Raw genomic sequence first — 72089 nt, forward strand, 5'->3', positions numbered from 1 at the left:
GAAAACGAACTGAAGGACCGAAATGGTCAGTTCGGCAAAAAATATAGCTCGATGACAGGACAACCAGTACATGAACAAAAAGCCATTTCATTTCAGAATAGATGTGTACATTCAAAAAAAAATGTGTACATTTCATTTCACAAGCCAGGGGCCACTTCATCATTATCAGAAGCCACTTCGACAACGCCCGAAGGACCTGCCTCCCCCTCGGAGTCCGGTTCGGCATCCGCAGCATTAGCCATCTCTTGAATGATGCGCAAAGTGGATATGGCGCTGGTATCGAGGTCGGGGTACGTATTCCGGATCATCCATCGGCTTAACTTGAAACCCCTCCTGTAGGAGTCTACCATCAGATCATCGAAATCCGGCGAAACAATGTAATCGCTGACAACTTTCTTCTTTGCGTCTTCGATGCCCTGAGAGAAGATCTGAGTCCTCTCCCTAATATCCTCCTGAAGATACTCGACCTAGTGCTCCAGGTCCAACTTTATTTCCGCCATACGCTTCACCACCACTCCCATGGCCTCGGCATCCCTCTGAGACCTCGCCTGCCTAGACCGCGCAAGGCGAGCAGCAGCCTCAGCAGCACGAGCATTCTCCTCGGCAGTCCGAGCAGCCTCCTCAGTAGCTCGCGCCTGCCTCGAGCATTTCTCCACCTGATTTGCCAAGGCGTGAATGGAAGAGTTCACCAATCAAAGGAAAACGGGATCAAAGAAACGAATAAAAGAATAAAAGCCGAACTCTAAAGAAGGGAGCACTTACCACCATGGCATGAGTAACAGCACGGCAGGCCACTTGGTGTAGAGGGAGCTCGGTCCACGCCGCAACTTCCTCGGGAAACATCGCCTCCTTACTCCGTTGAAGAGCATGAACAGGCGACAGCACGCTCCTGAAGTCCCCCGGGGCCTCCGAGCCCAATGGCCCAGCTCGAATATGGGCAGACTCGGAATAAGCGGGAGCCCCCGTGTGTGTGGTTTCAGCATAAGGAGCCCCCGCCGGCTCCTGCATAGGAGGAACCATCTCGGGCTCCTCTGCCGGATAATCCGGCACCTCGGGCTCCGCACCCTGGGATGGCTCGGCGCGAGCTCGCTTAGCCACCCGCTTTCTCCTCTTCATGCCCTGGAACAAGTGCCCACCTCGGGTCCCTCGAGAGTCCATCGTACCTGCGAAAAGGAGTTCGGCATCAGTAAGACACGTAAAAGAAGAGCAAGATAGGATCACTAGGGAAAGAACCTACCCGAACTCAGGCCCGCAGCAATAAGCTTGGCCTCCGTCAGATACCATTGACAATCCAGCCCAAGCCGCGCCCATTGCCGGAGGCCCTTCGCCGTCTCCTCATCAAGTGTGATGCCGGAATCAGGAGCGGCCATCCCCCAGCCGGTCTAAAACGGCCACCCCAGCGCACTTCGCACCCCGAAATAGTCCCGCTTCCACGCCAGGACCTTATTGGGGAGTCCGTGTAAGAGCTTGAAGCCCGGGCGAGGGGACAGGTAGTATGCCCGCCTACGCCTAGGAAGGGGACCCACTTGCTTTTTCAGCATTAAAACGGAAGAGAAAATCTCAGATCCAGAGGAAAGTTCTCATCGCAAAATAAAGAGATCGTTCCCACTAAGTTCCTAATAGAGTTCGGGTGAAGCTGGCCGACCGTCACACCGAAGTGGTTTAGGACCTCGACAAGAAGAGGGTGGAAGGAAAGTCGCAGCCCCGCGGCGAGCTGTTCCCGGAAAATCACGATCTCATCAAGACCGTGTTCCCAAGGGAAGCTGCCCGTAGGGATAAAGTAACCGTACTCACTGGGCAAGTCGTAGTAGTCTACGAGGGTTTGAAGTTCCTCAGGCGTCATAGTCGAAGGGCCGAACTGATCTACAACCCGGCCACGACGGGAGGTGGACGCCGACCTACCCGAAGCACCTCGGGCTGTAGGCCCGACCCCTTCCTCAAGACCTACATCGGGCTCACTTGAACTACCGGGGGACGCAAACTGGTTCGTAGAACCTACATCAGACCCGCTTAAACAGTCTGAACCCTCCAAACCAGACATCGGGAAACGGAACGGGATTCCAAAAGCACTCATCCGGGAAGAAGACTGAAGCAGACCACGAAAGCTCGAACAAGCAAGGAAACCTGGGACGCGAGCTGAAACTTAGGCGCGAGCTCAAGATGTACAACAGTAGCAAGGACGGGCCCCCCCCACGCGCTATTTATATCCACAGCGGCCGGAAAGCGATAGCCCAGATCGAAGCCAATCAAACGGCCCACAGCCGCGCTAAGCCGCACGTCTTCCAAGACCAATCAGCGCACGTCTTTCCGAAACTGATGGAGCGTCGCGCACGTCTTGTCAGAGGACAGGTGTCGGCACGCGTCTTCCCGAAACTGACGGGGTGTCGGCGCACGTCTCCTCGCAATAAAAGCGTCTGCAGCGCAACTCCAGAACAACTGCCGTCACGACTCCCAAACGCGCGCCCTTTTTTGAAAATCAAAATAGAGCAAGCATGCTCAGCACGGACCAAAACCCTCCTGCTACCTTGCAAACTCCCCGCGCCAAGACGGGACCGTTGTCGCAGGGAGTGGGGGGCAATTGATGAAGGGAAATTTGGCCCGACCTCGCAATCGCCCGACATGTGGCAGAGACAAGCTGCTCGGGACTGTAGAGCGCCCGAAGCGAACATCGGAAACAAGTCCAAGCTCACTACCGAGCCCGAACTCCAGACGCTATACTGAGTCCGAGCTCCCTGTTAAGAGCGAGCTCCCTGTTAAGGGTCCGAGCTCCCTACTAGGAGCCCGAGCTCCCGGTTAAGAGCGAGCTCCCTGTTAAGGGTCCGAGCTCCCTAAGAAACCGAGCTCCCTAAAGTCCGAGCTCCCTATTAAGAGCAAGCTCCCTACTGGGAGTCCGAGCTCCCTACTGAGAACCCGAGCTCCCTGCAAGGAGCACGAGCTATACTGGGCCCCAAGCCTCACAAAGCTGACCCGAGCTGGCCCATGGCAGCTCGGAACACTCCAAACCAAACTCAAGACACCTCGCTCGCCACTCCAACACCACTTCCGAAACACCAGGCCGACCAAACGTACCCGACACCAAGGACGTCCGTATCCAAGGGCGACGCGCCTGACTGATTTTGGATCTGACGCCTGACAGCCGCATTTCAAACGGCTTCCTGCTACCGCCACCTGCAACCGTCGTCACTAGCCGCAGAGACGGCTCCGACAAAAGGAACAGTGGCGGTTCTGCCTGGCCAGAGGAAATGACATCCGAACTGGCAGGAGTTCAGAAGTAATCATGCCCGACCTGACGGAAGCCTGGAAGTGAGTGCGCGAGGTGGTTATAAAAGGCTTCTACCCCCCAGGAACGAGGTATGCTAACTTTCGCGCTATCTGGTTTATCTTGCCTTTGAAGGATTCTAACTTGAGCTTCGGAGCCCTTACGCCGGGTTCTCCCCGGAGCTTCTCTTCCCCTTCCGTTTCAGGTCCCTATTACTCAGTCCAGAGGCAAGATCATTGACAGCTAAGACCGGCCAGATTGTGCATCCTCAGAAATCTATCCAAACAGGGCCAGACAATTTCCAAGATTTAAACATACTCATCGAAGTCACAATGGAGCAACACTACTGTTGCATCACAACCCACCCTCTTTAAAAGTTTTGATATCGATCCGGTGTCCGGTGTATAGAAGAAAAAATTGTAAACATAAGATAAAAAGATTTGGATAAACAAGGGTGTAAAACTAAAGATGATTATAATAATTATGGAATGAAAAATTAGGAATAATTTATATGTAAATCTATCTATAGTTTATTAATATATAAGTAATTAAAAATGAAAAATATTCTCAAAAATTGAACATCAGTCCTTAAAATTTTGATTTGATGCAAAAAAAAACCCATAAAAAAAGAGGTTATCTTAATTCTTAAACATGTAAAGAGTAACAAGGCCTGGATGTATAAGGTTGGATGAGCATCCTTTTGAACCAGAAAACGAAGTGGGCCATATGAAAGCTTCTGGGGTCGTTTAGGGCTGAACCCTTACCACACACCAGTGCAGATACTCTGTCTTTAGCATACAACTGGCAAGTTGTGAGGGTCCCATACCGCAACTATAGCTCTGGTTCCCCAGATCCAAGACAGTCCCTTGGGAGAACATGTGCAAGTTATTATAATGGGAGAACTTTAGGTTCTGGGGCGACATGAGTACCTGAACTAAAAGTGGTCTGGGGACCATAACTTGTCAACCTTAAATGGGTCCCACTGTGGGGATTATGGAGTGCGAAAATCCGGCTGATGCTCAATTTTTGCTGTATGCATGCATTTGGATGGATGAAATCATGGAAGGGAAGATGTCCATTAACACCCACAAAGTATAAAGTATAGTACACTACCAACATATCATATGGTTTCAAGTCTAACTAGGTTCGATTTTTTTGTAGGCCTTGTCTTTAGAGGGAGCCCATCTTATGGTGGCTCCCTACGGGCTACGACTACACACGAACACGATAGAAGCCAAATAGTGGAGACCAGACTTTTAGTTTTAGCTACGTGTCTAGTGGACCCATTCCTGATACCACCCGACCTTTATTCATTGTTTATTTTTTTTGTTATACATTAATTAGCTGTTACATAATCAGTTCATCAGGCATCAGAGTCAGACGCAAAGGAGGATGCTGGAAGATCATCTTTTCCATGGGTTTCATTCCAAGAATTGATGAAACTCGTAAAATATAAATTTCCCGCTTTTCCTGTACGTATCAGCTTTGCAAGTTGCAGTGCAAATGGACTTTTATTTTGAGAGAGAAGGGGGGAGGGGGAATTAGTAGGTTTTTTTGGAAAGTGAAAATGGAGGAAATGAGAACAATTTAGGTTATATAATAGTTTATGACTTTATATTATATATAAATTTGGGTTCAGTTTGGAAAGAATACAAAATAATAAAAAACGCAAGGTTTTGCATACTATATATATTTTTATGTTTCTACTCCTTTAGAAGAAATTATAAATCGAGAAATATTTTTCTAAAATAGCATCGGCTTTCATAGCTCAGTTGGTTAGAGCACCCGTTTAGTAAGCGGGAGGTCTTGAGTTCGAGTCTCAATGAAAGCATATAATAATAAATATATTTTTTCCAATCAACCAAAAGTGAGCGGGTTTGCCTTAACTCGAAGCTGACCCAAAAGAACTTCAACCCGAACCCAGTCGGACCGAAGATATCAAACTCGAATAAGGGCCGGGTCGATGCAGGTTTATCACATAAGACATAACCCAACCCACTGACATTCCTAGACTCAGCCTTGGACAGATATCCCCTATTGCTATTGCCTATTGGCCTATTGGCCTATTGGGAGCAGTAGATAAAGAAGCCATGTCTACTCAGCAGTCACCAGGCAGGCCGTTGGAATTAGCACTCACTCACAGTCACAGAGGCTTCCAAAGTTGGCTGGTCGAGTGAATAGGAGGAATGTGCTGCAACAAAGAGACATGCACCCTTGCAAAGTTGCAAGGTATTGTATTGATGTCTTCTCATCAGTCACCACTCACCACTGATGTTAATCAGTGTTAGCTCTAGGGTTTGTTGAGGTTTTCTGTCAATCTATAGGCCTTCCTTCCTAAGTGCATTATTACAAGTGTCCACTGTCCAGGAGGGAGCCTTGTTAGGGTTGTTGCCAATAATGAGCTGGACCGGACCGTAACTCAATAATTTGGACAACTGATGATGGCATGGTTACTCACTTGAGACCTACCCCTACAGCAATTAAAATAGATTTCATTTTATAAACAGACAAATAAAATTGATTTTCTCATAGAAAAATAAAAACGAAAATTTTCCCTCTGAAGGGATTCCCTTTAGACTGCAATTCTTTATCTATCACTTTTAGCAGAAAGGAGTCTACTATTAGAGGCACTTTAATTACTGTGTCTCTACAGTGCTCAGATTGATGCGGTCCCTTGGCTTTAATTATAAAAGGAGCTACTATTAGTTTTAGATGCCCTTCTTTTAGGTTTATCCTCGTGGTATGGAGTATGGAGTTGTTGAACCGGGAATTGTACGAGTAATTAAATTAAAGATGCTAAACTAAATACACCACTGATGAATAAAATGGAGTTCATAATGGATTAATGGCAGGCCTGAGCATGTTCTTCTCCAACTCTGTTTAATTGCATTGTTTAGTTTTATAATACAATTCTGGGATTCTTCCACCCCCTTGGGATAAGATGGCAGTTGGCACCCATGAAAAGACATATTATAAGACAAAATTATTCACGTTTTGTCATGGGTCCCACCTTGACTATATAAGGCAAAGAAATTCATGAGTTGCTTAAACCCCAATTCCTCTCATTTTATCATGCATGTCTAAGTTTTGATATACAGTGAGAACAATGCTAACCAGAACATTTATTACAGAAGAATGGAAGAGTTCAGATTGAGATTACTACTTCTCATTTGGAGTGGAAATTTACCCCACCCTTTACAGGACATCAAAAGAGTCGTTCAGGTATTGATATTTGATTCACTTTAATTCATTTTTATAGGAAGAGATGGAGTTTGTTTTGCAGGCAAATCAGGGACCAATCCTGTCTCTCTTTGCTTCTAAACATGTGCACTTAGAAGAAAGTAAGGTTCAATAAATAAATAAATAGGGGCCTTCATGTAGGGGAAACGAAAAACAAGTGGGTCTCAAGTGGGCAACGGAGCTATGATATGTTGTTGATTCAGAGGGGTCCCTTGTCAGGTAAAAGCTTACGGAACGGCCATGTCAGTTGTCGACATGGAAAATGCATCCTCTCTCTCTCTCACTCTCACTGTAGGCATAAAAGACCCCAGTGATGGTTTTGCCTTGTCAATATCAGTGTTAAAGAGAAAGGGGTGTTGATTTGCACCCCTGTTTTTAGTAAGATTCTTCTAAGCTAGGATAGACGAAGCAAGTGGCAAACTGAAAAGCTTTTATGAATATAAATATATAAGTTTTCTAACATGAGATTGCATAAAGATGGAGAGGCAGAGTGGACTGTTTGCCACCCAAGTTTAAGCCATTTACGTATACATTCCAAGTATACGGATATGGTACCGTATAACTAAAATTAGGTTTAATACACCATGGAAAAGGAAAACAAAATCCGTTTATATATAAATAATATTTCATCAAATAAACATCTCCATTCATCAGAAGAGAGTAGATAGAACGAATGGAATTTCTCTGGCGAACGTCTCTTGTGAACAAATACTTGTGTCTACAACCATACACCCATTTCATCAAGTGAAGAACCAACTGTAATGCTTAATCTGGGAGAAGACCAGACCCACTGTTTGGATGAGCAGTGAAGCAAGTATGGTGGGGATACGAGTACGTACGACATGACTGTTGGGGCAAAGTCGTTGGGTGTTGAGAGGTTTCTTACAATTAACACAAGCTAAAAGGAGAGTGAAACAAAGTTGTCTTCCAAAAAGCTAGAAAAGGATTAAGGAAGGATGCACATCGCAAACATCGCAATTTGTTGTTGTTAATTTCTGTCATTGATAAAGAAATGGCATTTCTGCTGTGCTAGAGGACACTGTTTTAGTTGTGTTTGAAAACAACTAAAGGGAGAAGATTATGATTTATGCAAGAGGGAATTGTTTCTTCTGCATAAGTACAAGGTGTGATTGGAAAACATGAACAATTGTCAGCACACAGAGATTCTTATCAAACTACTTAGAATAGAAATTTCTTTTTACCAGCTTTTGAAGACACCGCCCCCCCCCCCCCCCCCCCCCCCCCTTCAATTCTGACCATGAAATCAAAAAACATATACTTAGATTGTGACATCCTTTAATCCGGTCCGAGATATTTTACCCAATACATGCTTATTTTTTATCTTTGTCTTGTATTCATCTCTGTGTATTGTCAGAGGTGTATGGGTTCTTTAATTGCTGCGTTTTTTTTATTTTATTTTAGTTTTTTTTCAAATTTCAGTTCTAAGTATAATTTTATATATTTTTTAATATAAAAAAGGGTTCCTGAAAACACATGTAAACAAGTGTTTCGGGCACCCAAAGATACGATGCGATATGTCTGATGAGGGTGCATCGTATCGATACTTTGAACCTTCCCGTATTTGTACTGATTAAATATAGTGTATACTTCAAATTTGTTATTTGGAAGGAGTACAAATAGTAGAGTGCAAAACTGTGTATTCTGTATTATTTTGTATGTATTTCTACTGTACATATTTGCATTTGTATCCTTTACAAATTGAGCCTAATACAAATATGTACAATGTGCAAAACAGGGCTTAGAAATACAGAATACATGTCATTAAACCGAAGTGAATTTGCACTCATTCATATTTACAAGCATTTTGGTGAAAATAATATATATCTTGTACTGAAAATGAAAGTAATTTTGGGGTGGATGGGCAAGCAAAATTGCTCCACAAAAGGAGATTTGGAAATACAAAATCAAAGCCAGTACAGGTTGTAATTTCAGCACCCCATATAAAGCAGACAAGAAGTAGGTAAATAAATTCCCATACATGGACAGACAAAGAATGTGAATATAAACCCATGGATGCCCTTCACAAATTCCTTACAAACGTAACCTCTTGTCTCCGACTATCCGATCCCTAGAGGAATTTCTTTATTGTTTAATGAAGTGGAGACAAATTAGTATATCTATGTTTATTATTTTAAAATAAGCATGCACTCTGTTTCAACCCAAAACTCTCATTAATTTGGGTGGACCATTTCGGAACCGCTTCCCTTTATGACTTGTCCAGATTTTGAAAAAGCTATCCTACATTGTTTGGTGGTGGAAAGTGGAAACACAAGAAAGAAAGTCGTCCCGACTTGCTAAGCTCAAAATTTCCAGAGTTAAATGATAAGCGTCCTAAGAATCTTCTCGTGACCAAAGAGGCTTAAGTTAACAACTCCCAAACAGGTCCCTCAATCTAATTAGCAGGGCGATCGAGGATAGTAGAGGTGGAAACAGGCTGTTCTGGTAGCCCCCTTAATTGCTAAATGCTAACCTCACCGTTTTGATTCAATTCCAACTGGATTAAGAGAGTTGCTGGAGCAACGTACCTTTTAAAAACCTGTGTAACAACTGAGTCAAACTAATTTATTGCATTGGTTTAACAAGTCAGAAAGGTCAATTTTCCATGTTTATAAAGGGTACCCTTGGACCAATTACATTTCTATATTCATGTATATTTGAACGCACAACACAATCCTCTGAAAGCGATTTATATTATACATTGTTACAGTGAATATTTGAAAATAATAATTACAAAGTGAATGCTGCTGCATCGTTACTACTCCCGATTTTTCAATCAACTATTTCGACTTATGGCTATTTGCCACCTCTACATTGCCATTTTTCCACCAATCCACAGAAAATTACTCTAGTTTATTTTATTTTTAATTAAATTAAGCAAGAAAAATTACAGAATACAAATTCCTACTTGAGAAACTGCTATTCCATCTTCAGATCTATTTGTTCCGTACATTCAGAAGTATTCAGAAGTGGAGAACCCCCCACCGATATTATAGCTCGTCCTTCAGAAGTTGAGAAACCAGTTGGCAAAATTAGTCTACAGCATGCATACTAATACGGAGAGAATTAATCAAAAGAGAGCCACCAACAAATAAATAATAGAATGGGTTGGTTGGATATCAATTTTATTTATGCCAAAATTAAATAAACCATATCTCTCCAAGATTTACTACTAAGAGATGAATCACGGAATCAGGTTGTCAAATGGGATAGCTAGCACATGTCAGGACATCACCATTCACCATGCTTGTAAAACATGTTTTAGAGGCGAATAGATGAATGAAAAAACACCATCATATCAATAAGGAGGCAATAACCCAATTTCGTTTAACATGTTAATTACAAAAGTTTTTACATTCCCATAAGCCCAAATTATTAATTAGTTTTCCATTTACTTACAAGTAGAATGGCCAGGCCCCCTGGTGGCTGGTGCTAATTATAAAAGTGTGAAAGACAAAGGTTACCAACCATGACATAGCTAGCGCAGGTCCCTATGCACCATGCAATAAATCCAACAGTTCAATGATTTTTATTCATTCAATAAATGCTGCCATTTGGGAATCCCATTCCAACCAAACTATAGTACTGGCACGATTCCCCACTCACCCAAATCTAATGGTTATAAAGCTACAGTACAGGTACAGATCAATTTCAAAATTTAGGTGATTTCACGCATTAAATCAGCGGTTTAATTGTAAGATGGGATGGGATTGAGACTTAATTTGACAGATCCTACCTCATCTCATGATCGTTATAATGTGATGGACTGATTAATACTATCTAGTATCTTACACACAAAAGCTGGAAACTAGCCTACCCAATCTTGGGTACGTAGTTGCAAGTTCCAGACAAAACCCAAGTAGTAGGAGGTAATGGGTATGCCTCTCTCTCTCTCTCTCATCCTGCTCCCTATCTTGCTATGCTGGTTGAGCGCCCACATGTTCCAAACCAAAGGGAAAGAAACATGACATGAGACCGAGACTTTGAAATCGTCGTCCCCGACATCTAGTATCACTATCGACTTTCTCGAACAAGGACTTACCCACATTTCACTTCAGTTACTTAAAAAAAGCACCACCACTTCACAGTCTTCTTCCCCCAAGTGATATAACCAAGGGAGATAAGATTTACAATAAAAAGGGGGAAAAAGCATTTAGAAAAGAGAAAATAAAAAAACATTAAATTCAAACACTCCCGTCCCCATGTACCCAATAAACCACTAGTTTGGGTTCGAGCTGACCCGGTCTGTAGACATTCATATCAGATGGCATAACCTTATACAACAACACACTCCCTTCTTTTTCTTTTATACTTCCCAGAATGGTAAAGTAATGAAAAGCTTGTGATCATCTCTGTAAGTTGTGTGTGTGTGGATGCATGTGTACTAGTGGTTTGTTTGCATTGGCATACACAACTGCAGAAATGAATGAAACCCGTATATTAGAACCCTAACAAATGGTAACAGCTAGCTGAATCCGTTGGTCCATTACTTGCAAGAAGCAACAAAAGAGAAAGGAAAGATGAAAAGAAAAAGAAAGCGAGAAATACAGCAAAGGAGAAGTGAAAGCTGTAAACAAAGTGTAGACTCACCGAGGAATGAAGAGAGACTCGGACGAGAGCATTGAATGAAGGACCATGGATCAATGCCAAAAACAAAAACAAAAAAGAGGGGGGAGGGGGGGGGGAGAGAGAGAGAAAGTGCAATGTTCATTCATTCATTCAATTGCACACGACGCATGCAAACAAGATACATTACTTCAAAACAACATCTGCGTCTACTCACTAGTCTTCCAGAGCTGTTTTTCTTTCTGCCGTACAAACATCTGTCCGCGTTTGTTTCAGGTTTCCTGGTCTCGAACAAAAAGAGAGGTTTGCAAGAAATAAATGAGATGGAAAGAGAGAGAGAGAGAGAGAGAAGTTAAAGTCGAGGAATGGAGAAAGAAAGACAGATGTGGACGGTCGGAAATTGCAGCCTTGCATGCCGCACACGTTATGGACTCCTAGGGAGTTGGGAATTGGTCGATCAACTATCATCCTCCAATGATATACCGTAACAACTCACGAAGAAGAGACTCCAAGTCGAAAGCTAGACGCTTTCATCTTTTACAATTCGCAATCCAACCAACAATGACCAGCCCAGACAGAGAGAGAGAGAGAGCATTAGCCTTGGCATCTCTACTACAAGTCTACAACCATTTAAGTACTATGTAAAGAATTGAGAGAGAGAGAGAGAGAGAGAGGAAAACAGTAGCAGTTAATGTAGAGAAATTAAAAAACATTAAAACTTAACAGAATTCTTACTCGGTCTATGTTTCGCTGCCTGAACATGATGAACCAAAGCCTTGTACCATATAGTAGTTAGACTGAGCTTCCCGTCGGCCCAATAAAACAGCACTTGCAGTTAAGAGTGTTAGCTAGAGAAGAAGGAGAAGGAGGAATGGGGGATGGCATTGGTTTGAGCAATGGCCCATCAACAATAATGCACTAAGAAACAAGAAGTGATCCAATCTAAACACCAGCAGGAGAGATGGGATTATCTAAAAAGAAGAAAAAAAAAAGACAAGATACAAAAAGAAAAGAAGAAACCTAACTAACATCATCTCGAGGGAGAAAGGGAGAGAATTCTCAACGAAATTCCCCCATTTGATCCCCGTTGTTCTTGTTCGCCATGGTGAAGTTGTTGTCGCTGTTGTTGTTCCGTTCCGCGTGGAAAGAGCTTGCCCTTGTCCTTGTACTAGTTGGGAGTTGGGAGTGGTGAGTGACGAGAAACTAGAAGAAGCTAAGTAGCAGCGGTAGATGGTGATGCTGATCAAATTGAGAGAGAATGGAAGTAAGGAATAGCAGTAGATTGGATTCTCACTTCTTCTCGTCTTTAGGGTTTCTTACCAAGAGTATGCTTGTTGTTGTGCATCCAAACCTTAAGCACGTGCCTCTTCACACAAGTCTCCGTACAAAACTGCTGCACGGCGGCCTCGTCGTGCTTCTGAATCCTCCACCCAAGCCTCTCCGCGAACGCCAGCATCTTGTCTTTCTGCTCCTGTGTGAACTTTGTCCTGAAACGCTTCTTCGAAACTCCTCCACCGCCGCTAGGGTTCGACACGTCCTCCTGGTCCTCCCGGCTGTGCGCCCCACCTCCCGAGGTCGACGGCAGAGCCAGCGGACGATGGTGCGGCGCCACGTGGAGGTACCCCGCCGGTGTACGATAGTAGGGGGAGAATTGGTGGTGGTAGGCATCCCCCTCCGTCTCCTTGCGGTGGAAGTTCCGATGGCAGTTGCAGGCGGCGCATTTTAGGGCGTCAAGCGTGCCTTCCTCTCCGGCGGCCATGAACTCTCCACATCCATCGACGGCGTGGCCTCCGATTCCCACGGCATGGTTCTTTAGGCACTCCCTGTACCTGCTCACGGTCCTCCTACCAGAGGAAGCTGCATCACCAGCTGCACTCGCCATTTTGGCTCTGGCCGAGTTACCGAGCGAATCGTAAGTCGCAGACACTGGTATCCCCATCTCTTCATCTTGCTCTTCGTGATCGTCGAATTCCATGCTCCTTTTCCCTTCTTCTTCGACAAACTTGTTCCGTTTCTAGCTTCTCCTTATATAAGATAGGACCAAAACAAATAAAAGGAGAAAAAGCTTTTTATTAGGTAGTAGCCGAGCTGATCCACCTCCACCTCCGGCGGTGGAAGACTGTATTTTCCCTATGATATATTTTTTTTAAGAGGGTTTTTCTTCTTCAGAGCCAGAAAGGGGAAGAAGATAAGAGGGGGAGAGTGTGGTCATCAATTCCCCGCCTGCAAAAAAGAGATGTCTTCCTTCAAAGGCTTTCATATACTTTCCGTTCCTGGGAGCTGTCTCTCTCTTTCTCTCTCTAGTGTGAGTGTCTACACCAAAACCCTCACTTTGCCGGTTACTACAGCAGCAGTTCACCGTCTATAGCCGGTACCTTGTATCACATAAACAAAAAACTAAGCCGCAGGGGTACCGGGTTATTTACTGCGGTAAAAGGCAGTAGACTGGAAGTTTACGAAATTTTACTTTCCGACGTAATAATAATAATAAAAACAAATAAAAGAAAAAAATGTAAAGAAATAGATAAAAATGGGTGGTGTGTCGCGTCTGAGTTGAAACTTGAAAGGACAGGGAGGGGGGGGGGAACTGGAAAAAGAGGAGAGAAGGGCACAAGGCAGAACAGAAAGGGTTTGGACTGGACCCTCTGGACTCTGGACTCTGGATGGGGGAGAGGAGAAGTGTTTGTGTTTGGAACTCTCAATCAAAAAGAGATTGACAGCCACAGGCTGCGGCTGCTGCTGCTGCTGGGGCCGTTCACCGTTGAGTTGGGTTCATGGGGTTGGGGTTGGGCGGAGTAGGGGACGTCATATATATATATATATATATAATTTCTTAAAAAAAAAAGAAGTAAAGAACAAGGGAAGAGACGTTTAGACGTAGTAGGGAGAGGGGGAGAGGATGCTGCTGGTGATGCTTCAACAATTGGAAACAAGGGAAGAGATTAGGAGGCCCTCCGGTTGTACTGGGGACACGGGATTTTACTTGGGAAAAATTAAATTGTCGGCATTTATGGCTGCTGCCTACGTGCGTCCATCTCCGACATGCGTGACGCCTCTTGGGCGTCAACATGCATTTATTACTCCTCTAGTCCTCTCTCTCTCTGTCCCTTTAACAAACCCTCCTTCTACGATTTAAACCTCTATCTATATTTCTATTCTCTAATCTAGTATTTATACTCATAATTAATATTAATCAATAATTAGTAACTGCTAACGAAAATCAAAATCTGCAGGCAGGCTCGAACCTCCCTCTCCCTCAATCCGTAAATGCTTCCCCTATCTAAAAATAAGCCCATAAATAAAATCCCCCTCCCCCCCCGAATTGAAGGCCTCAACCACAAATTAACAACATTCGAATTCGATTCCAACTTTAAGAAAAGAAAAGGTTAAGAAAGAAAAAGGAGATTAAACCCAAATTAGTTTCAGTGAATGGAAGGGAAGAAGGGAATGGTAGCTCTGTAATTTAGAAACGCCCATTGTCCTTTTTATTTCCCAAAACTAGAAAAACTTCAGACCTGAACATGGTCTGAATAAATACTGAAAACCAGAAGAAGGAACTAATCAGGTGTAATACTGGTGTGGTGTAAGAAGGCACAGTGTCCAGTGTCCAGACTCATAACCCACTCATCTTATCCTCTCTTCCTCCACCTCTATAAGACTGTAAGTCTGTAAGTCTGTAAGTCTGTAATCAATCAACCCCTACGTATGTATAGTTATAGACATGGTTGGTATACTTACACACAATCCTGAATATATATAATACTGATCACCCAATTGTCGGTCTATTTGTTTTGATCTCCCTCCCATAGCTTAATAGGTTTAAATGATTGATCAACCACAGACAAAAGAAGATAAATTTGAAATGGGGGGGGGGGGGGGGTGGAAGAAGATAAAACTTAAAAGCTGAAAGATTTTTCAAATGTCTAATCAACGGCCTAGAAATCGAATTTTATGTCATTTCATTTAACCAATCACCATTAGTGGCTAAGCATTTATTGTTAAGTATAATCACAAAATAATAATGACGAAAAGCAGAAAAGAACAACCAAATCTCTGTACGTACGGACATAAGAGTGTGTTGTTGGATTTTAATCAGTCAGTATAAATAAATGTAAGAGTAGAAAAAAAAAAGAGATATTATTAGTTTTAGTTGAACTTTATTCAGAAGAGAGAAGAGAGAAGAGAGAGAAAGAGACGTTACATCTTGGGACTTGGAGGAGGGTACAGTCCCAAGAGGCCAAAGAGCAGGTAGAGTGGGAGAAAGAAAAAATAATAATAATAATTGAGAAAAGGAAGAGAAAAAAAATGATGGGCGGTCATATGGTTCCACCGGGGGTCATGTGACCCTCAACCCGGCCAGCCGGGACGTCTGACGTGACACCCTGACGCCGTACGTCAGTCCTTTCTTGTCAGCTGGCGGGAAACCGCTCAGACTGTTGGAGAGAGACTCTGTGAGAGAGAGAGAGAGAGAGTGAGACGGTATAAGTTAAGTAAGTGCGTGTGTGTGTGTGAGTAACTGTGTATATGTATACGTATGTGTTTTTAACCCTGTCACACGCTTCATTGCGCCAGTGCTGTTACTGTACACCACCAGCCACAGACCACCATCTCTCTCTCTCGTGACTTCAGTCATTGGCTTCTTCTCCAACTTCCTTTCTCTCCGTTCCGTTCGGGTCTAGCTGTTACAGTTCATGATCAGAGGTGAAGAGAGAGAAAGGGAGAGAGAGAGAGTATTGCGGAGAAAAGGGGAGTGGATGGTGACAGGACGAGAAAAGAGTGGGTCGACCGTGATTTCCATTTCTATTCTTTGGCAGCCTTTTCTTTCTTGTAAGATTGCATACACCCTTCCCTGCTTTGTACTACAAGGGGCCCCATCATTCTCTCATCCCCCCCACCATCTTCACCCAACACAAACTCTTTGGTTTCTTTTGCTTGTTAATATACCTCATTTTCTTTTCTTTAGTATAATTTGTACAACATGCAACATAAACTTAAAATAATAGTTTGTGACCATAAGTGAAAAAAAAAATAAAAGAAGATGAATTATTTGAGATGGTCAATTATTTCTTGTTTCCATCATAGATTTGAGCTTTTGATTTTCTTTTTTATATTTTGAAACTGGGCTATTTTCTTTGTTCTTATTTCCTATTTATCTCGATAGTATAATCATTTTTTAATTTGTTTAGATTAAATTAAAGTTGTAAAACTTAATATAAACAATAGATAAAAAGGAAAAAGAAGAAAAGAGGACCACTTTGGTTTGAGTTGAAATGTTAATTTCTGGGTGAGAGCCTAATTCCAAAGAAAAAAAAAAAAAACATTCTGGGGTAATTTATAGATAAAATACATAAACAAAAAAAACATAAATTCAGAGAAAACAGGGATGGAGTGCCTGACATTCCCACCAGCAGCAGCATCAACTATGGTTTGGTTGAAAAAATGCATAAGGATAAAGGTGTGTTCCTTTGTCTCTTAACTCTCCGTCTCATCATTGCTCTAGTTCTTGGTTTGTTCCTTTATTTTCTCTTTTTTCAAATAAAACATGTTATATTTTTCTTATAAATAGCAATTAGACTAAACCTTCAGATGAGATGAGAGGGATAAAATGAGTAAGAAAAAAAAAAAAAAAGGTTGGGGGGCAAGGGAGGCATTTCCAAGATAGGCCAATACATTTAAGTTATCGTGGGAAACTGGTAGTTGGCTTATGTGAGTGATATGGGGAGCATAAAAGGTTTAGTCAGATATGTGGGGAGAGATGAATGCTAATACAATGGGGGCAACCGCGTGCCTCTTTTGGGGGGGCTAAGCTATAAACCTAACATAATCAATCACTTCTTTGTTTGAGCTGACATGTTAAATTGCCTCCTCCACTACACCCTTAACCCTTTCATCAATTTGGACATCTTACTTCTTATCTATATACAACAACAGATTGAATAGAATGACGCACTAACTAGGCACTACACACCAAGCTCTCCCCTCTGCATTTCAAACTTCTCTATTAATTCTTTTTTCTTTCTTTTTTTAACTGACACTCTCCACATAAATGAAATGAAAAAAAAAACAAAATTAAATTATTTTTATTATAAAAGAAAAAGAAAAGAATAAAAGGGGAGGGCGCCGTGGGGAATTTGTATTGCTTGGGGTGATGGTAAAATCAATAACTGATAGGGTGGCTGACAAAGCCTGAGAATGCGCGGTCACTTTGTGTTAAAATGGCCGAGAGACTGAGTCCGTATCCAGTTCATCCCTTCCAAGACCCCGGATATCAGGGACCAGCATTGAGTAATTATGACCATTTATTATTAACAAATATAAAAGGCTTCCCGTATCGTATGCCTCACTTGTTTTCTAAATCATTTATCCTATTTAAGCCATCATATTCACTTCCCCTACCTATTCCCTTTTTTTTTTAATTTTGGCCTTTTCTTAGTCATATTCATATTTAAATTCGAATTTCCAAGAGAAAACTTACAAAAAGTCATATCTTGATCATTACCCGGTTGGGGGATCCATCTCTGAAACATATCATACGGAGATTGAGCATTGAGGGGGTGGATATAGCTTGGAGAGCATGCGGAGGTAAGTCTCCTCTTATGAATTAATTCTTCCTTTGCTTTGATGAATAAGCAATCATAAATTAACAACTTGGTATTCTCCCCCTCTAGTTTCTTTCTGGTAGAAGAAGAAGAAGGCACAGACATGGTAGGTATTGTTTGCTAATTAGAATTCATGGGTTGCGTATATAAATAGACTCTTGTTTATACTATAGCATTCATGGTAGCATGCAGTCATTAATTGCTTAGATACTTTACTGAGAGCAAACACCAGTCAGAAATCAGAAATCTCTACTTTGTCTATTCCGTGCTACACATAACATTCAACTTTAATTATTCAAGTCTAGCTTTGATTATTAATGATACTCAATTAACTACGTACACGTTTACTTGTGTGTTTTGAGTGGCATTAGAGTTTGTTCTTTAGATTAAAAAATGGTGTTTCAACTTTCAATCCTCTATTTCAGAGAATAGGGGGATAAGATACAGGCTAGGTATCCTTTATTCCAAGTCTTGCTTTACCTTCGCCATGGTTGACAAATAATCCATCGTTATCGTCTCTAGCTTTAATATATATATATATATATATACACATACAGAGAGTAAAGAATTAAGAAATGCCTCCGGTAATGAGGTGGCTTTCTGAAAACCAAATGATATGCGCTTTATCAGCAACTCCATTAACTAATTAAGGACTTAGTACTGTAATTTTGACTTCCTCCGATCACCTTCTTCCTCTCATATTTCCATTTGCGTCTTCATAATATCAAAGAATTGCTCCTTAATTTCAAGACTTGCTTGGCTGAAAGAATGGATATCGTCATCTATCATGTTCATAAACTGGTTAGTCTGTGATTTGATCTTAGTTTCTTGACTTAGATCTCTTTGTATTATTGTATAATCCTCTTAGCATATTATTCTTACTAGCTAATAGCCAAAACACTCGCAAGTCAGAACTTTTTCTGCGACAATTAAGGCTTTCACGATTTAGGAAAGAAGATAGAAATAAAGCAAAGGAAGAGAGTTCCCTTAGTACAAGAAAGATTTACCTTGTGCATGGAAGATTAATTTACTTGTCTTCTTTTCTTTTCGGCAGAGGCGATTTCCCATGATAAATATATATTCGTACTCCTGCACATGAAGCAGGTACAATATTCCAGCAACCAGCATGGCGGCAAAGAAAGCTAAATTATGTGCATCTAGAATCTCTTTGCACGATTACAATCTCTCCCCAGCATCTTTTGAGCAACAATTATTTAGTCATCCACTGGTAAATTGTATTTTGCCCTACAATTTGAAGTTTTGAACCACAAAATAAATAAATAAAGGTAATTGTTAAGCCTTATTGTATCCCTCCCTTCAGGACTCTAGATAGCATTGCTGCTTCTAGCACATTCTAGCTATTTCTATCGCTTCACAACTAAACCTAGCTGCTAGACAGGGTCATCCCTCAGCTCCTCTCCTACATTCCTTTTTCATCAAACACAGGATGAAGAATTAGGGTCTCCACGGTAAAATGTGCAAATCGTGCAAATTCTTGTGCTTTTGTATATATGTCTAATAATCGTATCTTTCGTTTCATGCATGTTACCGTGGCATATTATCGTAATAAATACCATCCCTAACTTTAATTAGTCCTTACAAGAAGAGTAGAACACAACTCAAAATAGTATTAAATGAATAAGGCTGATGTACAACGACGATGGTTGATCCAAGTTCTTTACAAATCATCTTATTTTCTATAATTTGCTACTTACTTAGCAGTTAGCAAGAGCATATATTAAAACTGTTCTTTCTCCCTTTCAATGTTTACAATGATGCAATTGCTGCAGCTTGCCTTTTGGCACTAGTAGTAATAATATACCATGACACTCTCTCTTACCATTGTAAGAAGAGTAATTAATAAATGCATCAAATTTATCCTCATCTTTTCCATCTCCCTAGTTTTTTATTCCCTTTTTTATTTGGGTAGGAAGTTTTTTTTTATTTATTTATTAGGCAATTCCAGTGTTAATAATAATAAAAAAGAGAAACATAATATATGCACCTACTGAGATTAATTTCTAATAGCTAATCCATCAAGGGATTCACTCCAACTCAACATTCTTACTAGTGAATAACAATGCTTGACTATTCTTCTATCAACACTCGACAGTTGGAAGAAATTAATTAAATGTGCTTAGGTGGATTGCTAAGTTCGTACGTTCATCTATATTTTCAAACATGTTTTCTTTTTCTAGCTAAAGGTTAATCCGTTAAAGCACTGAACTGACTGAAGTGAGCGATATTCATCAGTCATCACCAAACGTATCCCCATTGCTCATCACCACCAAAAAAAAAAAAAAAAAAACAAATTCTATTGCTCATTAATTATGTATCTAATTAAGCTTTTACGTACCTTGCATAGCGAGAGGGAAGAGATTTCCTATTTTACGTGTATTAGAAAAATATTACTACAACTCTACCCAATCAAGCCTTATGAAATAGCTACTGCAATGCAACTTTACTAAAGTTTTTATATCATTATGAGGAAGTCATTATATCATACGTGTATTGAGAACACCTCCCAATAACAAATACGAGAGATGTTTTCAATACACATACACGGTTGAGATGTTCTGTAGGGCACTTGTGGAACTCCATTCTTGAACCAGGTTGGAATTACGCCTAAGTCAAGAAAAAAAAAAACTGTAGGAGATAGGCGATGTTCCAATTAACTGAAGGGTGATTGAATCAAAACTAGTGAAAAAGCTAATCACCAATTCACCAGCATTTGGATTTCAGGGATAATGGGACCAGCTTGTCCTTCTATTTTTTCCCTTTTCGGTTACAAGAAAATTCGGTTTTTCAAAAGTTGCCTGCCCTTTATCCTGGGATGTGCAAGGACGATCCCTGCGAGGGAAGAGGTATATGGCCCAAAGCCCAAAGTTGTCCAAGTTAGAAGGAGCATGCCCTATTATTAGGTCACCCCCTTTATTTATTTTTTGTTTGATAATATGTCACCCCGATCAGTATTCAGTAGTAGTAGATGCTTGGTGCGCCAGAGCATTATCTTCAAACTGTTGGAGAAATATATAAAACTAATAAACCAGTTAGACATTTTTTCAACCCCCCCCCTCAAAAAAAAAAAGATGGACAATCTGCTTTGTGTGTTCCGTTATATGTTGAGACTTACGAAATTCAGGCTCTTTATCATCTAACCTCCATTTTAGTTGCTGCTCAGGAGTCAGGACTCAGGAGTGGGCCTTGCCAATGGCCAAGTGAGACCCACTAAGCAACCTCACCGGGTGGTCTCAGAATTCGGAAAAATTATGTCTGTAGCACATCGCGACCTGATGAATTATGATTTATGACCCACTACTGTCTGTGGATTTGTGAGTCCCCCTATCATTAGTATTTACAACCGGCACAGGTAGCCAGCCCAGCACCAGCAGTAGCAGATGGTACGCCTCCGACTGACATTTGGGCCAAGCCCAATCTGATATGGATTGCCGACACCAACTAGGTCGGGCCTGGGCTGGAATTTTTAAACACAGGTTGGGCCCAGCCTGGCTCAACGCTTAAGGGTCAATAGTGCTGGCTCAGGCTGCAACCTGCACAGTAATTTTAATACAAAAGTTGAGGGCCCAGACCTCATGGAGCGGGGAAGCCACATTCTTAACTAAGAGATATTAGATTGGGGGATGTTGGGATCCAGTCCAGTTGACACCCATGATCCACCTTAAGTATGTATGTATGTATGTATGTATGTATGTATGTATGTATGTATGTATGTATGTATGTATGTATGTATGTATGTATGTATGTCGTGGAAAACAATGAGTTCCCCCAAGTGATCAGCTGAGGGGGATCGTCAATCTAGAGGTATAAATCAGGCCATGTTAGACCGGCACGGCATGGCATGGCCTATATGGCCTGAGTCTATGCGGGCCCGTGCCGTGCCACCGGTTGCATGCTATGCCGGGCTGAGCTATGGGTTGGGCCTTGGCCTAAGCCAAACTGAGCCAGAAAGGCATACTTTTTTTTTTTACTAAGTAAAACTAAAATACTAAACTTTCCTTTGGGCTTTGGGAACAAATGGAAAAAATAAAAATATCTAACAAAGAAATGAAAAAATACTTACCAACATACAAAATAGACAACAAATTGAAAAAAAAATAGAAATTTTATTTCATTTAAAATATAAAAAAAAATTACAAATTGAAAATAAAAGGTTTCATTGTTGAAAAAATAACAAATAATTTAAATAAAATTGAAAAAATTACTCCATCTCATTGACTTTAATCATCTACTTCATCATGCGTATTAGTGTCATGCCCTTCTTTGTCTTATAATTTATCCTCAACATCCGGTAAATCTTTAAAATAGATGTCTTTTTCTTGTCTCTCATGGAAGAGCAAATGCATGCCCAAGTGGCCAGTACCACCCTTGCTATTGAAGCTAAAGTTATCCTACATTTTTGACAAATGACACTTTTTCCCTTCTTCTCAACCTCCGGTAAATCTTTAAAATAGATGTCTTTTTCTTGTCTCTCATGGAAGAGCAAATGCATGCCCAAGTGGCCAGTACCACCCTTGCTATTGAAGCTAAAGTTATCCTACATTTTTGACAAACGGCATTTTTCCCTTCTTCTCAACCTCCTCTATTTTAAATATTTTCTAAATCGGGCTAGTGAACTTACTGTTGGGGAATTGGTTTCGGGAGGAGAAGCCAGCCTTTTTTTAATTCTAAAAAAATAAAAATTAATTTAATTGCACTTACCTAGATGGTCGGATTACCAGTTCAGAATCTCAACTTGATTTCAGCAATTGAACCCTCAAAGCCTCCTAAATTGCTATGTGCCCAAGTGTATGAGAGACCGAGAAAGTACGAGAATTGAAAAGAGAATTGCTGAAATGGTGTAATGAGAATAGTGGATTAGTGGAGGATAAGGTTATTTATAGGAATTGAAAATTATTTAATTACTTAAAATACCCTAAAAACTAGTTTATTTTTTCATTGTTGAGAAGGGTATTTTTTATCATTGTAAAATCATTTATAACTTTATCCAAATGCCCTCAAAGTCCCAAAAAACTAGTTGTTATATCCTTTGGGCGTCCCCCAAGGGCCCTAAGGCCTTCAAATGGCTAGTTTTCTAGAACAGGTAGAACGGAGCAGCACAGCCTGCACAATCGTGCCATGCCTAACATGGGCCACGTGCCGTCGTGCTAGGCCATGCCAAGCTGGTCCAAAATCATGTTGGACCGCAGGTGGCACAGCCTGATTTATACCTCTAAGTAAATCAAATCATCTTCATTTAAAATTTAAAAGAAAAAGAATAACAAAAAAAAAAGAAATGCAGATTCATTCAACTAACTAGAATTTGTTCTCAGTTGCAAAAGCTTGTCTCGAAAAAAATGGGGAAGAGGGTACTGATGGTGCAAAACCAAAAGTCGGAACATAATAATCAGTAGATACAGCTTCAGGAGAGAGAGAGAGGCAAAGGAGGATACAGATGGAGGGAAAGGCTGCCGGCTCTAAAACTTGCAGTGATGGGTTTCTTGCTAGTAAAGAACTGACAAAACAGATTCAGTGTGTGCAGTTGATAAAAGGACGGACCTTCCTTCCGGCTTAACCACATATGTTACGTGTTGTGTCATCGTCCATATGACTCCCTCTGCCCCACCATACCATGTATTGCAGTTCCCCCCCATGTGAACATCAGCCCTTACATTTTCTGTATTTTACGGATATATAATATAACAAACTCTAGAGTCTAGATCTACACCTTTTTTTTTAAATTAAAAAAAAAAAAGAAAAAGGAATGAGAAAAAGCTCAGAAGCCTTTCTGTGATATTAATTGGTATTGCAATGGAGGGCTAGTGGACCATAGCTAGCTTGCTCTACCTGGACTTTCAGCTCACGTATAAATAAGCTAGCATATATTCTAACCCCCCCCCCCCCATCAAAATCCTTTCCTGCCTGGGTTAACTGCTTCTTATAAGTCTTTGGTTGTCATAACCACAAAAGTCGTTACAATGGACAAGGATCGATTTGCCGAGGACCAATAGCTCCTCCTCTTAGGAATGAGTTTTTGGCTGAAATTAATTAAGCAACAACACTGAATACTCAACACTCTAAGCCATGCATCCTGCAGTTGGGCTACAGTTAAAAGCCATCGATGACCACCTCCAAAAATGGACTAAAGGGCCCATTCCCCTACTCCATCCTCCAGTTCATGGATTGGAGGCCATTTCATCAAAAACACTTTTGCAATATCATTGTCTTTTCCCATCGAAACCACCCATTTAAGAAACCTTTCCAAATATCATCCTATAATTCTCATTTGTAGATTCCATTTGACCTTTATAAGGATAGGACTATAGCTTTAATTTCTTGCTTGCCTACCCGATAGAAAACGATAGGGCTAGCTAGTTTTACATTTTATATTATGAATTTATGATATAGACAACACAATTGGTGCAATTGTGCAAGTTCAAGGTACAAAATATCATAAATGAAGACTATGGGAAAAACAATACAAATTGGGATACACTTTTGGTAGTATTTTTAATGACTATAAATAAGGTGATAAATGTTGCAGAAAAATCAATACAAAAGTAACAAATGCATAAAAATGTGTTTTGATAGATTATGTAAAGTGTGAGAAAACCAATAAAATTAAACCTCATTAATACTAAATATATATATATATATATCTATATCTATATAATAATCATTTTTTCTTTTTATTTTTTGACTGATAGCTAGGAACCAAGAAGAGAAAGTTATTCGAAATATGGCTTCAAAAATTAAAAAAGAAAGTTATTCAAAATTTAAAACCCACTTGCCCTTAACAAGCTAATAATGAATTATGGTTAGTTGTGTGGTTTAACTGTTCCCTTTCACCTAGGAGACTTGCGCTCAACTCTTATCATACATAAATTGTTTTTTTTTTTCCTCGAAATACTTATCATATACAAAGTCAGTGGATTGCAAGCATCAAATATAAGAGTAAATTGATTAGAGGTCAGATCTTGAATGAACAAAACTAAATAAAAACAATACATATTGGCGAGGATGGCCTGAAACCTCTAAAATTTCACTTACAGTGTGCTTGTTATGACTTATGTAAATGGAATGTCTCGCTTTTTCACTTGTTTCTTTCTTTTCTTTTTAATGTAGATCTATTTGATTTTGGAGAGGATATATAAAGAAACTTGAGGGTTTGGTAGTGTCTCCTATAGATGAAGTAGATTTGCATAGGAAAGGTATAGATATGTAGATAGGTAATTTACAGAAAAGAAAGGGGGACAATTGGCGAGACAGTATTTTGTTTTTTCAATTAAAAGTGGCAACGTGTCAAGAGGTGAGGTTGGGAAGCAGGTGATCCCCATTCCCCAGTCTGAACTCTGAAGGGTTGGTTGGTATGTAAATTTGGAACTTGTTGATCAATTGACTTATCAGTAAAAGCTTGCATGGGACGTTGTCTATAGGTGTCTGGTCTGGTTAGTGTTCACGTACAAATTAAAAATCCTTTGTTTGCCTTGCTATCATACTGTGTCTCTCTCTCATTTACTCCTTGCATGAGCATGGCCGCTCTCTCCCTGACATCATCTTTTATTACTCTGGGACTTGAAATTCAAAGCTGTATGTACTATATATGGAAGGTTTAGAGGTTTTCAAGATGTTCGCTCACTTTCTTCTTCACCTACATCCCATTTTAAATATAAATTTGTAGCTAGCTAGACAGATAATTTAGCTTTCTTCTCTAGCTAAAAATCCTTACAAAGTCTCTTCTCTTCTCTGAAAGCTTCAATTATATATTCCCTTTAATTTAAAAGAAAAAGGGTGAATAAGTTGGACAGTCGGCATGGACGTACATTTTGAATGTGTTGGAGGCTTTTCATTAAAGCGGGTGTCCATCTTTCACCAAAGAATCATGTTGTGTCTATCTCAAGGATGAGGTTCGAAATTCCTTTTCCTCCATTAGTTGATCAACTAGTCATGATCGAGTTCTTTTAATTTCTTTCGCCAACATGATCTCTCGCAAGAAATTAATTCCAGACAAACGTACCCAATCATCACCGGTATGAGTGTGAGAGTACGTAGCCATGAAAAGGATCTCTTCTCCACTCGCTAGGACACCCATGAATTCAATCATGAATTTTGATAGATTACCGATCATATATTGCGTTATATATGTAAAGCCCACCCTATATACAACATTACATATATCAGGCAGAGACATCCTCGGTCCTCACGGAATGAGAGAGAGAGAGCGATGGTAGGTCCCTGCTGTCTCAACACCAAACGAGAGAGAGAGAGAGAGACGGTATGTAGTCCAAATCCACTGAGGAGGGGGAGGGGACCCCATGTCCATACAGTGAGAAGTGAGAGTTGTGGCGGGGTGACAACAACATCCAAACCCTGCTCAGCTCCTCAACGGTCCTATGTTTGACTGGGGGGGGGGGAACTTTTTGCTCTCTTTCTCACCACATTTTTTGATTTTTGAGGTACATTTGTTGATAATGACATTCGAAACCCATACCCCAAGTTTTCAAATGTTTTAAGTGTTTTTTTTTTTTTTGCTCTGAAACTTCGTTTTTCTTGTCGTTTTCCTCCTATCAGAGTTCAGAAACATTGAAACATGTTACAGATATAATAGATTCTTTGGATAAGCTTGACTGGCTGTCTTTAGTTTTTCTCCTTTTTCCTTTAACCATACGAGAATTTCAAATTCCTAGCCCGGCCCGGGGGAAGTGGAAATGCTCAGCGTACCCTCAAAAGAATTCATCAATATTTTTATTTTCTAGATTTTTAATTTCCTTCTTTTTAACTGAGTACTGCACATGAAAGGACGAAAATACCCATATCCATAAAAACAGAATAACAGCGTGGTTAGTTACTTATGTTATGGGGGAATAACAGTGGGAATGTCTTCTTCGGTGCTCCTCTAGAAAACAACTTTTGGGTTATTAAAATTAACCAGGGTCCAGGTATATGCCGGCCCCACTTACATTATTATATCATAAAAATGGGTACGTTGTGCGTAAGTCACCAACTCTTTTTTTTTTTTCTTCTTCTTCTTTACTTATATACATTCATATTTATCAGAAAAGAAATATCCTCTTTGTGTGTGAACGGTAAATGTGTACAATGCACAGTATAAATTCGTCCATCTCAGAGAATCTGCAAGCTAATATTTAGACATAATTGTTTCGTTCTTTAAAAAAAAATAAATTGTTAAAAAAGGCGGTAAATTAATATTGTGAAAACAAAAGCTAAAAACAAAAAAGAAAAATTAAAAGCAATAAAATGAAACTGGAGGAGTTTAAGTGGTAGAACAGTAAGCAACGTGCACAGGCAACAACCATCAGCGAGCTCCCACTCTAATCATCACAGAAGGACAACAAACAATCAAGATGCATTATATTGAGTAGAAGAATATCACAGTTTACCTTGAATAAATATTTTAAGTATATAACTACTAAATAATTATTTTATGGTGGAATGTTAATTAATTAAGTTCTGCAAATGGGTTTTAATTCCACGAAATACAATTGGATCTCCTTTACACACCCTATAACCGTTAATATCAATTTTATGAATGACCATTCTGTTATATTAAATAATTAAAAATTGTTGAGAGCTAGATTTGTTTTATGATTCCTTTTTATTCGAATTTAAATTTTGAATATCCAATAATTGTTCCCCAGATAATTTTTGAATAAAAAAGTCCCTGCTATTTTAAACAGTTTTAACTTTTAAGCTAACCATGTGGGCTGATGTTGTATTGAAATTTAAGTAGGAATGAATTGTCCATATTCAAACATCTCTCTGGTCAGAGGGATAATAGCCCCCACATGAGGCTGTCAGAAATACATTGTACAGTGAGCAGGATCCATTAATTTTTTCTTGGAGAAGTTATCTCACTCATTTTCATTGCTATATATTCCATGTTATCTATTTTTTATCATATTTTATTTTGAATATCGCTTACGGTTGTGGCACTTCTTTTCCTAGCATCCTCTTTTTGCTGGCCGGCAAAAAGTTGAATTGGACGGAATCAATTCCATCCTAACTAAGCAAGCTAGCATTCCCCTTTGAATCTTGGCTAAATTAGCCTTACTTGAGTTTTTTTTGGTAAGAATTTGAATTTAAGGACAGAAATGTCCACTGCTCTCGGAATGACTGTAGATAGTCCGGGCAATTTATCTACCAACGTTTTAATTGTTGATATTTTCACTTTAATTGTATATTTTGTTTCATGGAGAGATATTCCCAATATACTGTTGCAACAAAATGTAAAAATGGTGTGAGGACGGTTTCGTGAGGATCAAATCTCGTTTCCTCTAATTATTAACATCAGACCTGTTCCATGTCGGGCTTGTCCATTCCTATGTGGTTCCTTTTTTTCTTTATACAAAGAGGAAGTATACTCTTTTAATTAACTACATGATCACGGTATTGGATATTCAGTTATTCTCTAGGGTTCAATTCCAGTTGATTCAGCTTTTATCTTTTTCTAATCCATTCAGGGTCCATTTGGTTCACAGTTAGAATCGGAATCAAAATTGAAATGGTCATAGTCTATTTGGTTCATACGGGAATGGGAATAAAAATTGGAATTAACAGGAATGGGATTTCATTCCTAAGGAAGGGGCAGAGAATGGCCATTCCCTCAAATGAGGGAATGGGATTCTGATTCTCCAACCAAATAGTTGGAATGGGAATAGCCAATTCCAATTCCGATTCCAGACCCCTATTCATGAATTAATTGAAAATCATTCATCATTTTCCTTGTGGGTATAATTAATCATCTACCTGGAGAGTCCACATCTCCTGCCCACATAACATCATATGCACACATAGAGAACATCTCATCCTCCTACATAGTATTATGCATGAGGAGATGTTCTCAATGCACAGGGGTAGTATGTTGTGGGTAGACGTGGGCAAAGTTTTTGTGGGTAGGAGATCTAGAGTCCTACCTGGAGGCATCCCTCCAAGCAAGGTGCTAAGAAAACACCTAGAGGCATAGTCTAGAACTGTACAGACCCTTGAGGCATACATCTCTATTGCTAGGGGTGCAACTTGGGCAGGCCCAGCCTGAAATTTTACACAGGCTGTGTTTGGATTTTTGATCCTCAGGCTCAAGAAGTCAGGCTATTTTATTTTGTGGGCTGACCTGGTCCCAAACTTAGCCCATAGGTAGCCCAATCCCAGCCCAACTATGCACATTCATATATACATATGTATATATATGTAAATTTTGCATACATACATATACATATTTACCTATATATACATACTCATTTTGCATACATATTTAAATATATACATAAATATATGTATAAATATTTGCATAAATACACATATATGTATAATTTTAGAGTTGATTTATTGACCAGCCCGAGCCCAACCCAAACACATCAAATTACAGTGCAGGCTGGGTTAGAATTGGAAAGATCGAGCTTGACCCAGGCTCGGTCCAAGCTCGAACCCTAAGCCTAACTTTTAAAACCAGGCCTGGGTTGACCATAAACTTGGCCCAACCCGTCCGTCTTGCACCCCTATCTACTTTATATTAGAGGCGTACACTCCTTATGTTTCTGCATATTTAAGCCACTTTTTATAATAAAATGCTACAGATAAAAGTGGGTTAACCATTTCACCATGTTCCCGGCCCACAAAAACCCTCCAACTTTGTTTATTACGATACTATTAAAATGCCACTGTACAAATTTGCTAGATTGTCCCTTAGTGGAAGTCCCCCACCCTGGATGGGGGTGGGTACATGCCCCCCTCCAAACCTCAAAAAAACTAATCATAGTTCTATATGTATATATTTGAATCCGACTACATATGACCATAATAAGAACATATAAGAACCAGACCAAGCATATAATCAAAAAGGAAAGGTTCAAGGATCAGACCATCAAAGATTCAATTGTGATCAAATCAAATGTAACATATATCATATTAGAACCAAGATAAGGAAAGGTTCAAGGATCAGACCATCAGAGATTCAAGCATGTATATATTTTGCAGGTCATAATATACTTTACAATTAATATCATATTAGAATGTATTGAATAGAGGGGCTAATCCTTTAAAGATACATAAGTGAAAACTGAAAACAAATAAATAAATGGATCAATGGTAATGAGGCAATACACATAAACAAAAGGTCATGAGTTTAATCTTGCAATTGTCATTTTGCATTTAATGACGCAGTAGACTTTATGAAACCGGGAGTGGTTTGGATTCTTTGGTTAAACAGGACGGTCAGTCAGTTATGACCGAGTTTCTATCAGTTCTGATCCCTAGAGTATGACCAAACCGGGGGCAATGGCTGGCTCATGATTCACCGAGCCCGACCATGCAACTAGTTTAGTTCGATTTTCATCTATGCAACACTGCTTCCTCCTCTTATATATACTCTAAATTACGTTTCACGCCTTAAAACTCAAATGGTGGAACACCTTGCATCACACCTTCACACGTTTTGACAAACACAATGAATGGTTATCAATAAAAAATGAACCAATCGATTAAAGATTTGGGCTATTTTCCCGAGATCGCTCACAGTCGTTCTCGTCGACAAATCTTTGTATACAAGATTGATGAGTTGAGACTTATGTAGGAGTGGTAGCTAATAAGCTAGGTCTCCGTATTAAACTCCAATTGTTTGGGGGAACAAATTAAAACCATATTGATAGATCCTAGGCAATTTTTTTGGGACCTATTAAAGTCTCTAAACAATCATTTTTTCCTTTTTTTCAGAAGAAGAGATGATTGGATCAGTGACTACTGACTAGACTATAGGGGAGCAGCTAGCAGGCCATATATAGGCCGGCCCATAGCCCACCACCACCTCGGGATTTCAACCATGGGACATGTAGCCAAAGGGTAAGCAGTTAGATGAAATCATGAAATCATGGCTTCTTATAAAAATTCCGTTACAACTCTCCCAAAGACTAGATGGAGGAATTAATTCTTTCCTCTAGTGAGATAAATATATATATATATATATATATTGGCTAATCATTCTCGTCTCGTGTATGGAGTGTTCCAATTATATTGAACAGCGCAGCGCACGCAGTTGATCCCACACTGGTTGGTGATGCTCTTTATGTATCAAAGTAAAAGGAGGAGAGAGTGAGAGACCCAAAAAATAAAAGGTGGGTTTTCTTGCTATGACTGTTTTGTATATAGAAAAATTAGGTTATGTTATATTTTATACAACTTTCAATATAGTACGATGAACTTTCAACTTACCATGCTAGCATGTTAAACTAAGGAATTACAAATCTTAACTCTTATTTTTTATATTAAATCGAGCCCATTTTGAACTAAGTAATGTTGTCAAATAAGCGTTTTTTTATTTTTTTATTAGAAAAAACACTCCAAAAAGCACCTTAGGAAGCGGTTTTTAAGTATTTTTTAAAAGTGCTTATTAAAAAAAGCTCTTCGAAAAAAAGGCTAAACGCAGCCTAAACTAAAGAGAGAAGTTTCGTATAATTCCAATATTGTTTCAGAACAATACATCTCAGTGACACATTTAACCACCTTGGAGTTTACTAATGGTTGAATTGAACAAAATTTGACCATAAACCCAACCAAATACTACTACAGTACTAGCTCATTTGAATGGGTTCCAAACAAAGTGTGAATAAATGGTAACAAAACCAGACAAAGCAGGTTGAGTCAGAAAAAAATGGGAACCCGGCCCAAGGTGCCAAGGGTTGGTCTCTGTCTAGTTGCAGTGGAGAATTTGGGATTGAATCCCACCGCCTGGGGGAATGGCCGGATGGGTCACCCCCGCGGTGTAACCAGACGCATGGAGGAAAAAAGTGAAAAAAGAAAAAAGAAAAAAATGTGAACCAGCCCATTATTATTATATGTTTAGTTAATTGTTTGCATGTTTATTTACTGCAAAGACAGATTTCTGTTATTCTGTAGAATTGAATGACCAAACTGCTCATGACTTGTTTGTGGGTTGCCTCGATCTTTCTTTTCAAACACGTTCCCCCCTTTAATTTTTAACAAGGTAAATAAAAGAATCCCAATTTAAATTATAAAACTCAAAAGAGAAAATTTTGAAAGAAAAGAAGTCTATTTTCAACAATGAAAGATTGACAAATATGTCTTTTTCTATAAAACAAAAAAAAAGGAAAGATTGACAAATATGTTGGACTTGTTTAAGTGATCATGTTGTTGTTAACATATGGATTATGAACCTATTGGCCATTGTTTCCCCAAAATTATTTGGGTGTTTGGTTATACAAGCTCGAAACAAAAACAAATGCCACATTATCAAGTACAATATTGTGTGACAGTTATTTCTTTTTGGAAAAGAAAATTCATATATGATACCATATTGAAAAATTTATAACCAATATGGTAAAAGTGGTAACAAATCAGGTGCTATTCATATCAAAATCATTGGGGTTCTGATTAGTTAAAGTTCTTCCGGCATTGTAAATTTATCCAAATTATATATATTATTGACAAGGAAAAATCTATGATACAGGAAAGACATGATACCGAAGAGAATTGACCAATCAAAACCTCTATGAATTTTGATGAAAATTCATCTGATTGGTTACATATCTATGATATTGGTTGATTGGTTATAAATTTTTTCAGTAATATGTCTTAATTTCCAGCATTATAGTCAAACTCGATTGACAAACACCATTTTCCTTTTCTTTTTATTTCGGAGGTGTGAAATTAATAGGGTGTCAATGGGTTGGGACTGGGTAGAACCCTACAGGCATACCGCCCTGTATTCATACTTTGAACCTTGAATGCATGGGAGTGCAAATGTAAAAAATGTAAATTCTTGTTTAATTTTGTTTTGGATTTTGCTTTATTCTACTTCGTGTCTTCATTTACTTCATTTGTACTGCAAGTCTGCAACCAAACAAAATAAGCTAAAATTTGAAACAAAACAGGTCAGAATTTACACTCAAATCATTTACATTATCATGGTTTTGCATCAGTGCAAATTTATTTATATTGCAACCAAACACAGCCTAAAGGACAAATATCGAAACCTTATCCGTATATACCTTAATCTTAAAAATGATAGTTATGAATGTTTACCAAATGAAAAAAGAAAAGGCTACTTATGAAATAATTCGCAACTAGTGGCGAAAAAAATTAATTTACACCAAGGGCGATTTTTTTTTATGAACTACACCAAGGGCGATTTAACGCCACACTGCGTCTACTAAGCCACCATGAAGCAAAAAAAAAAACTGAATGAAGAAAAAACAGCTTAATTACTTATTTACTTTCAAAATGAACAAAGTTTGAAATTACAAAAAAATTAATCCGAAAACAAGTATACTAGATTCTCCAAGATATATCACAGAATTATAAACGTAGCTTCAACACTGGAACAACAGTAACATTCAACAATACATAGATGAATATAGTAGTCTTTTGTGTAAATATTTCGTGTTCTGAGATAAATCTTCTGCTGTATGATTATGAACCACATACTACAGAACGAAATTGGAATATAGTCCCAAGAATGCACAACTATCACACAGACTGCACGTTGCGAGCTTGCAAAGCTTCCTCTAGATGTTTTACAGCACTAGCATAATTTACAAAGCCCATGAACCAAAATTCATGGTTGTCAATAGAGATAATTTGGATATATTTTTCAGCGCGGTTCAAATTGCCTCTTGTAGTATTAACTGCTTTAAACTGATGCAACGGTATAACCACCTGTTTGCATAATGGACGAACAAAGCAACATTTTAGTAACTGATGCGGGAATTCTAAAATCTAAGGAACCAAAAGTATAGTCAATTGTTTGAATAAGTAAAAAAGAAAATTAGAAGGAAAGCACAAATTCCTTGGATTTTAATGTAATTGCAATCTTTTGTATTTCTATATTTGTCTTAATAGTGTTTCACTCTTGACTATAATATCATCTAGAATGGTTTTGAATTCCCAAACTACAAAAGCCATTGAGCACAGCTACTTTAAATTAGGCTGGTTATTTTTCGACACAAGCTGATACAGGTCAACAGATTTTGTGGGTCCTAGGATGACACCATTTTCAGGCTAGAGTGTAATACAAACTAACCAGAAATACATCGAAAGTTAAACTCATGCCCTTAAAAAGATAATAGTATTTTTGTTGTACAATCCCCTGAAACCAACTACATTTGATGCTTGATGTTAAAAGAGAGACAACTACTGCAAAAGAATTAATTAGAAAGAACTATCTGATGCAATTTGAGGATTCTAATTTCTAAGAGCCAGTAGGAGGACGGAAGGTATATGAAGTGGCTGACAAATAGAGTTACATGGAAATGCTATTTTATTTTATTTTTATTGGTATGGAAATGCTACTTCAATTCTTTTGAACTATGTACAGGTAAAACAGCATTCAGTTTTTCTCTATCTTTTTCTTTTCTGAAAAAAGGTTAAGTATTGCACTGTATTAATCAAAACCCTTACAAACACCCACCCAAGAAAAAATTCTGGCCTTCAGCTTAACTATTAACCCATCTGTTGTCTTAAATTTATTTTCAAAGATCCTCAAGTTCCTTTCATTCCAAATGGTCCAAAAGACTGCCAGGAGAGCAATCCTCCAGGCATTCTTTCCTTGTTTACCAAGACCCTGCAGCTTCCAGAACTTGAGAAAGTCTTGCATGGAACCCAGATTACACCCAACCACTCCAATGTCTTTCACCCAAAACCATAGGGAATCACAGATCTTGCAGTGAATAAACTGGTGACTTGTACTCTCTGCAGCTTCATTGCACACGAGACAGCTATCTCCATTCAGCCCCACTCCCCTCCTAATCAAGTTTTCCTTAGTCAAACAGGAACTAAAGAACAGCTGTCCACACCAGAGAAGATACATTTGAGGGAGCGGGTGAACTCCAACTCAGGTTAACAGGAAAAAACCGGCCCCCACCCTAGGATTGCAGAATGATTTAGAGGCAAAAATTCCAGATTTCCCACCTCCAGATTCTCTTATCTTTAATCAACTCAATCCTGTGCATTAAAATTCTGTAGAGTTGAGGCACCTGTCTCTATGACCTCCACACAGCATTCAGTTTTTCTAGGACAATTCTTTGCTGATTTTGAGGTTATATGGTTCTCTAACATTCAATAGAAGGAGAAGATGATAAGAACAATAACCAAAGGGAACTTGAAGCCTAACAAGTAAAAATAGGCTGTTTATTTTATTTCTCTTATCTCTTTAGAATGCTTCCACTAAAATTTCTATTCCAGTGTAGTTTAAGTCCTTCAAAAGCTAAGGCAGAAAGCTTTAAGTGTCATCAGATATGAGTTTACCAAGTGGGGGTACTTTCATCATTATACTGTTCATTTCATAATGAATAAATATAAAGAGAGGTGAGCATGCAACTCTCACTGTTTACTCTCCCAATGCCCTCTTTCTCTTCATTTGCAAACCTGTTGCCTTGAATCTTGGTATAAGAGAAGGATTTTTTAACACAAAAAGGGGACAACAGATTGCCCATTGAGGATGGTGTCATCATGCTCCCTAGGTGATGTCAGACCTGTATGGAAGCTAACCCTGGACAGGAATAAATCAATCCCAATCAGCAGAGGACCTTTTATTGATTCTATTAAACTTTCTTTTCATAATATGAAAGGTGCAAGGATTTTTTTCATGTTTCATAAACACAAGGGGGGAATCAGAATCATATGCATTGAGTTGTCATGCTTGAACAGGAGGCATTTTACATGTCTGCTAGATTTTGATCTGCCACTTTTTTTGACACATAAGAAGTGGTTTCACCTTGATGGTATGCATGCATGATTTGATACTTCTGACGCATATAAGCGGTTTGGCTGAGGCAGTTCTTATAGCATTATGAACTATATAAATAGTAAGATTCATAGCATGAAGTGCATTTACTCCATGCTAAAGTTTGAGAACAACAACCTAATTTGCAATTACATCCCTCAACAGTATGGAATAGTAGAAAGAAAAAGAAATACCTAAAAGTTTGGCTGAGGCAAGTCTTATAGCCTCGTGAACTTTACAAATAGTAAGATTCATAGCATGAAGTACATTTACTCCATGCTAAGATAGAGAAGAACAACCCTAATTTGCAAATACATCCCTCAACAGTATGGAATAGTATAAAGAAAAAAAAATACTTGTTGAGGTTAGTTTGTTTTTGGAAAACCCTTGTTGAGGTTACTTAGGATCTCCTCTTGAGCATGCAATTTCCCCCAAAAATCTAGGTATCATGAATAACCTCATGCACTTTATACATAGATTCACAGCAATGTGAAGACAGGTTTTCAGTACAAATTGAGGAAATAGATCATGGCTGGCATCTCTCCATCATCCTTTCCTGTCATGGCCAATGACTCGTTCAAATTTTTTTCCTAGTTTAAGGGGCTTAAAGCACAAGGATCCCTAACATTATTTTTTTTCTTATTAGTGGTGCACACCCTTGGCAAGTTGGTTATAAAGACAAGTTATAGACATGATTCGAGGGTTCACCTTGTATTTTACACTTTTTGTTTTCCATCCTGACTTGTGATCAGGTGTTTGTGTCTAAGGAAATTTTACTCTATTTTGGCACAAAATCCAGCTTGAAAATCAATTCAAAGAAAAATTTGATAAGGAACATAGTGAGGTAGCAGATATCATCTAGATGTATTGGTATCAAGATCTCATCTACAGAGTGTAATATCTAGTGGTCGAACAAATTAGTGAGCAATTCCACAGTGGAAGAGGAGATACCTACCACAGAAATGACTATGTACACTTATTAAGATTGCATCAACCAACTTGTGGCATATTATGTAGAAATGACATGGAAGGGCAAAGAGAAGTAGAAACTTCATTATTGTGAAATAAAATGGACTTGTAAACCAAAACACAGGAGGGGAATTGAGTATATGAACTTAAGATGATAGGGTAAATGACCATAGCTTTTCTCAAGAAGTGGTTGTGTGAAGATCAAGATTAGAGGGGGATTGAGAAGACAGCCACAAGGAGATGCTGATTGAAAGAAGTTTTCGAAGCTATAGCTATGGGTAGGACGGGATTCCAAACCAGTTGCCAAAACAAAAATTGTGCATGGAAAGTAAAAATGCAGTATCACACTGACAATGTTCTTTATCAACTTGGTTGAGAAGTCTGTGGTTGACAAGTTATGCAGTATCTACCAACAATATCACAGGTTATGCACATCTACAATGTTACAATAAATTATTATTTTGAGCTTCGAGGTGACCAGGTTATCAAGTGCCCAACATTTAGAAAACTATTGTTGGAGAAATTTAGGAGTATTACATTAAGGAGCTTTATGATCCACAATGGGAAGGGATGTCAAGGAAACCCTAGAGAAGCATTTTTCTATATATGGGCAGTTTTTAATCAACAAATGAATTGTACAGAATAATACCCATACATGTCATGATAGAATAGAAAATCTAAACAGGCCTATGAAACAAAATAAAAATGTTGACTTGTGTATCATAATCTAAGCCCTGACCCAACTATATGGAGCCGCCTACATGAATCCCGTTTTGTCATTCCATTCTGTTCAATACCATATCCATCATTAAATTATAGGTGCTTAAATCACCTCTATTACTTCTATCCATGTGCTTTTCCTAACAGGTTCTGTAGATGGTCTTTTATCACTTATTGGAGCTACACCTAGTTTCCTTCATATAATGTCATTCCTAACCCTGTCCTTTCTAGTTTTACCACCCATCCATCTTGTTCACATAAAAATGTGGACTTATATATCTGCAACAAAAAGGTACCATGAGTCCTTGAGAAAAGAAAAAGCAGGGTACTAGTCTTTATATGGACTTTACCACCCATTCCACCGTTGTTAACTTTATATGGACTTTATAGTTGCTTGTTAACGTCCTAGTCTTTTATCTTTGAGTCATGTGAGTCACTTAAGTGGGGGTATTTCTGTCAAAGTGTGTGTTAGGGCGTCATTTTGCTTGGAGGCAGCTATAAAAGCCTCATATCATGTTTGTAGAAGGATCTTTTTGACTGTTTTGAAATCCTAAAGACTTATACTATCCACTGAAGTGGAGATTTCAGCTCTGAAAGTGGGGTCTTCCTTGTTCAAGCTTCATGTATACTGTTCACCTCAAGATTTTTTAACACTTCTTGTTGTTGTTGCTGTTTTCTTCTGGTTTTTACATTTTGCTGCATCAGATTTGGTATCAGAGCTTAGGAAATCAGATCTTAACCATGGCAGCTCGTGGTAGGGGACGTGGAGGTAGAGTAAACTAGGTTCAACAAGGGGAAATGTTGGAGATGAGACGTATAGTTGAAGACTTGTCACGGGCCGTGCAAGCCTTGCAACGACAGGATGAACAGAAGCCCATATGGAGATTCCGGAAGGTGACCACGAACCTTCAGACATACCAGAAGGTAGTCTTGGAGATGAAGCTAAGGTTGAGGAAGAGAATCCCTTCCATAACCCTACCAGTGGAGGGATTGAACATGGTGGGTTGGAAGAACAATTGGTACATGCTTTAGACCTTAACAACGGTGGAATCAAAATAGAAGTTATTGATTTCCAGGGGAAGATGCATGCAAAAGACTATTCGGATTGGGAAGCCAACATGGGAAATTATTTTGAGTGGAAGCCAACGGCCAAGGAACAGAAGGTGCTGTTTGTTAAGCTGAAATTGAAGGGTGTTGCATTTCAATGGTGGAAGCGAGTTAAAGGGCAACGCTCTTGTCAAGGGAAGCCAAAAATCAATACATGAAAGCATATGAAGGCAAAGATGAGGAAGCAATTACTACCGGCTGATTACACCATGGAGTTGTATGATAAGTTCCATTCATTGAGGCAAAATGGGATGACAATAGAAGAGTACACATCAGAATTTAATAATCTTTGTATTCGGTTTGGTCTTAATGAGAGCAATGAGCAACTAACAACTTGTTACCTCGTAGGACTTAACCCATCCATTAGAGATGAGATGGGTGTATTGAGATTGTTCAGTCTGGAAGATGCTCAATAATATACCTTAATGGCTGAGAAACAAGTATTTCGTTATGGTGCAAGGGGCATTTCTGTCAAAGCGTGTGTTAGGGTGCCACATTGCTTGGAGGCAGCTATATAAGCCTCATGTCATGTTTGTAGAAGGATCTTTTTAACTGTTTTGAAACCGTAAGGCTGTGTTTGGAATCAGTGTAAAACGTCATCAGTGTAAAAATACACTGATGACGTTTTACACCGAACCAGAAAGTGACCGTTGCTTGTTTGAAAATAGTTATGGGTGGAAGAGTGTAAAGTTTTATATCGATAAAATCAATGTAGTTTTTTACATTGATTATCCATGTAAAACTTTAGAGTTGATGAGGTTTTACATCGATTATCGACGTAAAACTCCACACTATCCAAACGCACGCAAAACTGAACCAGAGTGGAGTTTTACGTCGATAATAATTACACCCTCTTTCCAAACGCCTACAAAACCGAACCATGTAAATTTCACATGGGTTCTTGATTTACATCGCATCCAAATGCAGCCTAAAGACTTATACTATCCATTGAAGTGGAGATTTCAGCCCTGAAAGTGGGGTGTTCCTTGTTCAAGCTTCAACTATAATGTCAATGATTTAAAAGGCACAGGCGAGGCGCATTTTAGGGTAGGTGCCTCGCCCAAGTCCTAGGGGCATCCCTTTCAAAAGGTGCACGCCTAGTGCGCCTTGCACCTCAGCCCAGGCGCGTGCCTTTGAAAATTTAACGTTTTTTTGCTTTTTTGAGTCTAGCAACTAGATTGGGGTCTCCACCCCCAGATCCCCGTGCCACGCCCCTCGAGGCAAGCCCAAACAAGTCCACGTTAGGGTTTTAAATTCTTAGTTTTCACACAAAAAAATAATGATTTTATAGTTTTAATTGCTTTTTAAGAAAATATTTTATTAGGATGAATGAATGAACAACATTCCCAAATAGGGGGTTCTTAAAAAGCAATTAAAACTATAAAACCATTATCTTTTGTGTGAAAACTAAGAATCTAAGACCCTAACATGGACTTGTTTGGGCTTGCCTTGAGGGGCGTGGCACAAAAGCGGCTCATAGAATCAGGAATGTAATATGTCACATTACCTACTTGAAGTAATGTAATTGAGAAAAAAAGAGATTGTGGGTTTTATATGTTTGATTTTATTTTTAAATTCTCATTTGAATATGCATTACATGTTATGTTTATGTATTTTAATTTTAGATAATAGGTTTTTTAAAACATATATTTTAAAATTTAAGTTTATATTTTAATTAGGGTAAAATACAAAAAACCTCCACTGAAGTTTCTAACAATCATAAAAACATCCCCTATATTTTCACTATAGCAAAAACCTCCCTTCTATTTTCAAAAAAAACGGCAAAAAGCTCACTTCCATCAATGACCAAGACGGAAAACGTATAGAATTACATTTTTATCCTTAGACATCATCTAAGCTATTTGCAAAATGCCATTTTTGCCCTTACCCGAGCAACTCATTACACTCCCTGTTGAGAAAATACTTGAACCCTAACCCTAATAGTTGCAAGCGGCCATAGTACTCGGAATATTCCACTTCCCGGAATATTTCATACATCTTCTAGCGACGATTCTTCATCGAACGATGACTGTGCTTCATCCTGTTGGTCGATTTCTTCATTGGAGCGACTAACCGCATTCGGTTTTTATTTTTGGATGGCTTGGCAAAATGTATCTGGGAAGATTAATCGATGCATACAAGTGCTATAGAGAGGTGGAGAAAAATGAAGCCCGTGACCTACAAATCCAGCGACAACTACAAGAATGGTGTGAATATTGGTAACACCAATAACCTTTTCCCATTACTTTTGAGTTTAGGGGAAGGAATCGGCATGAACCTGGGACCTGATTTAGAAGAAGGAACAATTTCATATTGTGCATACTTCCTGCATCGAAAGAGCTTTTAACGGAGCTTTTAACGATTTCTTGACTTGACCCAAACCATCCAAACACTTCACTGCAACTTTTGTGCCATTTCCCAGAGTCCCTTCAAAAACTGATCCAAATCCTCCTTCTCCAAGCTTCTTACAAAAATTCTCTGTTGCATCTTTGAGATCTTGATAAGAGAATCTCCTGAGCATTCCTGGTACTTGATGTAAATCATCCTCCTCATATTTCTCCTCATCATTTTTCTTCCTATAAAGAATAATCAAGATGCAAACTACAATAAAAACAGAGCTGCAAGACTGGATCCTAATATTATTGCAGTCTGGCTTGTTTTCTTTTCAAGAAGGGATGGGGTAGGAGAAACATCTGGTATCTGCACCTTAATGAATGCAGACCTATTATACTTATATTTGTTCTTATCATTGTTTATCAATGAAAAAAGTTTGGTTGGTAAAAAGCAACTACCTGCGGAAGCATTGGTATGATACAGAAACGAAGCAGCCTTGCAAGAACAGTTATTCAAGCATGTCTGCCTGCAATTCTCCAAACTCGTTTCAGTTGTGTTTGCATCACTGACGAAAAAGATGAAGCTACATCCTTTAACTCTTGAAAACTGTGATTTTCAGAAGCTTCACAAGACAATGGAGTAATTCCGGAGCAGCCGAGATTTGGCTGCTGATCACTTAATTGCCTAAAATAGCTATCATGGGTTCGTCTTCAGTCAAAGCGTTAATGGTTCGAACACCGTTCGAACATTATGAGAGGATGACACACGTCCATAAGCGTGTGTGCATTCCTCATTTGTGTGGGGATGGTAAACAGGCGTTTAACATGAACGTCATTAGCCATCCCTCATTCAAAGTATTTTTGTGAGAAACCTTCTGTTCTCTTCTTTCTCGCGTCTCTCCATTCTCCACCCAAACCTTTCGTTCTGCTATCCTCTCCAACCAGCGAAGGAGGCAAAAGGCATCATCGGCGAAGGAAAGCTTCTTCCGGCAACCGGCAACAATCCTAGAAATAGGTCCAACTATAACAACCATGACTTATCTATTGATGGATGGGAAGAGAGGGAACTGATCAGATCAGCCGAGACAGTCTGGCAAAGCTCAAAGCCAGTGTCTTCTTTGCTACAATCGACCAACGAAGTGAGAAGGCTTCCGGAGAGAGTGCCTGCGCTGCCCTTGTTGCAGTCATTGCAGATTGGCTTCTGTCAAACAGAGGTGCCCTTCCAACAAAGGATGAATTCGACACTCTGATAACAGAAGGTTCCTCTGAGTGGCGGAATCTCTGTGAAAATGACTGTGCTAGAAGCAGACCTTAGGCCTCCTTCAGTCATGCCAGACAGATCTTTCATAGGGTTCTTCAGTCCTGAGAAGTTTGAGTCCTTGAAGGGACATATATCCTTCGATGGTATATGGGACATGATAAGTGGTAGCATCAACGATGGTGAGCATCAGGTTTATATGGTCAGCTGGAATGATCGTTTCTTCATTTTGAAGATTGAATCCAATGCCTGTTATATAATTGATACTTTGGGAGAACGACTGTTCGAGGGGTGCAGCCAGGCCTACACAACAATGTACTTACTACAGTCCAGAAGTCAGAAGATGAGAAGAATCGTTTTAACTTTTAACCAAAACAGCAAGAATAGAAAGTAAAGAACTCCATATTACAACAGAGGAAGAAAACCTGAACTCCAATAATGGGGTCACTGTAAATCTGATCATGGAATTGAAATTCCAAAATCTAAATGAGGGAATTACCCTGCTCTCTCCACTTCCTATAGCATAAACTGTAAAGCTTAGTTTATGGCCATTGACCAACTAAATGAGGTCCAATGAAATCGTTTTTCTCTTTTTAAGCCTATTTGTTCTTGGAATGCAACTGCCAAGTTTTTCTGGTAAGATATCTGAAACCCATCAAAGAGGCCAATGACCGCTCGATCCGGTGGCACCCACCAAGTGAAAGCTGCCTACCCTCACTGGAACTGGTTGCTGTCAGCACCTGAATCCCTGAATCATCCATAGCCCTAAAAATGAAAACGATCAGTTCAGATCAGAATTGCTTTTCCTTTTAATTATGATTTGTTGAATTTGGCTTTACAGTGGTAGAATTCAATTGTTACTTTCCATTCTGAAAAAACCTTAATCCGACCATATAAATACTTATTGGCCGAATCAATCAATTGCTTCCAAAAGTTAAAGTGAAGGTAAAACAGATGATTCCAGAACACCCCATTAACCCCCTTAAATCGAAGATAATGATGAACTACTGCTACAACACCCACCTACCACCAGTTCCGGCTTAGAAAGGAAACACGACCGATTCTCATTTAGTCATTTTGCTGAGCAGATGATAAATGGACAGACAGACCACTTGGAGCAGGACGAGGAGCACCGACAAAAGCGAGACAGACGGACTGAGAAATAAAGATGACAGTCGACGACTTGAGTGCTCGACGGCCGCTATTTATTGAGGAAGGCAGTCAGAGGCAAAGTCTCTGACTCTGACTCGCCGGAAGAAGCTCGTCTTCACCAGTGATGCCTTTTGCTTCCTTCGCCGATTGGAGAGGATAGCAAAACGAAAGGTCTGGGTGGAGAATGGAGAGACGCGGGAAAGAAGAGAACAAAAGATTTTTCACAAAAATACTTTGAATGAGGAATGGCTAACGGTGTTCGTGTTAAACGCCTGTTTACTATCCCCACACGAATAAGGAATGCACACACGCTTATGAACGCGTGTCATCCTCTCATAATGTTCGAACGGTGTTCAAAGCCAGCTATTGTTGTTACCAGTTCCTCCAAGACAACTGCATTGCCCAGTTGAGCAACTACCATAATTCCCACAAACAGTTGGGTAGCTACACTCTCCATCAGATAAATCTTTTGTCAAAAGATTGCCCACTTCCATCCACTTTGAGGTCGAGTTCCACTCGTAAACTCTCAGATGCCCATCTGACCCGAATTTAATGTACTGCATCGAGGTTGTTGGTTTTACAGGAATTGTATCATCAGGCTGGCGTGGCTCGGAGGACAATATGTAGGGAGAAAGATTTCCATTCAGGAATCTAACATAGCTTGGTCCTGCATTCAGTTTGGTGCCAGTTATCTTCTTCTTGAAGTAAATCTGCTGAGGAGGATCGGATTCAGCAAGAGAAAATTAACGAAAAGTGTTAAGACACCTGTAGTCCAGTTCGAAGATGAGATGCTGGCTGTGAACCTCTCCCTTCTACCAACATCTGCCCAGGGACCAAACAGTCTGTTGGGTGATCAAAAGACTGCCAAACGGCTCCATTGTTTCCACCGAAGAGCACAAGATTTCCTGTCTCCGTCATGTTTACGCCCACGACAGAGTTGCCGGTGGATGGTTTCCATCATTGTTTCCATCGGTTTTTGAAGGGACTATGGGAAATGGCACAAAAGTTGCAGTGAAGTGTTCGGATGGTTTGGGTCAAGTCAAGGAATAGTTAAAAGCTCTTCCTACATCGAAAGGAATCGTTAAAACCTCTCCAGTTGCCCCTCTTCTTCGTTCTTTCCTCTTCAGTTGCTACTCTTCATGGCGTCATTCTTCCGCGCAAAGGGTATTTTAGTCAAAATAGATGTACAATAACTCGTAAATGGGTAAAATAGGTATTTTGAAAAAATTATCATCGGTTTAACATTTTCCGTCTTGGTCATTGATGGAAAGGAGGTTTTTGTCAATTTTTTTGAAAATAGAAGGGAGGTTTTTATGATTGTCAAAACCTTCAGGGGAGGTTTTTGTATTTTACCCTTTTTATTAATATTATGTTTAATAATTTTTTGCATTTTTTTTAATTTATTGGTTTTTTTATATTTTTGACATTTTTTTAATTTTTGCGCCTTGCTTAAAAAGGCGCGCGCCTCGCCTTGCACCTTAGGCGCAAATTGACCGCTATGCCTTGCGCTTTTAAAACACTATATGTTGTTCGCCTCAAGATTTTTTTTAACACTTTTTGTTGTTGTTTTCTACTGGTTTTTACATTTTGCTGCATCAACTACTTTAAGGATGGAGATCCATGAACAAACCATTTCAATGCCCTTTTTGTGCACCACTTCAAAGGAGTCACTTTGGTTGTTCAAGGCTTGGGAACTTCTCTCTCCTTTCCCCCATCAACTACATGATAACAAAACTTATGATATTCCAAATATCTCACCCTTTGCAACCATACATGAACCTTGTATTTGCCAATGTTTGCAATATGTCCCTATTAGTTCCCAGGACAAATCAATTTTAACCCAAAAGTACGGGTAATCATGAGCTTGGCCCAAACTAGGCTTAGCACCTATAACATCAAATAATAAAACTTTAAGCACTTGCAATATTGTATATTATACAATATATAATATATGTTTAAAAAATGTTGCATGGGCCTGGTTGAGCCAGTCGATGTGAGACCTTCAATGAATTGGGATGGTAAGAGGGATCCTCATATCTATTCAAGAACTGAACTTTCACCTTGCACATCTAGCAGATTTCAAAAAAAAAAGAAGAAAGAAAGAAAGAAACTGACTAAGAAATTCAAGATAGGTCCTAAAATCATGGTTATTGATGCTGCAAGATCAAAGAGGTTGGAAGATTGGAAGGTATGTCTTTTGCACTTCAATCTGCATTTGGATGTTCAATAATCCATTAATTCTCTCTTTAAGTTTGTCCAACAAAGCCATATGTACTGTTGATAGCATGAATCTGTCCTTTAAGTCCTAGAAATCAGTTCCTGTGCTAAATGATTCACATTTTGTTGTTTTAAGGGGTATAAGAAAGAAAAGGTATATGAAAATGTTTTAGACTGAGTACTGGCCTTGTGACAAGGGTTTTGAATGCATATCTGCTCTCTTTTGATAGTTGACCTATAGTGAAGAAATTCAAAGATTCCAAGTGAAGATAATTTTTTTGGGATTGAGAAGCTATACTGGCAGAAATTTTCATGCAATTTGTACATATTTTAGCTTTTCCAGTGAATTTCATGCCACCTATCCTCTATGGTTGTACAATGTATAGTTTAATGAATCTAATTATCCATTATCGACAAAAAACTCCATAAGTAATATAAAAGAAGATATTTTAAAGTGCCTCATGCAAACTAAATGAGCCCACGTGCATCTAGCAAATTGTTGATCATGACAAAATTGCAAGTTTTATAGGTGACAAAATATTTCATTAAAATGCACCATACTGCTCAAAAACAGACAGCAGGGCAAAATTGCATAATTATTTTCAATAATGATACTAGCAGTGGAAGAGAACCCTCTGTTCCACAAGCTACTTTTATCCCAAGAACTAAAAAGGTGTCCACAGAGCAAAATACCTTATAATAGCTCCACTCAGTTTGGTCTCCAACTTTGTATGAAAGAGGACTATCACTACAAAATGCTAGCTTTGCTGTTGAAAGGTACAAAGTTCCCATAACTGGACCAGCAGAAGTGGATAAGTAGCATGCATATGTCTTTTTAAGTTGTTCCTCAGGGACTGTATCAAATGTCTGCTGGAAAATCTTCTCATAACCACCTTCAGTTAAAACTTTGGTTCCTTGAGCAATCCTTCCCATTGCAGCATCAGCAACACTAGGTCCTGTTTTCACTGATTCAATGGAAGCTCATCAGTATAGTCATTAATGGTTTAAAAAGGGAAATTTCTTGTAAGACAACCATATTAAGTAACAAAATTGACATGAATGAAAAAGAAAATGTTAATCTGAAACAAACAGGAAATAAGAAATCAAAAATATTCCAGAGAACAATTGAAACAGTTGAAAAGAACATGGGATGAAACAGTATTTCCAGGGGATTGTGCAAGCACTTTCCAAATCCAGAATGCTAGCATCCACATTAACATGCTTCATTCTTCAAAGCATTGTCCTCTTCATCCTCTATCCAAAACCTTTTTCCCTGCGAAAGTAGTTTTGAGGGAACCAATACCACTAATGGTGATCATTTCTAGCCTAGCCCAGCCTGGCCCAGAAATATCCAAGCCTGGCTTGGGCCAACAATACATTTATATATTACACTAGTGGGGACCCATGCGATGCATGGATTTTGTTAAGCAAAAGCTAAACAATAGAAACACATAAGAGTAGACAATTGTTTTATAAACTCTTTTTAATATTTTTTTACAATACAAAAATAACAATAATTAATTTTAGCTAGGGTTGTTCATCAAACCGATGAAACCAACCAAACCGACCAACCTGACCCAACTTGACCCAAGTTGGTTGGTTTTCAAGTATTTCCAGCCAGCTTCAGTTCAGCAACTTTCCAATCGGATTAGTTTTGGTCTGGCCATTTGTAAACCAACCAAATTCGAACCACCCGACTATATATAATTTTTTTAATATGGAAAAGTGGGGAAATTCCCATATTTCTTAGTCTAAAATATTTTATATTGTAAATTTAATTTTTTTAATTTATTTTTAAATAATATCATTGTAATATTTTTAAATTTAAATTTAAATTTTTAAGTTTAAATATTTTGAACCGACCAACCAACCCAAACTAGTACCAATGTTTTCAATCCATCGCTGACTCAACCGGTTGAACCGTTCAAACTGTCACCCGGCCTTGATTCCGGATTTTGTTCTGTTGAAACCCACCCTTTGATAAAAAACCATCCAACCCAAATGGTTCAACCATTGACACGTTCAACCCAGTCACCGGATCAAGGGTTGCACACTTAATGTATGTGCAAACTTTTAGAGGCCATAACTTTGCACTCTGATGTCCAATTAACGTGATATTTTTTCTTTTCTTTTTTTTATTTTGGGAACCTTTCAAAATCTATGTGTCCCAAAGTGTTATGGGCACCTTGCCTCCCTATTTTTGTGAAAACCCCTGTTTGGGGCCTTTTGGCCTCGAGTCACAATTTTTAATATTTTTTAATATAAAATAATACATATATTATATGTAAAACATAATTATACACTATTTATTGATAAAAATATGTATTTGCACACACATATATACATACATAGACATTTACATATGTATACAAATATATATTTATTTAAATATATAGAGTAGTGATGTAGAATAGTCTGACCCGTTCAACCTAGACAGTCGAACCGATGACCCATGACCTAGAGGCAAAAGTGGGTCAGCCATATATAATGTGTTTTAGAAGTAGGGAAGTGGGGACTAGTTAAGAGTAACCAAAAAAACTTAGTTATTAGCAATATTTTAGGACTGAGGAGAGGTTTTAGGAATTGAGAGAGACGTTTATCAAGTAATTTTGAAAAGTTGGGTATAAAAGGAGGAGAAAGAATAAGAGTGGGGAAATGAGAGTTTAAGAGCAATAAACATGCAGCTTATGTATGTTTTATTTGGCATTAATTTTACTCAGGAGCATTATTAAATATCATTTTTTCTAGATCAAACTCCTGGGCCCCGACATCCAGCCATTAAAGCCACTTAAATTGGGAACATAGTTTTCAAGGCGCCAAGGCGAGGCTAAGCAACTGAAGGGCGCCTAGGCATCGCCTAGGCGATGGATTTTTTATGTTAGAAACATAGATCCTAGGGTAGTTCCCTAGGTACCATAACCATATTTCTTTAATAATTATTCATGATTTTCATAAGAAAAGTATAAATTTCATATTAAAGTATAGAAAATCAACATATTCATGAGAAGAAAAGGAAGAAGGAAAATAGAATTAAAAAAAAATATAGGGGCTGAACCCTTATTTTTATTATAGGAAAAGAAGAAAATAAAAAGTATTGGTAGTAATAGTAGTAGAAGAAGAATATATGGAAGAGGAAAATGTGCTGATTAGATAAATTTTTAGTTCTTCCTTACTAATTGGTTCAAGTTTTAAAGTCTTTGAGGGTTCAATACAGCATTTAGCAATGTTTGTGTTGATTAAACCCTACTAAATAAGAAAATAATAAAAAGAAATTAGTATGTAAACACACAAAATGATTATTTTAGTTTAATAATGTCTATTTTATAATTATAATCTCAAAAAAGAATGAATAAAATAATATTTTATAGTAGGAAGTAGAAAACTGTTAGGCGATTAGGCGAGGCGAGCCTCAAAGGTCGCCTTGTCGCCTAGGCGCCCACCTAGGCATCGCCTTGACAACTATGATTGGGAAATGGAGAAAGAATTAAATTTTGGAAAGATTCTTTGTGTTCTAAAGTGTGTCTGAAAGATGCCTTTCCTCTCTTGTATCAAATTTTTGTAAATCAGGATTCCTCAGTGGCTGAGAATTTCAATGCCTCTGGTAACTCTTTCAGTTGGAATCTATTTTGTAGGAGGTGCCTCTTTGATTAGGAAGTTGAAGAGTATTCAAATCTGTTGGGCCTGCTTCATAACCAGAGGATTGACTCGAACAAGGAGGATGCTTGGAGATGGAAATGGGAGGCTGATGGCAGGTTCACTGTAAAGTCTATGTTCAGTAAGTTGATAAGTTCAGGTCAGGGGAACTTTCCGGCTAGGCAGATTTGGAACTCAATTAGTCCTTCTAAAGGAATGTTTCTGCTCTGGACAATGGCTTTAAATAAGTGTCTAACCAAAGTTAATCTAGTGACACGTGACATTCAGATTTTGGACATGTCATGTGGCTAGTGTGGTGGGGAAGCAGAAACTATTGAACATCTTTCTTTACATTGCCCAGTCTCGAGTCATATTTGGAGGCATTTCCTTCAGGTCTTGGAAGTCGGTTGGGTAATGCCAAATTCTGTGAAGGATCTGCTGTTTTGTTGGAAAATTGAGGGTCTCAGCAAGAAAGGAACCTTGGTTTGGAAAACTATTCCAGCTGCAGTGCTTTGGACTATCTGGATTGAAAGAAATAACAGAATTTTTCAGGGCAAAGCTAAATCTCCAGAGGAAATGGTGCAACAAGCTGTGGGTAAATTACAGTCTTGGGTGTCGGCAACGGAGGAATTTAAAAATCAGAATTTGAGATTGTTGTTTAGTTCTCAGACTTGGATGCATTTGTAATCTGAGGTAGCTCTAGGCAGCCTTTACTGGCCTAGGCTCCTTTGTACTGTTATTTGATTTAATAAAATACCTTACCTTTTACAAAAAAAAATTGTGGAAGCACAGGTTTCAACATTATTGCTTGAAACCCAAGCTTGCAGAACTAAACATTGGTTTCTATTATTTCTGTGCATTTCCTCTATTGAATAGCAGTTTTAGGTTTTCCAATACGAGGCAGCAACTCAGCATAAAGGTATCTTCAAGCAAGCAATAGGAAGATATCTTCAAGGAGTCCAAGATATAATTGAATGGTCAAAATATTAGTCTTTCAATTCCAATGCGTACAAACTACAAACAAAGAATCAATTTGCTTCAAATTCCAAAAAGAAGTAAAATTTCTCACTACAAAAGCTTTTGTAAATATGGAGGTATCAATTGCGTCGCTGTCAAATTATTTGGATTCTATTTATTGGATAAGTAGAAGCACGTTGTGATAGCTAATTCAGTTCATTCTAGATGCACAGTTCAAATTCATAAAAGAAACATGCAAACCTTTGTGTGCAAGGATAAAAAATTCCATTAGATTCCAAATTATGTGTGTGTGTGTGTATAATTGAAAATAGAGAACTTACAGTGTTGCCAAACATTTCCAGCTAGATTCCCGGCTGCCTTTGATGTTTCCCCCACCTTCTTTCCCCATCGCCCAAGCACATCCCGAACCGTATCCATTGTCTCTGATCAGAAACATGATAGTATATGCTCAGATAAAAAAAAAATGCAAATCATCAGAACAACCACCATTTTGTCATCTAAGTAACAAAGCTAGAAAAGCACTGAAGTAATAGGAAACTACTACTTAAAATAAAGTCAGAAGAAAGTAAGTGGCGAGTAGATAAGTAATAGTCCTAAAAACAATACTAGTATATTAGATTCAGAAAACCCTAATTTAAGTAAGTCGTAAACAAAGGACTAAAGGAGTACTCACTCTTGACGGACGATAACGACGACGCTGTAGGCGGAGAAACGTAAGGATTGGATTCAGGAGGCATAGTAGTGGCGGGATTTTCGGGAATTGGAGAAGGGGCGTCGCTGGTCAATTCGGAATTCCAACTAACCGATATCTGTGGCGCCACAGACGCTGCTTTATTATTATTCGTCGAAGGATCGGATTGCGTTTGAGATTCAGATCCCATCACGAAGGTGCCCCAATTCTCCTGAGGAGGAGGAGGAGGAGGAGGAGGAGGAGGAGGAGAGACATCTTTGGGATCGAGTTTCGGGTACGGCGCATAATCGGATGAGTGCTCCCCCTCCGATTTCTTCGTGTCGGGTTGGTCGGCTGGGCGGTTATCCATCTTCCCCTGAGTTATCGGATGTAGAGAAGAAAACCCTAGTGAGTAGTGACTTTGAGTGGATCTCTCAGTCTCAGATTTAGGTGGGTTCTGTTGGGGGGCTGGTGCCGGGATTTTGGATTTCTGTTGATTGCGATCTTCAACTATTTAAAGCCTTCGGCATTCTTCGTTGTCCCGGTACATTTTTCCTTTTTACTAACATTTTGAATTTGTTCGTTCCAAGTTCCAAGTTAATTTTAGGAGGGATGAGAGCCACGAGGGTCGAGGAAAGAGAAATAACAACTTCCCGCGTTCACACTTCACAGTCCTCTTCCCCCAACCCCACACAAGACAACCCCCATGGTAAGGTCATGTTTGGTTAAAATTCTGTTCCAAATAGTATTGTACTCTGATTTCTGAGCAAAATTGATTTTCTTTTTAAAAAAAGGATATGATTCCTAGAATTAATTTTGCACCCAAAAAAAAAGTTAAAAGAAATTTATTCAGACTTAAAATTAGAATCATAAAATTCATCAAAATTATTTTTTTAAACATTTATCAAACACAGTTGATGGAGCGCAATCCGGTCGGTCCTAACTGTCAACGATTTTGCCTCTGACTGGAGCAAAATGTGCCTGAAACGGGGAAGAAAGCGGGTAGTCTCCGGGGAGGAACCCGATGAGAGTGCTCTGAAGCTCAAGTTAGTATTTCTCAAAGGCAAGATAAAAAACCAGATGGCGCAAAGTTATCACGTACCTTTATTCTTGGGGGAAGAGGGCCTTTTATAACCACTTCGTGCACTCACTCCCAAGCTCCTGTCAGGTCGGGTATCATTACCTCTGCACTTCTGCCAGGTCGGGTGTCATCACCTCTGCTGGGGCAGACAACTACCACTGCTCTCTTTGTCGGAGCCGTCTCTATAACTAGAGGTGGCGGTGGCAGGTGGTCGTTGAAGTGCGGCTGTCAAGCGTAAGATCCCAAGTCAGTCAAGTGTGCCGCCTCAGGATACGGACTCCTTTGGTGTCAGGTACGGTTGTTCAATTCGGCGGCCTGGAGACGAAGTGCTGGAGTGGTGTGCGAGGTGAAGTCTTGAGTTCGGATAAAAGTGTGGCCCGAACTGCCCTAGGGTGGGCCAGTTCGGGTTGTTGCCCTTTGCGCTCCTTGTAAGGCTCGGGGTCAAAGGGAGAGTTCGGGCTCCTTTTGGGGAGCTCGGACCGCTGGTTAATCCTCTCAGAGCTCGCGCCTTGAGCGCACTGTCGTGCCGAGCTGTTGCTCCTACCAGGTCACCCGCGGTTGCTTCCACGTGTTGGGTGGCCAAGAGGTCGGGCCAAATCTTCCTCCATCAATTGCCCCCCACTCCTCGCGCTAAGGGTCTTGCCCTGGCGCAGGGAGTTCGCGAGGTGACGGGTGGATTTGACCCGTACTTCAAACCGATTGACTGATGGCGCGAAGTGTGCGTGCGTCAGGAGATTTCCGGATTCCTCGAGCGCCAAAAAATTAGAAAAACGTGCCAATCCGTCTTTAAATGCTGAGAGATGTGACGACGGGCGTTATTTCAAATTCAAAAAAAAACGCACCACTATTGCTTTCAATGCTGGGAGATGTGACGACGGACGTTATTTCAAATTTGAAAAGCGCGCCACTGTTGCCTTCAATGTTGGGAGACGTGTGCCGGCACTGCTTCAGTTTCCAAAGACGTGCAGCCAGTCACGTCTCAGTCTTAGGAGGCATGCGGTCAGCTTGATCGTGGGCCGTTGGATTTGCCTCGATCAGAGTCGTCGGTTTTCGGTCATTGTGGGTATAAATAGTGGGGGACCCCCAGTTGCTTTCCATCGTCGTTCTCCTGCGTTCGCTTCTTGAGCTCGCGTCAACCTTCCGTAGTCCGTTACCTTTTTCCGGGTGAGTCAGTACTTTCTTCCTGGTTTTCCTTTCCTCCTGATGTCTAGCTCGGACAACTTAGACAGCTTCTTGAGGGGGTCAGATGCAGGTTCCACGAACCGAGCTGCATCCCCCGATAGCCTTAGTGAGCCCGAGGTAGAGCTCGAAGAAGAGTTCGAACCCGTAGGCCGAGTCGCCTCGGGTAGTTTGGCGTCCTCCTCCCGTCGAGGTCGGACGTTAGACAAGTTCGGGCCCTCAACCATGACGCCTGAGGGGCTTTACTCCCTTATCACCCAGTTCAACCTGCCCGGGGAGTATACTTACTTTATACCCTCAGGCGACTTCCCTTGGGAACACAGTCCTGACGAGATCGTGATATTCCGGGAGCAGCTCGTCGTCGGGCTGCGCCTACCTTTCCACCCTCTTATCGTCGAGGTTATGAACCACTTCGGCGTCACCGTCGGTTAGCTCCACCCGAATTCTATCCACAATTTGGTTGGGACTATCTCCCTCTTTTGCGAACACATTCTGCCTTTAGACCTAGAGATCTTCTCTTCTATTCTCATGCTTAAGAAGCAAGCGGGTCCCCTTCCCGGGCGTAGACGGGCGTACTACCTATCTCCTTGCCCGGGGTTCAAGCTTTTACACGATCTTCCTAACAATGTCCCGGCGTGGAAACGGGACTACTTCGGGATACAAAGTGCAACGGGGTGGCCGTTCCAAACCGGGTGGGGGTTGGCTGCCCCTGACCCCGGTGTTACACTAGATAGGGAGACGGCAAAGGGCCTCCGGGACTGGGCCCGGCTCGGGCTAAAATGCCACCATTATCTGACGGAGGCCAAGCTCATCCAGGCCGGCCTGAGTTCGGGTAGGTTCCTTGCTCAGAGGCTTGCCTTTTGTTTTGCTTTCCATTCTTTCGTTTTTCTGATGCCGAGCTCTTTTTGCAGTGTGATGGACGCAGAAAAGACTCGCGGTGGGAACCTGTTTCATGCCATGAAGAGGAGGAAGCGAGTTGCCAAACGGACTCGTGTCGAACTGCCCCGAGATGCGGAGCCCGAGGTACCGAGCTCTCCGCCAATGGCTCCGCCCAGGGAGCCCGAGATGGTCCCTCTAGTACAAGAAGCGGCAGGGGCCCCTTACGCCGATGCTGCTTATATCCGAGCTGGGCCTTCAGGCTCGGGAGGCCAAGGCGAGTTCAGGAGTGTGCTGTCGTCGAACCATGCTCTTCAAAAAAGTAGGGAGGCCGTTTACCCTGAGGAGGTCGCAACGTGGGCCGAGCTTCCTTTGAACCACGTAGCCGGGCGTGCTGCCTCTTATGCCATGGTGGTAAGTTAGCGACTTCTTGTCGGGCTCCTCGTTATTACCTTTGTCGATATTACTCTTTTTAACTTTGTCGTTATTTTCCCTTTTGGTAGGTGAACTCCTCCATTCATGCTTTAGCGACCCAAGCGGAAAGGAGCTCGAGGCGGGCACGAGTTGCCGAAGCGGTTTCTCGCGCTGCAAAGGCCAGGATGGCGAGGTCTCAGAGAGATACCGAGGCCATGGGAGTGGTGTTGAAGCACATGGCGGACTTGAGGCTGGACTTGCAGCATCAGGTCGAATACCTTCGGGAGGATATTAGGGAGAGGACTGAGATCTTTTCTCAGGGCATCGAGGATGCCAAGAAGAAGGTCGTCAATGACTATATTGCCTCGCCGTGCTTTGACGACCTGATGGTGGGCTCGTACAAAAGGGGTTTTAAACTGAGCCGATGGATGATCAGGAATACGTACCTCGAGCTCGACATCAGTGCCATAACTACTTCGCGCATTACTCAGGAGATGGCCAACGCGGCTGATGGTGAACCGGATTCTGAGGATGAGGCAGGGCCTTTGGGTATCGTTGAAGTGCCTTCCGAGGGCGAGGAAGATGTACCTCCGGGCCTGTGAGCTTGCTTCTGTTTTTTTTTTTGAATGTACACTGAGTATTCTGCAATAAAATGTCTTTTTGGTTAAGTGTTGTCTTCTCCTTCTTTGCCGAGCTGATTATATTGTCGGATTACTGGAATTAGGGCCTAGGGCGAATTAGCATAATAAGGCTATATGCCTGAACTGACTATATTGTTCTGTCGAGAACCATATTCGTGCGGCCGCTTTCGGCGTCAACACTGGCCCCCGATGATGAGATACCGAGGTCTGTATCAACTCGTTGTTAGCGCTTTGCCTCGTCAACTTGGTGCTAGCATTGCCTTTGCTTGCCCACGCCGAGGTCCTTGGTAGCAACTTAGTCCACCTCGCTCGGTGATTTATAGGTAGTATCGTCTCAAGTTAACGACGTTCCACGCTCGGGGTACTTGTTTGCCCTCTAAGGTTTCGAGCTTGTATGCTCCCCCGAGCGCTCTCTTTACTCAGTAGGGCCTTTCCCAATTCAGTCCAAGTTTGCCCACGTCGGGCTCGGGTGCCATGATCTTACGGAGAACCAGGTTGCCAACGCGGAAGTTCCGCGTTTTTACTCTGGCATTGTAGTACCGAGATACTCTTTGTTGGTAAGCTGCGGTCCGAATGTACGCGAGATCTTTTACCTCGTCGAGTAGATCGAGGTTGGTATGTAGCTCGTCTCCGTTTGTCTGATCGTCGTATGCTTCTAGTCACAGTGTAGGTACTTCGATCTTCGCCAGGATCACCGCTTTAGTGCCGTAGGTGAGGTTAAAGGGGGTCTCTCCCATGGCGGTTTTTTTCGTAGTTCGGTGAGCCCATAGAACACTTGGTAGCTCGTCCGCCCACAACCCTTTAGCTCGGTCTAGTCGCGCTTTCAACCTGTAGATGATAGCTTTGTTCATAACTTCTGCTTGTCCGTTTTCCTGCGGGTGCGCGACCGATGTGAAGTTCTGCCGAATCCCCATATCTTGGCATCATTCCTGAAATTTTGATGTCCTCGAACTGCTTGCCATTGTCGGAGATCAGTACCCGAGGTAACCTGGAGCGACATACTATGTTCTTCCAAAAGAAGTTCTGTACGTTTCGAGCTATGACTGTTGCGAGAGGTTTAGCTTCTACCCACTTTGTGAAGTAATCTACCACCACCACTAGGAACTTCCTCCCACCTGTTGCTGGCGGGAATGGCCCCAGGAGGTCGATGCCCCATTGCGCAAAGGGCCATGGACTAGTGAGATACTTGAGGTCGGCGGCAGGCTGATGGTGGATATTGGCATGCTTCTGACACTTGTCGCATTTTTTGACGAGCTCAATGGCCTCTGCCTTCATCGTTGGCCAGTAGTACCCTTGTCGAAGTGTCTTTTGGGCGAGGGTCATGCCCCCCAAGTGTCTGCCGCACAGACCTTCATGAGTGTCGTGGAGTACGAGCTCGGCTTCGGTAGGTCGCAAGCAACGCAGGTAGGGGAGCATGTAGGATCGTCGGTACAGTCGTTCGTCTATTATGACATATTTGGCTGCTTGACGCTGCACCCTTCTGGCTGCATTGCGATCTACAGGGAGGGTCCCGTCAAGCAAGAAGCTCGTGAGTGGGTCGATCCAGCTCGGCTCTGCTTCAAGGACGGGAGTGACCTCCTCTGCCTCCCCGAGAATGCTAGGCCGAGGTAAGTCCTCTATGTACACGGTTCTCATGGCGTTGTGATTGGTGCTGGCTAACCGGGATAGGGCATCGGCCTTAGTGTTCTCTAACCTCGGGATTAGCTTGATGAAGTGTGACTGGAAGTTGAGCAGAGCCTCCTTTTCCTCTTGCGCTAGGGCCAGCCCGACTATCAATGCCTCGTACTCCACCTCGTTGTTGGATGCCGCGAACTCAAAGCGTAGCGCGTATTCCAATTTCGTGCCACTCAGGCCCCGCAGGACTATTCCAGCCCCGCTGCCCTATTGGTTCAAGGAGCCATCTACGTGAAGGATCCAGGGCTCCTCATCCCAGTTCGCGTTTGGCCTAACCAGGAGATATGCCATCCTGGCTACTACCTCACGGGGTTCGTACTCTATTGGCCTGGGAGCTCCGGGCTCACCCGAACTAGGGATCTCGGGCTCAACCGGCCCGGGGACTTTGGAGCTGAACGTGCACTCGACGATGAAATCTGCTAAGGTTTGGGCCTTAATAGCAGTTCGTGGCTTATACTGGAGGTCGTACTCGCTGAGCTCGATGGCCCACTTCGTCAGCCGACCGAAAACCTCGGGCTTGAGTAAGACTTGCCTCAGAGGTTTGTCAGTCAAGACAACGACAGTGTGAGCCTGGAAATATGGGCGGAGTTTCCGAGCTGCAATTATCAGTGCATCTTTTCTATCTACGGGTATCTTGTCTCTGCTCCCTACAAAATTTTACTAACATAATAGATGGGTCATTGGACCCGATCTACTTCTTTTATTAGTATCGAACTGACCACCTCGTCGCTTACCGAGAGGTACAGTTCTAAGACATCGCCCTCCTCGGGCCTGGTTAAGACCGGCACACTGGCGAGGTATTTCTTGAGCTCGCCGAACGCGAGCTGGCAGTCTGGGGTCTACTCGAACCCTTTGCCTTTAATCGCCTTAAAGAAAGGCAGGCAGCGGTCTGCCGACTTGGACATAAAGCGGCCCAGGGCGGCTATGCGGCCATTTAGCCTCTGAACCTCTTTTACTTTTCGAGGTGGTCTCATGTCTAGGATGGCCTTTATTTTGTCCGGGTTGGCCTCAATACCGCGCCGGTTGACGATGTACCCTACGAACTTACCCGATGTGACACCGAAGACACACTTGTTTGGGTTTAGTTTCATGCTAAATTGACGCAGAATTTGGAAGACAGAGTGCAAGTCTTGTATTAATTCATGCGAAAATTGTGTCTTGACGACCATGTCGTCTACACAACATTCTATCTTCGTGCCAATTAAGGGCTGAAACAGCTTATTCACGAGTCTTTGGAAGGTCGACCCAGCATTTTTCAGTCCGAAGGGCATGACCTTATAGCAGTACAGGCCGGACTCGGTTATGAAGGTGGTTTTTTCCTCATCGGATTGGTTCATCCTGATTTGGTTGTAGCCCGAGTAGGCGTCCAAGAAACTTAGCAACTCATGTCCCGAGGTCGCATCCACTAGGCGGTCAATTCTGGGGAGGGGGAAGCAATCTTTCGGGCAAGCTCGGTTCAGGTCGGTGTAGTCGACGCACATGCGCCACTTGCCGTTTGCCTTTTTTACCAGAACTGGGTTGGCTACCCAGCTCGGGTAATGAACTTCCCTTATGAAGTCTGCTGCGAGGAGCTTCTCGACCTCCTCATCGACTGCCCTCCAGCATTCTGGGGCTAAGTTGCGTTTCTTCTGTCTAATGGGTCTAACTATAAGGTCAATATTAAGTTTGTGAGTTATAAGGCTGGGGTCAATACCGGGCATATTGGCCGTGGACCATGCAAAAATATCTAAATTTTGAAGTAAGAAACTTACCAGTTCGGATCGTAGTGGTTCCTTAACGGAAGCACTGATCTGTAGCGTCCAAGCTGGGTCCGCAGCTGAAGTTGGGATCGCGACCGTTTCTTCTGTGGGCACAGCTCGTTCTTCGCCTTGCTCCGTAGGCCGCTCCAGTTCGAGGTCGTCGACTACCTTGGTTTTTCCCTTCAGGGCGGCAACATAGCACTTGCAGGACTCGAGCTGGTCGCCCCGCGCTACTCCCACATCGGAGTCTGTAGGAAACTTCATTGCCAAGTAGTAGGTGGAGACCATTGCCCGTAGGACATGAGTGATTGGCCGCCCTATTATGGCATTGTATGGGGAGGGGGTCGCGACCACTAGGAAATCGTGGTTGAGTCTGACTGCACAGGGCCATGTGCCGACTTCCACAAGTACTGTTATTTTTCCGAGGGGCCTGACTTCCTCTCCGTTGAAGCCCACCAGAGGAGTGTTTGTGGGCTTCAACTCGCTTCTCCGCAACTGAAGCTGGTCAAACGCCGACTTGAAGAGAATGTCCACCGAGCTGCCTGAATCAACAAGCACGCGCCTGACTTTGAAGTCGTTGATCCTTAGTTTTATGACAAGCGCATCATCGTGGGGGTAGTGGACCCCTCACGCATCGTCTTCCATGAAGAAAATTGGTTCCTCCGTCCTCGGCCTCTTCGGAGGGTTCTGCTCTTCTCGGGCAGCTTCGCGAACTGACGCCCGGGCTGCTGCCGAAGTACAGCCCGCTACTACCGAACCTCCCACTATCACGTGGATGGTTCCCCGAACTGGCCTCTCTTCCAGAGGCTGTCTTTGCGACTGTTCGACTGACCTACTACTGGACTCGGGAGCATCCTTACCGTGCTCCCCTTGCCGACCTGTCTTATTATTATTATTATTTATTATTATTATTATTATTATTATTATTATTATTATTATTATTATTATTATTATTATGTTGTACAAAATTTCTTAAGTACCTGCGAAGGATGAGCCTCTCTATCTCGTCGTGGAGATTATTACAATGTTCTGTATTATGACCGTGGTCTCTATGGAAACTGCAGTACAAGTTTTTGTTCCTCTCGTTTGGGTTCCCTTTTAGGCGAGGTGGCCACTTCACGTATGGGGCGTCTTTGATCGTCATCAAGATTTCAACCCGCTTCGTGTTCAAGGGCGTGTAGTCTGTCTGACCTGCCATGGGAGCTCAGAACGACTGGCTTGGTTTTGGCGCTCGAGCTGGATCCTTCCGGCTGTCTCCTTGATTGGGGAGCTCTTCTCTCTTTCTTTTTTCAAACCCACCCCCAGTCCTTTGGTTGATCTCCTCCTCCGTTCGCATGAACTTGTCTGCGAGCTTAAGGAACTCAGCAATGGTCACGGGCTGGTTGGCCTCTATGTGCCACTTGAACTCCTTGTGTGTCACCCCCATCTTGGTAGCCGTGAGCTGAACTGCGGGGTCCAGGCGTGGGATCTGTAGGCATGCGTCGTTAAACCGCTTGATGTAGCTGCGGATAGGCTCCCCTTCCTTCTAGACCATGCCGAGGAGGCTCTCCTCGGTTCGGGGGCACCGCTTGCTGGTGACGAAGTGCGCAATGAAGACCTGCACGAACTGGGCCCAGCTCCTTATTGATCCGGGGGCCAGGTTCCTGTACCAGGTGCGAGCCACTCCTCTGACGGTGGTAGTGAAGGCTACACACATACAGGACTCGCTGGCCCTAGCCAGGTGCATCTGGGACAGGAAGGCATCGACATGGTCGTTGGGGTCAAAGGACCCATCATACTTGTCGAGTGGGGGGAGTTTGAAGTCTCTGGGCATAGGAACTGCAAGGAGTTCCGATGACAGGGGGGAAGGGACTGAGAGAATAGGGGCAGCCTTTACCTCTTCCGAGCTTGCTTCTTCTTCACCTCGGAGCTCGGGCAGGATGCGGGTTGCAGTTCGGCGGCCTCGCCGGCAGTGCCTCTACTGCTTGGAAGGCCTGGCGTTGGCACTACTTGCCTCGGTGTTCCCGAGCTCGATGGGCTTGGACTGCTGGAGGTAGCCCGTGGCTAAGGCGCTGAACCGATTTTCGGTGTGCAGGGGCCCATCCTGAGAGCGCCGAGGTGATGTTGAGTCGATGGATCGGGTTCCTAGTCTGCCGGTGCGTGGCGAGGCGGGGGCAGCCACTCTCTCTCCTGCCGGGGTACGAAGCCTGGCTTCTAGAGGGGCTCCGAGCTTGGGAGGCCCGAGCTTGGGAAGCCTCCTGGTGGGAGCGCCCGCCTTGAGGGGAGGGCTTGGCTCGCCTAACGGCGGGGTGCCGAGGTGGGAGCTACGGCTGACTTTGAAGCAGTTGGGGGAACTACTGCTGGTAGTGGTATTGGGATACATGGTGCAGCATTTGCTGCTAGTAGATTTGATGTTGTTGAAGCTGCTGCATTTGGGCTTGGATGGCCCGCATGCCATGCTCCAAGTCATCAAGTTGGTTCTGGCTAGTTGCCGGGGGAACAATGGTTGGTTCAGCAAAGGTGGTTCCAACAGAGGGAGGAAGGGGGACGTTCATGGCGGGAAGATTCACGGGCGCCACTGTTCATGGCGCATTCAGGCTGGGGATCCCATCCACCGGAAGGGGGATGGTGAACTGTCCGATGCACACCAAGGGGACTTGAAGTTGTTCCCCGGTGGCGTTCATCTCCGTGCTATGTCCGGCATTGCTGGAAGAAGCCATGGGTGCTGGGGTTTCTTGGAAAAAAGGTGTTATGAAAGTTTTAGAGGGAGGCTTTTAGAAGCGTTTCCCACAGACGGCGCCAATTGATGGAGCGCAATCCGGTCGGTCCTAGCTGTCAACAATCTTGCCTCTGACTAGAGCAAAAGGTGCCTGAAACGGGGAAGAAAGCGAGTAGTCTCCGGGGAGGAACCCGGTGAGAGTGCTCCGAAGCTCAAGTTAGTATTTTCTCAAAGGTAAGATAAAAAACCAGATGGCGCAAAGTTATCACGTACCTTTATTCTTGGGGGGAAGAGGGCCTTTTATAACCACTTCGTGCACTCACTTCCAAGCTCCTGTCAGGTCGGGTATCATTACCTCTGCACTTCTGCCAGTTCGGGTGTCATCACCTCTGCTGGGGCAGACAACTGCCACTGCTCTCTTTGTTGGAGCCGTCTCTGTAACTAGAGGTGGCGGTGGCAGGTGGCCGTTGAAGTGCAGCTGTCAAGCGTCAGATCCCAAGTCAATCAGGTGTGCCGCCTCAGGATACGAACTCCTTTGGTGTCAGGTACGGTTGTTCAGTTTGGTGGCCTAGAGACAAAGTGCCGGAGTGGTGTGTGAGGTGAAGTCTTGAGTTCGGATAGAAGTGTGGCCCGAACTGCCCTGGGGTGGGCCAGTTCAGGTTGTTGCCCTTTGCGCTCCTTGTAAGGCTCGGGGTCAAAGGGAGAGTTCGGGCTCCTTTTGGGGAGCTCGGACCGCTGGTTCCTCCTCTCGGAGCTTGCGCCTTGAGCGCATTGCCGTGCCGAGCTGTTGCTCCTGCCAGGTCACCCTCGGTTGCTTCCACGTATTGAGTGACCAAAAGGTCGAGCCAAATCTTCCTCCATCAACAGCCGTGTGGTTTTTTTAACTATACTGCCTACCTAGCTACGTAGTTTTGCCATGCTTTGTTTCCTTTGTCAAAAATAAAAAAAGAATGGTCAACTTTTTCATTTGTTAGGGAAAACGCTTTTCTCCTGTAAAGATAAGGGTTAATTATGTTAAAGCACCCTTGAACTATCTGATAAATACTTAAAATATTCCTAAAATTTAAAAATCTATTTAAAGTATCCCCAAGAATAACATAATACAAAACATACTATCCTTCACTTATTAATCCATCATATTCCATTTAAATTTGATATCACATGACACTTTCAGTTTTTTGAAAAAACCAAATTTGACCCTCACCAGTACCTACCCACCTTACCTCTAACAAATATATTCTTGCATTCAATATATTGATGCCAACTTGGGTCAGATATTATGTAGTTGGAAAGGCACAAAGGTTGTAATGTGATCAATTCCGATTCCCATGACGGCACTAGGCCATTGGGCATTCCCTGCGCCAAGGCAGCTCCCCGTTGACACATGAAGTAATTGAAGACAAGTTGTCCCATATATGATCTATCTATATATCCATAATATAAAGAGGAATGTATGAGAGTTGAAACATCTGTCACCACAAGTCTCATATGTTGCCTTTTGGTTTCTCACTTTTCACACATGTGAGTGTTGAATGACTAAAAGAGCATCTACATTTTGATATCAAGACTCTTATTTAAACACATAAGCACCCTTATTTAAGTATGGCTAATTAAGTAATATAGAGGTTGCTTCATCTCTTACTGTCTTTATTGTAATAGATTAGTGGGTGTCCAAAATAGGATCGGTTTCTCCACAAAATCTTCTCTTGGTGAAACCCATTCCATAGATTTCTTCAAATCTTTCGTTATATTTTTAAGTATAATGGACATATCCATAGATTAATTGCCTCTTAATTGTCTTTTAAGTGTTACCTTTTTCTTACCCTTAACACTTTTAATATGTATCAAATGTGGTTGATTCTTATCTCCTTCATAGCTCGCAAAGGAGGAGGAGGAGCCCTTTGTTCTCAGTTCAATAGGTATAAATCTATTTTTTTTCTTTATTTCCTTTTTCTTCTTCCTCAGGGCCGGCTTCACCCCTTCTTATGTGATGGAGGCCCATCCTAAGAAAGCCCATCTCACCCCTAGGGGCGGCAGCTCTAGGATAAGGATAAGGCAAGAAGTCAAGATAGAGAAAGAGCCAAGAACCCAAGATTATCAAGATTAGTCCAAGAAAGATAAGCAAGAACAACTCAAGACTCCCAAGACTATCAAGATTAGCAAGACTCCAAGTATCATCAAGATGTCCAAAGACTTCCTAAATTCAAGCATAGAGGACTACCAAGGAGATCGGATGGTGGAGGATCAAGTTCAAGGAGGTTCGATCTTACCAAGACAGTTCAAGATGGCCTATCAAGATCAAGATCAAGAAAGTCCAAGATTCATGCAGATTAGAACTATCCTAACCCTCTTTCCTAATTACTTTACAACTTCCAAGATGTACTATAAATATTGCTAATTTTCAGTTAATACACACTTCATATTTTCAGATTTTTTTAAGTTCTCTTCTTTGAGTTTTCACCACCTTTTCTCTCTCCTAGAGAAATCGATGTTATTCGCTAGGTGCTAGCGAATGCCCGGTGCTTGCATAGCCAGCTCCGTTTTCCATTGCTTCCACGCTGCGTCATTATGCTTTCAACATCTTTGTTTTTCATGTCCTTTGGTTCTCTCTGTCTTATATATTCTATTAAAATTGAGAGTTTCTTCCCATTACTAATCATTTATTTGTGTTTAATTCTTTTACCACACCTTTCCTTTTAATCTTTTAGAAATGATCTTTTTTTTAATAGTTATGATAGCAGTCTTGGTCTGATGGATATTTCCAAGTTCCAACAACTAATAGGAAAAGGCCGCAACCTAAAATTGTGGCTTAGAAAAACCTTTCCATTTGCTTCGGATCATAATGGATTTTGTTTATGTAGGCAGTGTCACAGGGAATTGTAAGAGGATCTCTGAGCTGTACTGGAAATAGTACTTGAAGAAACTAGGTTCTTTGTTGGACTTGCAAACGGTTCGGCCATTGATAATTGCATCCATAAATGTTTCCGTCTGGTCACTTCTCTCTCTCTCATCCGGCCTATAACCATGATTTTTGCATTTGTTTTTCTATTTTTCATTTCTTAGTCAAAATTTGTTCAAAGCTCTATTTTTCAATTCTAACTAACTAAAATGACATTTTGTCAGTATTTTTAATCTTATGGCTAATGGAAACCGTTAATGAGATTGGAAATTCACTATATTTGCCACAATTTTCAATTATATAGTTAATACAATTATTATATCTGACTACATACATATAAAGGGAGTTTCGGACACTTTGTTAAGGTCATTTGTTTTTTTTTTTCATGAATAAATAACAATAAAAGGAATCGAGAACTTGATATTATATATAAATATGCAAAACATCTCTTCCCATGCATCCGACGGGATTTTTTTCGCTAGTCTTCTTTAACTCAACTGTGCAAGTCCTTCCAAACTTAGGGGTATCAATTGGATTCGATTTAGTCTAATGTGAGTTCATTGTAAATGGATCAAGTCCAATTTTGGACCATTTTGAACTGTTCAATCTGTTAAAGTTCATTTTAATTTAGATTGATTTCAATCTAAATCTGGTCCATTGACACCTATACTCTTATGTTACATAAATGGATCAAATGTTGGTTCAATCCAATCCAATATAAATTCATTATGGATGGACTAAGTCCAATCCAATTCAATAAATAATTTGAATCATTAAGTCTAGATTAGTCCAATTTGATGTTTTATCAGTCTAACTAATTCATCCAAATTGATTTTGGTTTGAACGAGATCCAATCCAAAACTAGTCCATTGGCACACCCCTACTTCCAGTTCAACCAATAAATTAAATCTGGAAAGACAAAGCTTTGCACCTTTATAAATGGATGAACTGAGCAGAGTAAAGCCCGCCACCAAACTAGGACTGCTGCAATCTTGCAAATAGGAACAGATGAAACATTATAGAATGAGCGTGTGTATAGATTAAGTGTCACAATATAACTTGAAGACCACGTTTTGACGAAGACCACTGCGACCATAACAACAATCATTCACATAATATCTTTCAATGCAAGAGGAGAAATGTTGAAAATCTTAAGCTTTTATGTTTCAGTTTTCCATAATCAACTTTTCAAGAATTAGGCAACTAGCTAGAGAAGAGTGCCAATGGACTAGTTTTGGATTAAGTTCATATTGCACATGCAGCAACAGTGAACGAGGCAAAACAACTAGCTTTTTCACAAGAATCCAGAGGGAGAGTTTTTCAACTTGGCGTTGTACCAAACCATGCATCAAAGCATTATAACGCCAGAGATCAAATCAATGACACAGGATACTAAATTTGTCTAAATTTGGCAAAATGCCGAGCGTTAGCGCTCTGTCTACGAAATAACATAAACTCATAAAGTTTCCTGACTTTTCCTCGACATCTTCGCCACTCATTCTATAATGCAAAATCCCATCTGGGCATCTTTGTCACACATTGTATAAGGTTAGATCCCATCATCAACGTTAAGACTAGTCGAAATTTTTTATACGATGGAAATTAAGAAATAAAATTTTCGGAGAAATACGGACAGACCCAAAATCTGATTTCTCATTATAAATATTCAAAATGTTGAAAAACTACATCCTATGCACCCATACTTTAAATGTACTTTGAGCCTACAAATTTTAACTCTAGGCTGAACCGTCATTCTCCCTAAAATGTTTAGGTGAAAAAATAAATAATAAAAATATAAAATAGTTGCATGTTTTGAAAATTTAAAAAATAGTTTAAGGTAAAAGAATCTTTTGGTCCAATTTACTAACGAAACTCGAATTTCCAAAACTCCAAAGGTACTACTTAACCATTCAATGAGTTGTCTATTAATAATTTAATATCTTTTTAGAAGGCAGATTAAAAGTTGACCTAAATCGGAATTGTAACCGGGTGGTAAGTTGATTGGTCCGATTAATTGGTGATGGAGGAAGATTTGGCCCGACCTCTTGGCCACCCAACACATGGAAGCAACCGAGAGTGACCTGGCAGGAGCAACAGTTCGGCACGGTAGTGCGCTCAAGGCGCGAGCTCCGAGAGGAGGAACTAGCGGTCCGAGCTCCCCAAAAGGAGCCTGAACTCTCCCTTTGACCCCGAGCCTTACGAGGAGCGCAAAGGGCAACAACCCGAACTGGTCCACCCCAGGGCAGTTCAGGCCACACTTCTATCCGAACTCAAGACCACATCGCACGCCACTCCGGCACTTCGTCTCCAGACCGCCGAACTAAACAACCGTACCTGACACCAAAGGAGTCCGTATCCTGAGGCGGCGCACCTGACTGACTTAGGATCTAACGCTTGACAGCCGCACTTCAACGGCCACCTGCCACCACCACCTCGAGTTACAGAGACGGATCCGACAAAGAGAGCAGTGGCGATTGTCTGACCCAGCAGAGGTGATGAAACCCGAACTGACAGAAGTGTAGAGGTAATGATACCCGACCTGACAGGAGCTTGGGAGTGAGTGCGCGAAGTGGTTATAAAAGGCCCTCTTCCCCCCAAGAATAAAGATACGTGGTAACTTTGTGCCATTTGGTATTTGAGCTTCGGAGCACTCCCACCGGGTTCCTCCCCAGAGACTACTCATTTTCTTCCCCGTTTCAGGCACATTTTGCTCCAGTCAGAGGCAAGATCGTTGACAGCTAGGACCGACCGGATTACACTCCATCAATTGGGTCAATGATGCTGTTGAAAACATTGTTAACAAATAAAAAGAACTGGATTATAGTAAAACAAAAAGATGAAATTATAAAATCTCATTTTGGGTTTTCTAACAATCCTTATAAATTTACAAGTCCACACTTCTTACAACCAAAATCTCTGCATACATAGTATCTAATTGCACATTTGGAATATCTTCCATATATGTATGTTAAGTTCATGGGGAAATGCTCTCAATATGGATTGGACCCCTTTGCTTCTAAAGTGTGTGTAGAGATTTTGTTTGCAGGAACCCCACTAAATCTACCTCTATTTTTTTTGCTCCGTGGAGTTACACAGCAGAGATAGCCCATCCCCAAAACCATAACTGCCCCAACCCTGATGTAGGTGGGATTCAATCCCAAACAACCAACTAGCTAGAGACCTTACCAGCCAACCAGTTCATACCTTGCTAAACCTACCCTGTATTTTGATCATAATAAAAAAAAAGTCTCCTATATAATTTTGAAAAAATGGTGCAAATACTTCCATGATTTGAACATTTTGCAAATAAGTCTCTAGGCAGGTTGGCAGTGGTCAACTTCTCTAGAAGTAGTCAAATTCATACAAATACATGATCAGATATGCCTATAAGGTGTTCTTCTCACCCTCAACGTTGGAATCAAAAATAAAATGGGGTGAAATCTAGGCCTTAAAAATTCCACACAGTTTTTCAGTTATTTCTTTGAAAGTATATTGGGGTGTTCAAATAATGAAAAAAAATCCATACAAAACCAAATGTATCAACTTTGTGGTGTGGACCAAAAAGATTTAGCTCACCTTCTCTGAGCAATCCTGTTTGGACTTCACTTGGGCATTAATGAGATCAATACACAAAGGAAATTAATTATTGAAATTGTTAATTAATTAATTAGTGAAATCCTCAGTGGTTGCAACAAAAAAAGTGCAATTCATTGACTAAACAACAGGGGAGAAGATATTTGCAAATGAGAAGGAATGATAGCTTTTGTGGTTTCTAATTAATAAAAAAAAAGAAGAAAATAGGGGAATAGTAAGGGGGGGGGGATTGGTCGATGAGATTATAGTTTCTAACTTTCCATTGATTGACCTTTTTTTTCCAGATAAGCGATATTCATACATTAGACAATTTTGTTCATTCTAACAATATCCTTTTATGATAAAAGGGTTATTGTGTAATTTAAAAGAATACAAATAAATTCGTAAGTATTAAGTGAATTTACCCATGGAAATAGATATTTGATAAAAGGAATGGGCTCTGAGTCCAAGAAACGAAAATCAAACTTTGGAATTTGGATTTAGTTTGTATATAAGCCCAAATTCAGCGTAAGATACCCAGCCCCTAGCCTTGAGCTGGGCTTTGGTTAGCCCAAAGTAAAATGAAACTTAAAATTCTGACAAACTCATGTGAAAGGAAAATGATTAAATGATTTTTAGTAATGCGGCAGATCTACACCTAAGCAGTGGTTGACACATATAACCATTATCGAAGGCCACATGAGAAGTGTAACATGAGAGATAATGCATAATATGAAGCATCACTGCCACACCATCTACTCTGTATCTCAGAAGAAAGCAGGAATAACCTCAACTTCATAGCTCTCGCCGACTCTTGGGTAGAGCTAGAGCCCAAAGGCATTTTTCTTCTTTATCTTTACCATATAATTCCGATACTTGTCTTGGCTTCACGTCCAAACCACCATCTGAAAAATCTGATCCATTCACCGGTTCACCCCCTCTATCTTCCTCTGCTCACTAAAAAACGTGCCAGATATCGAAAAATTTAGTTGCCATGCATATGTGAGCGTATTTTGAAAGGAAGGTTTAAAAAATACCATGGAGTTTGAGAGTGTTTTTCTTTAAGGTTATTAATAGTAATTTACAGGTTGAGACGATTTGATGAGAAAATGCATGGATTTTATTTACTCCAGTTTTGACTTTGAAAACCATGAGAGCAAAAATACATAATCAAAGTCATTCAATATGTCTCTGCAGTCCAATAATAGAAATATTGGCAATTTGGAACTGGGCCGATCAATCTCAAGCCGAGGAAGGAAAGGTATCAAATCTGGGTACTTATTGGTAACAACACCTGCAAGCTTTACCAACAATGAGAGCTGGCATCTTCTTGTAAAGTCATTTTGGTAGCAGGACTGTATTTCATATACATATAATATACAAAGGGAAAGGATAAGCCTCATAGCTAGAGGCTATAGCATATGTGTGGGAGTGGAGAATGGATATGAGCTCAATCATGTAAATGGAACTTCCTGCCTTAATCCTCATCTCTCTCTCTATTGGGCCCTAGCTAATTAGCTACTAGCTATTCCTTTTCTCTAGAGTGTAATAGAAAAACAAGCAATAGATTACTGTACGAGACATGTATGAAAAGAGAAGAGACAAGTTTGTTGATGATTTACGATCTTGCCGCACTCCAGAGACATCCTTGCTAGGTCACTTTTCTATAGCTAAAAAGGCTATAATGAGGAAAAAGAAAATGACCTTAGGTTATTGTAATATATATATATATATATATATATGGGGGCACCCTTTAGAAACTAACCTTTAGGGCCTCATTTATCCCTTCTGGGTCGTACATGTGTGGATATGTTGATCAAATATAGAAAGGAGAGGTCCTCATAAATTGTAATGGAGTAATGGAGAATGGGCCTATAGGATTCAATGGCAGCCTAGAAACCATCGCAGATAAAGGGACAAAGGTATCCAATAGCTAATCACACTTCCCAGCAATAGATAAACTGTTATTTATGGAGCTATTGTTTTTTGATGTCGATTTAAAAACAAAACAAAAAAAAAACACCTATACTTGTTAAATCCATTTTTTTACAAATAAACACCTTTATTAGTTTGGTAGTGTTTTTGTCAGATAGGCATTAAGCAACACTAATATTGTTTGGTAAACTGTTTTTCATGTATGTGCACCCATTATATCATTTTTCCATGCCACATCATATAACTGTTGAGATGCAGAAATGTCAAATTTGATATATTTCATGCAACAGGACAGATGAGATTTACGAAACATGCCCGTTTTTCACTATTTTTCGAAAATCGTCTGAACCAAACAGTCATATAAACGGTGAAAAGTGGGATTACCTACATGGATCCAACATGACACTGTTTTTTAGAAAACGCCCACGATACCAAACATGCTCTTATTTTCTTCATCTTGATTCTTGAAGGGTTAACACATCTGAGAAGGTCAAAAAGGAGGCGGCCCCCTCGCCCTGCTCAGGCCTCACTCAACTCAAAGCTCAAAAGCCATGGATATTTTAATCATCTGTGGACTGCGGTATAGGCAATATTAATCGGGGATGCCGCGCGCGCGCTGCATCCACCCAGGTGAGATGATTGTCGTTTTTCCACTTCCTGAACTTGCGCCTTTTCTTTTTTCTTCTGTGAAAAAACACAAGTTGAATACAACCCTTGTATTTTGTATTGTGTGTGTAGGCTGGAGCCCGGAGCTGGACGAGATTCCATTACACTATGTTTGGTTTGAAGGAAAAAATAGGGAAAGGTAGGTTTTCCTGTATTTTCCTTCCTTTCCATATTTTTTCCTTCAAACCAAACACAGTTGCGTGCAACGAACGAGGTGTTCTCTCCCGCTTCAGAGTTCAGAATCAGATCATCGGCCTCAACTGAACCCTAGATAAATTTGAGATTGTCATAGCAGGCCTGGTAACAGTGCTAGGGATGTGATTATTCGTCACCTACACATTCAGAGAGAGAGACAGAGAGAGATTCAATGATATGGGAGTGGGACAGCAGCTTTCACAGTGGGGAATTCTGTACTGGTGTCTGTGCAAGGGAAAGCAGTGCATGTATGGATATATAAGATAATCAATTCAATACGGCATTCGTATATAGTAGTTCTTAACACGATCATTATCTGATCTGATCCCTGAGGCCTGAGTTGTTTGTTACGTTTAATGCAAAGATATGATACCGTCGGAAAAACTTACGTATGATAGGATAAAAGTCAAAAGTGGTAAGCAAGTAGGTGATTCATCAAAATTCAACAGAGTGCTGCTTTTGATTGGTCAAAGCTTATTCAGTATCATACCTTTCCCACTTTCCGGCATCACAGGTTTTACTTACCCTGCATTATATATTTGTATTGTACGTATGGAGGAGGCTATTTAATTTAATTTACCTTATTATAATAAGTGAATGGGGAAATAAATCAAAACACAACACGGTAAATCGTACGCACCTGCTAAGACCAATGAGAGAGAAGGGCTGTTTTGGTAGCATCAAGTAACAAAACAGCATCAAACGGTACTAGAGCCGTAGAGGGTTCTCTCTGTCAAATGAAATGATACGGGTTCCTACTCCATCAATAAATACCGATAAGACACACAGTCACACTCAGATGCCGGGCGGGCCATCCATATCCATATTCATATTCATCTTCGACTATATCATCAAAAGAAAACATTATCTACGCCGTTGATTTTCTTTGAACACCACGTGTTCATCATTACAATATCATCCAGAAAAGTAAAGAATAAATAAAAAATTTTGTGAAAGAAAAAATAAAAGAAGAGAAAGGGATGAGGTCCGGACTCCGGAAAATTATATATATCTGAGAGAGAGAGAGAGAGAGTAAAATGACAAACAATGCTAACTCAGCAACCTCCCTAAAGCAAAGCAGACCTCCAATTACATCCATCCACTCTCTACAAGATTTTTCTTATTGTTTTTCCTTACGTCGCTAGGCAACAAAAATAGAAAGAGATGGGGGACGAGATTAAGATTAAAAAAATAGTAAAATGAAAAAGATAAAATATATGTAAAATGAGAAAGGAGGTTTTAGAGAAGAAAAATAAAACCAAATAATGGTGGAAGACCGAGGTGGGTAGGGATCTGCTATCAATTAAACACTCCCAACAGTCCCAACACCATTGTAGCCGTAAATTCGGAACATCTCTCTTGTAGGAACATTGTTGGGACTGTATGTTGGCAGCTGATCCGAACTCGACCGGGTTCCGTGGTCTTTTTGCCCTTTGGACAGTCCAGGCCAAGGCCAGGGAGCGAGCGAGTGAGCGAGAGAGGAGGGGTGGAGAATCCCAATGCGCAGTAGAGTGGAGTCTGGAGTCTGTGAGTGTGAGGAGGAGGTGGCCGAATAAATTAATCTTCTTTCATCAGTCCATAGTCCATACTTCACATCTCTCTCTCTCTCTCTGCTTCTCTGTCTTCAGTCTGAGGTAAGCTCCATAAAATCTTGTGACTTGTGATTATTTTTTTCTCAATCTCCATTTCTCCCATCCCGTCCCTACATAGCTTTCTATTTCTCTGATCTGAGATGGGCGGAAGTTGTGATCCGAAAAAAGTAACAAGGGGAGAAACATTGAATCTTTGATTGGTTATAGAGTGGTTGGTATAGATCCGGGGAGAGTGAGGAGGGAGATGAGAGAAGATCCAACCGAAATGTCGGAGGATGATGATAGAACAACGGATCTCGCCGGTGGTGGAACTATTGTTGTCGAGGCATCATCCAATAAAACACGGAGCTGTGGCGGAAATGGCGGTGGTGGAGTCGGAGTCGGCACCATCGCCGATTATTGTCCGTCGCCGTACCCGGACCAAGTCCTCGAGAATGTCCTGGAAAACGTGCTTCTCTT

The 72089-nt window shown here is 41.0% G+C and overlaps 3 protein-coding genes and 1 non-coding gene across 6 annotated transcripts in view; 2 read left to right on the forward strand and 2 right to left on the reverse strand.

Annotated features, from left to right (window-relative positions):
- Nucleotides 1–5016: 5016 nt before the first annotated feature.
- TRNAT-AGU (transfer RNA threonine (anticodon AGU)) lies at nt 5017–5090 on the forward strand. The gene has a single exon. It is a non-coding gene; the product is annotated as a tRNA-Thr (tRNA).
- Nucleotides 5091–11948: 6858 nt separating this feature from the next.
- On the reverse strand, nt 11949–13561 carry LOC104603998 (zinc-finger homeodomain protein 1-like). Its single transcript, XM_010268202.3, has 2 exons — nt 12404–13561; nt 11949–12322 (listed from the first exon to the last, which is right to left on the reverse strand). Exons 1-2 carry the CDS (start codon nt 13056–13058, stop codon nt 12297–12299), a joined length of 681 nt encoding a protein of 226 aa, XP_010266504.1. The 5' UTR covers nt 13059–13561; the 3' UTR covers nt 11949–12296.
- A 19332-nt stretch (nt 13562–32893) lies between these two features.
- Nucleotides 32894–51055, reverse strand: LOC104603987 (GEM-like protein 1). 2 transcript variants are annotated; one of them, XR_016076631.1, is made up of 5 exons: nt 50472–51046; nt 50119–50220; nt 45881–46152; nt 35033–35197; nt 32894–33366 (listed from the first exon to the last, which is right to left on the reverse strand). XR_016076631.1 is itself a non-coding variant. In XM_010268183.3 (4 exons), exons 1-4 carry the CDS (start codon nt 50836–50838, stop codon nt 33178–33180), a joined length of 930 nt encoding a protein of 309 aa, XP_010266485.1. In that variant the 5' UTR covers nt 50839–51055; the 3' UTR covers nt 32894–33177. The 2 variants fall into 2 exon arrangements, 1 of the variants encoding a protein (XP_010266485.1); XM_010268183.3 differs by lacking the exon at nt 35033–35197 and having other exon boundaries at nt 50472–51055.
- A 20434-nt stretch (nt 51056–71489) lies between these two features.
- Nucleotides 71490–72089, forward strand: part of LOC104603967 (transport inhibitor response 1-like protein) — a 3834-nt gene continuing 3234 nt past the window's right edge. Inside the window, exon 1 of one of the 2 annotated variants that reach the window (XM_010268163.3) lies at nt 71490–72089. This exon is cut by the window's right edge and continues 405 nt beyond it. In XM_010268163.3, the coding sequence (XP_010266465.1) occupies nt 71875–72089 (215 nt within the window). In that variant the 5' untranslated portion in view covers nt 71490–71874. The other variant, XM_010268174.3, reaches the window with a different exon arrangement.

The sequence above is a fragment of the Nelumbo nucifera genome, chromosome 5, assembly GCF_055504915.1.
Source record: "Nelumbo nucifera cultivar China Antique chromosome 5, China Antique-T2T, whole genome shotgun sequence".
Taxonomy (NCBI): Eukaryota; Viridiplantae; Streptophyta; class Magnoliopsida; order Proteales; family Nelumbonaceae; genus Nelumbo; species Nelumbo nucifera.

Coding starts and splice junctions, on each gene's coding strand:
- LOC104603998 (XM_010268202.3), bottom strand. CDS start 13,058: ATGGAATTCGACGATCACGAAGAGCAAGATGAAGAGATGGGGATACCA. Junction 12,323..12,403: donor CAACAACAAGCATACTCTTG/GTAAGAAACCCT, acceptor CAATTTGATCAG/CATCACCATCTACCGCTGCT.
- LOC104603987 (XM_010268183.3), bottom strand. CDS start 50,838: ATGGATAACCGCCCAGCCGACCAACCCGACACGAAGAAATCGGAGGGG. Junction 50,221..50,471: donor GTCGTTATCGTCCGTCAAGA/GTGAGTACTCCT, acceptor GTTTCTGATCAG/AGACAATGGATACGGTTCGG. Junction 46,153..50,118: donor TGGAAATGTTTGGCAACACT/GTAAGTTCTCTA, acceptor CCATTGAATCAG/TGAAAACAGGACCTAGTGTT.